The sequence below is a fragment of the Impatiens glandulifera genome, unplaced genomic scaffold, assembly GCF_907164915.1.
Source record: "Impatiens glandulifera unplaced genomic scaffold, dImpGla2.1, whole genome shotgun sequence".
Classification (NCBI taxonomy): domain Eukaryota; kingdom Viridiplantae; phylum Streptophyta; class Magnoliopsida; order Ericales; family Balsaminaceae; genus Impatiens; species Impatiens glandulifera.
In genome coordinates, this window is record NW_025919370.1 from 241 (window position 1) to 71,002 (window position 70,762).

The window sequence follows — 70,762 nt, forward strand, 5'->3', positions numbered from 1 at the left end:
CACGCTCTTTGTATAATTCACGTGTATTGTGGAATCATGCTTATTGTATAATTCACGCATATTGTGTAGGAGATCAATGCCGCATGTTTTCTACTAAGAAAAAAAGCATCCACTTACCTTAAGACTTACACTAAGGATTTCACAATCACGGATATTCATCTAACTACTATGTTGTCAGCAAACTATCAAAAGTTTGTTGATGATTCAAAAGTCTTTTCTTTTGATATAAACTTTATGGAGTACAATTGGGGTACAAAGGAAAATATATTCTGATGTAGAGAATAGTTGATGACATTTATGTCCCACTCAATCTCGATTTTGTGCAGTGGGTATTGTGTGGTGCGACTTAAAGAATGGTGAATTTACGTGTACAATTGTGATTATTCAATTTTCAAGGGCGAAAAATTTGCACAATTCATGCAACCCCTATGTCAAATGCTTCTGTACTTTCTTAAACAAGCAATGTTTGAAGTGGAAATTGTCAACTATCCTAAGATGATTGTGGATAGTTTCATATTTCATAGAATCCCATATTCATAAGTCCCTAAAGAAAAATTAAGTGGGGACTGTGGTGTATTTGTATTAATGTATACAGAGTACCTGACTATTAAACTTGGTTTAGAAGATGTGGTATCAGATAACATGACTTTTTTTAGACAAAAGTGGACAGTCAGGTTGTTCAACCAAGTTATAGACCCATGAATTGTTATTCTTGTATGTGATAGTCTTTTCAGTTGTTGTAATACGCGCGAGTTGTTGTAATCTGCGTGTGTTGTTGTAATATGCGTTAGTTGTTGTAATTATTGTAATAGTATATTCACATTATTGAAACACTTCTTTTTATGTCCTTTACACTTCTATACATGAAGACAAACTTTAAGCATGGAGGTTCACAATGAAATCTCTATAAGACTTCTACACATCTTGACTAGCTTTCAACAAACCATTTGAGACGAAATCTTGATATCAAGGTTTGTTGGAGCTGGTACAGATGTGTAAGTCTTATATAGAGGCAAAGTTTTAATATTATTGAAACAATATATTCTTATTTTTATGATCTATAATACTTTTATACATTTGGATCAGCTCCCAACGGACCATCCGATACGAAATCAAGGTTTGATATCATGGTATGTTGGAGTTGGCCACCCTTTCTTCACATTAATAGGTGGTTTATTCCCACTCATTTCTTGATATTTTCGGGAATATCTCAAGAGTCTTCATGACAAACTGGATAACATGTCTCCGTATATGCATTCAACCACGATTTAGTTGAGTAATACTTGAAAAAGATAACAATTAAACATTTAAGCAATTTGTTAGACAAATTCAACAAGTTAGAAATTGTTACCTTGTGTAGAAGTCATAGGGATCCAATTTTCGAGTACGGGCAGTAGCCATGGCATTAGTACAAGGAAGACCAGATACATCAAATATCCTACAACTACAAGTAATTTCTTTGAAGTGAACTTTAAAATCAGATTCACTGTCATGCACATAAAACTCGAATTGATTAAGTGGATTGACGTTATATAATTTGGCCTTCTTATCTTGCTCACGTAAGAACTTTTCATAATTTTGAGATAAACATTCTATGTGATTGGACAATTTTTCTCTTCTATTATGAAATCATTCTTGTATTGTGAATCTTAAATAGTCAGCTAAGATTGTTATGTAATACTTTCTAGCATTCCTACTCTGATTATTAAAGCTCTCGGCGTAATTGCTTATCATTTGATTGTATCGTTTACCGTGGAAAAAGGCACAACTCCATCTCTCCATCCCAATATATGCCAAATAGACAGAAATACTTGTCAAAATGTCGATTAAACATTGAGACGGTGTATGCACGAGAAGACATATCAAACTCTGCATGGTAATGATTAGTTTTAAATATGTCCATAATATTCATCTTGATGTGGTATGTACATGCACCATGATAAACTTCTGTAAAACTTAGAACAAGGCATTGACAATTCTTGGGTGTCTATTAGATACAAAGACGAGATTTGGGACTAACCTAATAACTTCTCTTAGTTTTTACATTAAATATGTCTAGGAGTTATTATTCTCTGAATCAACGATTCCAAATGCAACAAGATATAGTTGCTCATTTGCATCTAATGCTAAAGCCACCAATAGTTGACCTCAAACCTTTTACTTAAGAAAACTGACATTGACGCACAGTACAGGACGAAAAGAACTTCCGAAACCCCTAATTGAGACATCTAGGGACATGAACATATACCTGAAATGGCCGAGATCATTCGTCTGGATGTCTGTTATGGTACCCAGATTATTCACCTCCAACATGTACAAGTATGATGGAAATTTACCATAGGAATCCTCTACAGTTCCTCGCACCGTCATTGGTCATTTCCCTGGACCTCCAAGCCTTATTATAACTCATCTTTATTCCATAACTTCTCTATATGTCTTCCATTATTTTCTTAGGCATGTGGTCATGGTGATGGTCCATGTACTTGTTCTTCATGCATCCACAATAACCCATGATGGTGTTTGCCTTTCATTCTCTTGCCTCATCACAATTGAACATGTATGATCTTTTACAAATTTCTGAATCTCAAAATCTCCGAGTATTTTCTTTTCACATCACACAATCTCCACTTACAATTCTAATACAAACATTTCACATACCAAAATAATTTTTTTACTTCTCCACTTTGAATTCAAAATGATTAGTCATCGTATATTTATGTAACCTCAGTTGATGTTTTTTTTATTCTCAAACAATGTACTAACTTCCAATCCGATTTCGCAAGTTAATGCCTCAGATATCATATTTTCACTACTAGATATGTTACTAGCAACCCAATCACTATAACTTGGTTGGGTACTAGAAAACTCAAGCACTACTTGGTTTAGTACTATCAACCCAAGCACTACTTGGTTGGGTAATATGAACCCAATCATCAACCCCTTAATCAGACGCGAATATGGTTATTCTTTTATGTCATTTTGAGTTTCAAAGACAACCTCCTACTGTTGAAACTCCGGCAATACATCAGGATCATCAATTTCGGGAACCATTACACTTTCTTGAGTTGGGTTTCTAGGTAGTGAATTCTCTACTAAAGATACACACATTGTAATACGATGGTGGAGTGATATCTACACTTCATGTAAAAAGAAGTTCACATTCATATCTTGTTTGATATCAGTTTTATAAGAAAATTTGACATCCATATCTGGAGTATTATACTTGGTTTGAAACAATAAATCATATCTAGATTTATCAACATTAGTAGCAAAATAGATCATATCAACTAATTCAGCATATGTAAAATTTAGGGAACATTCAAACCTCTAGTTGACTTTGGAACAAAATGAGTAACACCATCCATAATTTTTCACTCTCTATCAAAGTAAACAATTACTTGATCTACAATTGAAAACATTTCAACGATAATTATACGCATATTGTAATGTTCTGTTGTTGCTTCACTCAAAATTTTGACTTACTTCTGTTGTTGCTTTTTGAAGATGGCGTCAACCATAACTGAGGAGGAGTTTCATACTAGGATTTCATGAAAATCCAATGCAGCAACTTTCCCAGAAGTTTGTGGCAATAGATCTAATGGATAGGAGACCCCTATCCAATAGGTCTATTCACTAGTAGAAAAATGACTATTAAAGACGGCGAAAACAGTCCCTAAAAGCCTTAATGTCGACGTTAATAATTATTAACGTCGACGAACAAAGTCGTCGTTCGTCGACACTATAAAACTTGACATTAATATTTTTTTATTATTAACCACGACTTTAGGGGGAGGAAGACATTGTTAATAATATTATTATTAACCACGACGTTCTCCTAAAGTCGTGGTTAATAATACAGTATTATTAACCACGACATTCTCCCAAAGTCATGGTTATAACCTTAAACCCTATCCAATAGGTCCAATATTGAAGCAAACTTGTGGGCAATTCTTGCCAAATTGTATTTCTATAAAATCTATTAGGAAATTCCTCCTTAGTGAGCAATACGTCTTTGTTCTATTAGTGAGTGAGCAACAATACTCGTGAGTGAACAACATTACGCGTGAGTGACATATGTCTTTGTTCATAACATAGTATTCGCTTATTCTTTCACATTCAAAAGTTATTGAATCAATAACTAAGAATATAACTTAGTTATACTAAAATTTAGTGTTCATAATCACTAACTAAGAAATCATCGAATCAAATAACATAAATAAACATACCCATTTGAGAATGAAGAGTCGTGGGTCTTTAGCTGCTGATCTTGAACAAACGGAGAGGTCGTGATCGTGGTCTTCAGATGCTGGTCGTGGTCGTGGCAAAGGGAGCGGGAGGGAAGAATAGGGTTATTATATATTAAAATAAAATATATTAAGTAAACATTAAAATTAAATATTTTATATATATATAAAAATTAATTATATTTGATTAAAATAAAAATAATTATTAATGATAAATGGTAAAATACATAAACTCCCCTCAATAAAATATAAAAAATTTAACATGATTAGTTTGTTTAAATTTTCAATTAAAGAAGAAGTTATTTATAAAAGAAAATCAATACTATCTATTCATAATTTGAATTGATAATACATTAAAAAACTTATATAGATTATTAATTAAAAAAAAATTGATTTAATAATACATTGTAAAGAAAAAATTGACAAGTTCTACAATTTTATTTAATAGTTATATTTATAAAATTTATTAATTATATATTTTAAAAGAAATCATTGTTAAAATAATTTTACAAGTTTAAAATTAATTATTTAAATTTAAAACTAAATTATGTTTATTATAATATTTAATTTAAGATTAAATAAATGAAGTGAAATATTTAATTTAAAACATAAATAATCAAATATAAATATCAAATAATAAAAAAAAAATATGATAAAAAATAGTCAAACAAAGGTTTAAGTGAAAAATAAAGTATAAAAAGAAAAATATTTTGGGAAGTTGAAAAGAAATGTAAGTGATTTTAGGAAACAAAGAGAAACCAAGGATAAAATAGGATGATATACATATATATATATATACATATATATATATATATATATATATATATATATTCTTAATGCAATCTATTTTTGAAAGAGATAAATAATTTGATTTAATAGTAAGAAGTATCACTTGTAAAAAAAGGACCTTTATTGACGATTTTTCCCGAATGTTTTGTAAAATTCTCCTAAATACTCCCGAGAGGGATAAATCCTTCGGGAGTAAAAATAGATTCCGAGTGGTGTGTAAAACCTTCGGGTTTATTAATTATTACCGAAAGTTCTACAAAGAACTTTCGGTTTTTACCTTCCCAAAAAACCCAAAAAAATTCTAAGTGTTGGATGTGGGTTAATTGCGAAGGTTTTTGTAAAAATCTTCGGTTTTGAAATCCCTTGGTTTTTTAATTGCGAAGGTTTTGTACAAACCTTCGGTTTAGAAATCCCTTGGTTTTTTAATTGCGAAGGTTATTTAAAGAACCTTCGGTTTTGCCTTTTTTGAAAATTTCATTTCCGAAAGTATTACAAGGAACCTTCGGTTTTGCTCAATTAAAAAAAATTCTAAATTTGGTAATGGTTATTTCCGAAGGTTCTTTAATAAACTTTCGGTTTTGACTAATATCAAAACCGAAAGTTATATGAAAACCTTCGGCATCAACCTCTATAAATACAAACCCTAACCCTTCTCTTTTTCATTCCACTCATCTCTCCTTTCTCTCTCTTCCGCGCCGCAGCCGCCTGCCTCCTCCAAGCCGGTTCTTCTTCTCTCTCGTTCAGGTAATTTGTTTCATTTGTTTTTTTTTGTTTTGTTTATTATGAGATTTAGATTTCTTAAGTTTATATTATATATCTAGATTTATGCCAGTTTACGTTATTTTGTTTGATTAATTTATATATATACATATATCTGAAATGAATTTAGGATATGGGTGATTCGACATGGAAGAGACTTCGGCGTACACCGGAGAAACTGCATCCGTGTTACCAGAATCTGATAGCACAATCAGAAATTGCGGCACATGAGGAAGAGGTAAGACAGATGACGCTGGAAATGGAACAAATCCGATTAAGGGATGCGGAAAGAGGTCGTTTGCTTAGTGAAATTAAAGCGGACAGGGCCGAAATGGCCCAGAGATTAGAGAATCTCGAACAGGAACTTGTGTTGTTGAGGAGTCGACTGAATCAACCACCCCCTCCTTCCACCCCATCTAATAATTAATTAATTACTAGATTTATTATGTTTTTATTAGTTTTTCCGTACGAACGATGACAATATTTTTATGTGTTTTGTTTTAATATTCATGAATTATTAGTATTATGTTTGGTTTGGTTTGGTTTGGTTTGGTTTTAATATGTTGTTAATTAATTATATGTTATATTTCTTTACTTTTCATCTTTTAAAAAAAAACAGCATGGACAAAACCGATGGTTTATTTGAAAACCTTCGGTTTTGACCCTAGATTAAAAAAATCTGAAAATTTTCTAAGTATGGGGAGGGTAAAAACCGAAGGTTTATTTGAAAACCTTCGGTTTTGACCCTAGATTAAAAAAATCTGAAAATTTTCTAAGTATGAGGAGGGTAAAAACCGAAGGTTTATTTGAAAACCTTCGGTTTTGACCCCTGTTTAAAAAAATCCGAAAATTTTCTAAGTATGAGGAGGGTAAAAACCGAAGGTTTATTTGAAAACCTTCGGTTTTGACCCCTGTTTAAAAAAATCCGAAATTTTTCTAAGTATGAGGATGGTAAAAACCGAAGGTTTTTTTGAAAACCTTAGGTTTTGACCCTAGATTAAAAAATCTGAAAATTTTCTAAGTATGGGGGATGGTAAAAACCGAAGGTTAGTTTGAAAACCTTCGGTTTTGACCCCTGTTTAAAAAAAACGAAAATTTTCTAAGTATGGGGGAGGGTAAAAACCGAAGGTTTATTTGAAAACCTTCGGTTTTGACCCTATATTAAAAAAATCTAAACTCCTAAATTATTTTGTTTTTAACCAAATAATCTTAACTCCTAACTAATATAATCTATTGTGTGTTGTATTTTAAAAATTAATATTGTGTTTAATGTTAAAGTGTTTATGATTGTGTTTGATTAATATAGAGAAGTGTATTTGAATGTTTATGTTTGATTATCTTATGAATGTGTGTAATGTTTGATCATATGGATTATTCCATATTTTAAGGATATCAAATGTGTTAAATTAATGTTGTTCAAGGTTATTAGAAAATGATAAACAAATGAATTTAACAATTGGTCAAGTGATAATTCCGAAAGTTATATAATGAACTTTCGGAAATAACCATCAAAAATCGAAAGTTAATAATATAACTTTCGGTTTTACCCCTTTCCCAAAAAGGTCAAGACCGAGAGTTTTATCTAAAACTTTCGGTTTTGATAGCTATTTCCGAAAGTAATGATAAAACTTTCGGAAATATCACTTCTCATTTTTTTTAAATTAAAGTGTTTTTTACCTTCCACATATAGACTCCTAACTAATATATCAATTGTGTGTTGTATTTTAAAAATTAATATTGTGTTTAATGTTAAAATGTTTATGATTGTGTTTGATTATATAGAGAAGTGTATTTGAATGTTTATGTTTGATTATCTTATGTATTTGTGTAATGCTTGATCATATGGATTGGGAAATGTTTTAAGGATATCAAATGAGTTAAATTGATGTTGTTCAAGGTTATTAGAAAGTGATAAAACAAATGAATTTAAAATTTTGTCAAATTATAAAACCGAAAGTTTATTATATAACTTTCGGAAATAGTTATCAAAACCGAGACTTTATTTTACATCTCTCGGAAATATGAAAATCAAAACCGAAAGTTTTAGTACAACCTTTGGGTTTTACATTGATAAAACCGAAAGTTTTAATAGAACCTTCGGTTTTTACATTGATCAAAAACCGAAAGTTATTTGAAAACTTTCGGAATTGACCTTGGTCAAAACCGAAAGTTTTCAAATAACTTTCGGTTTTAACCTATTAAAAATTAAAAACCCTCTTCCTCTTCTTTCCCCGATCCCTTCTCTCTCCCCGATCCCTCTTTCTTTCCGCCGCGGCTCTCTTCCCCCGATCCCTCTTTCTTTCCGCCGCCGCTCTCTTCCCCGATCCCTCTTTATCTCTCCGATCCGACCACGCCGGCAACGACACGAACCGACGACGCTGACATCCTATTGAAGACCCCCTCGACGGAACCCTCCATCGACGACGCTGCTGGTTCATCCTGCCGCTGCTTGTTCATCCTCCCGCCGCGGATCTCGCCTGGGATTCAAGCTACAGCCAACCACTACACCTGCCGGACGACTCCACCTGCAACCTCCACCTGCTGCCGCCCACTTCTCCGTCGCTCCGCTGCTGTACAGTGAAGGTAAGTTTTATTTCTTTTTGAATTCTGTTAGGGTTTGTTTATATAAATTGTTGGATTAATTTAGTTTCTATTTGATTTGGATTATATTTTGTTTGATTTAGGTTAGATTTTGTTTGAATTGGATTGATTTAGGTTTGATTTCAAATTAAATTGATTTAGGTAATTAGATTTTGAAATGAATTGATTTAGGTTTGATTTTGAAATGAATTGATTTAGGTTTGATTCTGATTTTGATTTGAATTGAATTGATTTAGGTTTGATTTTGAATTGAATTGAATTGATTTATGTTTGATATGGAATTGAATTTATTTAGGTTTGATTTTGATTTTGAATTGAATTGATTTAGGTTAGAATTGAATTGGATTGAAATTTGTATGCATTGGATTTAGTTGGAATTTGTATGAATTTGATTGAATTTAGAATTGAATTGGATTGAAATTGGTATTATTTGGATTTAGTTTGAAATTTGTATGAATTGGATTGAATTTAGAATTGAATTGGATTGAAATTGGTATTATTTGGATTTAGTTTGAAATTTTGTATGAATTGTTGGATTTGGTTTTTGATTCATACTTTATTGTTTGATTAATAGGGTTTATTATTGTTCGATCTACGTACACCGCCCGCTCTTCTTCTTCGTTGCTCTTTTTGTGCAAGGTTAGTTATTGTTGTTTTATTATATGGTTAGGTTAGTAATTTAATGTTAGATTTATGTTAGATTTAATGTTAGATTTATGTTAGATTTTAATGTTAGATTTAAGTTTGATTTATGTTTAGGGTTGATTTATGTTAGATTTTAATGTGAGATTTAAGTTTGATTTATGTTTGGGTTGATTTATGTTAGATTATGTTTGAAATGTTGAATTAGATTGAGTTTGAATTAGATTTCATTTTAGGTTAGAATTGTTATATGGAATGAATTGTGTATGAATAAAATTATGTTGGATTAGAATTGATTGCTTTGAAATGTGTAAGAATGAAATAATGTTAGATTATATGTATGCTAGATTTACGGTGGAATTTTGGTTGGATATGTAGAGATTAAGTGGAATTTTGGTTGGATATGTAGAGATTATGTTAGAATTATGTAATCCTAATTAATTTAGACAAAGTTAAGTAAATAATAATGTGGGTTGTTTTCCATTTTATTAGAAAGATGGAAGTACCCGATAAAAGCTGGATGACCTTACGTCGAGATCATCCAGATTACGAGGAAGGTGTTAACAAATTCCTCGAGTTTGCTGTTAGAAGTACATCCCGACAAACAGTGAAATGTCCTTGCGTGAAATGCTTGAACACGCCGTTTATGGAAATAGACGAAGTGTAGACTCACCTCATCATTTATGGAATAAATGTGCATTATGAGTACTGGTATTGTCATGGAGAAAAAAGACGTACTACTCAAGTGGTTAATGACGATGTCGATGAAGATGCCGATGACTACGATGATGATGATGATGATGATCAGTCAGAGGATGTCGTGCCAGAATTCAACGATCCGAGAACGGAGACAAATAATATAGTTAACGAAGAGGTCAATGAAGAACGTTATATGCACAATTTCATAAACGATATGTTCTCCAACGTTAATGATATCCCGAACAACCATGAACAAGTCGAAGATGCGCAGAGATTTTATAAATTGCTTGATGATTCCAAACGGCCATTGTATGAAGGTGCTCGAATAACGAAATCATCGGCACTATTGAAACTACTTCACATAAAGAATGTCTGTCAATGGACAAATTCTTCGTTCGATATGTTGTTGCGTCTACTTAAAGACTACATATTACCGATTGACACTCAATTGCCAAACTCCTACTACGAAAGTAAAAAATTCATTACTGATATCGGGCTTAAGTATGACAAGATAGACGCATGTAAGAACAACTGTATGCTATTTTGGAAGGACGACAAAAATGAAGATTCTTGTAGAGTTTGTGGTCTTTCAAGATGGAAAGTCGACTAAACAAGTGGGACAGTTCGCGAGAAGCAAAATGGGAAATTCATTCCAAAGAAGGTGTTGAGATATTTCCCTCTAATACCAAGACTGCAAAGACTATACATGTCCTCAAAAACGGCTCCAATGATGAGATGGCATAAAGAAGGAAGAGTTGATAGTGATACGTTGAGACATCCCGCTGATTCCTTAACCTGGAAAACGTTCGATGAAAATTATAAAGATTTTGCGTCTGAATCTCGAAACGTAAGACTAGGTTTATCAAGCGATGGGTTTCAACCATTTGCAAATGGAAAAAAGTCATATAGTGTTTGGCCGGTTATTCTCGTTCCTTATAATGTGTCACCCACTACTTGCATGGATTCTAGCAATTTTATTTTATCTATGTTAATTCCGGGTCCAAAGAGTCCGGGAGATGCAATTGACATTGTAGACACCCCATTTTTACACCCTAGATACCTAATAGAAAAACCCGGCCCGAAATAATACTCATGTTTGTTTATTGAACCGGGAAAACAAAAATAGAATCACCTCGTGGAAAACTGACCCGGTAGAGCTTAAAAGATAACGATCCAAAGGTCGAGTTTCATAACGACTCTGTTTTCTCAACGCGTGACACGTTCATGTAGTACGTTTTGAAAAATCTTGAATTTTGAGTATAATGTTATTGTTTGCAAATTTGTGCAGAAAATGCTCAAAAAGAAGGAAAAACTACCGATTCAAGTCCTGGGAGCTAGCTGAAGCTATGTTGCACTTCTAAAAATCATATCTTTTGCACCAATGATCCATCTTCAGTGTATGAGCTACCTTTGGAAAGCCCTTTGAATTACCTTTCCAACGACACCAAATACTTCTCCCAGTTCTCCCTGAAGCTCAGTCCAAGTCGCCCGCAGCGAAGGTGATGCGTGAACTGACACGTTTTAGTGAGGCTAGTCTCCTGACCAACACGGACCATTTCGTAAGCAAAGGAGAACATGGGGATGTAGGCAAGAGTCTTGCCTTTCCAATGGTACCAACCTCATTGTGGGAAAAGCTCTGTGCACAAAGTTATGGGCTATTAAAGTTATGAAAGTGAAAACCGCGGGATTGAAAAGATTGAAATGGAGGGGTGACTTTAAAATCTCATAACTTTGGATAGGAAGGTCCGTTTGGGTTCATTCAAAAAGGAGATTCACGTTCGTGGTGTTAAGAATTGGCGATAAAATTTTCACAATTTTTTGAGCAAAAAAAACGCGACCGGGGTGATTCGTTTAGTGTGAAGGTGCAAAGAAAGAAAAATGGAAGAGGAGAAAAACGAAAAAAAAAGGGAAAATATATATTTTTTTCTTTTCTTCCAAGCGTACCCTTCAACTTTTGGGCTAATTACAAATGAACCCCTGTAATAAAATTAAAAAGAGGGGCAGTTGGTGGGTTTTGGAAAAAGGAGCAGTTTTCAGGAGCTAGAGGGTGAGCAGTTACAAAATCGAGGGAACAGTTCCATTGCGAAGAAGAAGCAGTTCCGATTCCGTCCAGAGAGAGAAGAACTTCATTTTCGGATTTGGTCAAAGGAAACGAATACAGCACAACAGCAGAACTAGAAGGAGTATTCACGCGGAAGATCCAGGAGAGCTCCGATCCGTTATCCATTCTGTCGATTTCTTCACTTCAGGTAATTGTCTATTCGATGTAGATCGTAGTACTATGTTCGAGGCATTGGTTTTGTACACCGATGCCAGTCATTATTGAAGCTTGAACCTGCAGTTCACTTGAGTTCTTATTGGATTGTTTACTTTGCTGAATTAACATACTGTATTGGTTAAACTTTAGCTGTTAATTGCATTGATTGAGAATAGCTTAGGTCTAGATTAGGATTAGAATTCTTCTGTTTTAGGATTCCAGTCCATTTTTGCTGGAATTCCGAAATCTGCGCCAAAAGGAAAGAGGTGCAGGTGCTGTGTTCTAGTTATTCTGCAGTGTCTTCTTCAGCTGTGGAAGATTAGGTGCGACTTCAACTTCAGGCGGCTAGGCGAACTGTCGCGGTGATCACAGCTGCGATGAAGGATAAAAAATTTAGGTTGCGGCGGTCTTGCAGTTTGAAGAAACAACATCAAGCGCTCTCTCTCTCTCTCTTTGAGATTCGTCGAATCAACAGGACGAACTACAGTGGGAAGAAGATGGAACTCAGACGGGATGAACGGACCAGCGGAAGATTCGCCTTCAGAACGATCTTCGATCTCAGGCGCAGTGTCGCCGGAAATCGTCTGGCCAGAAATCGCCATCGCCGGAGGGGTCGCCGGAGACGAGGAGTATCTCTGTTATATCCTCTTCCCTCAACTTCTGTTGAAGTTGCAAAGAAGCCCCCAGGCCTCTTTTATTTTTAAATATGCCTAACAACTTTAATTTCGAATTAATTATTTAATTCGAAATTAAAGTAGTCCCTGAACTCTTTCCCTCCTTTCAATTGGACCTCTAAACTTTCTTTTCCTTTTATTTTAATTTAAAACTTTCAAAAAAAATAAAAAAATAATATAAACTTAGGTCCTGTTTGTTTCCCAATTTTAACAAACCACCTTAAAATGATGATTCTAACATTCAAGCCACTTTCAAACTTTCTCAAATTTCCCAAAAACTCCAAAATATTATTTTCTTCAAAAATGATTTTTCTCGGAATTTTTAGGGCCCGTTTGGAAAAATGTCTATCTTTGCAGTGTCATATCGGGGGTTCTATAACTCCGAAAATTCCAAACTCGATTACTATGAGCTTTTAATAATATTTTTGACTATCATATGAAACTTTTAGGAATTTTGGGAATTATTTTTGAAAATGACTCATTTTAATGTGTTGTGTTCGGAGTTCTCTTTAACTCTGAAAATTTTAAATCGGGAAACACTTGGGACCTTAAGTTAATCCACTCCCTTCTCTCCTTTGAGCAAAAGAATAAAATTCTAGTCCTCCAATCGAATTGTCATTCTCCTCATCTATCCTCATTTGATTTTTCTCGGGAATTCTGATTCTCATTTTTCTTTGACAAGATTGCTCTATGCCTTGCGATGCTCTTTGATGCCTTTCAATGCCTTTTAATACTTTTCAATGCCTTATCCTTGTTAGATACCCCATGAATAGGACTAGCCCCTTGCAAAATGATCAAGATTTCTCACACAAGCAAAAGAGTTCTGAACTCAGAATGAAAACGTAATAATCTTTCAAACATCATATGGCCAATTACATAGGAGTAGAGACTGTCTGTAAAGACAGGCGTATAGGACATAGCGCCGTAGGCCCTTTCCTAATACGTAACCAAACATCGGACTCTTAAAATGAATCTCTAATTTTTCTTTTCTTTAGTTTCTTTGGGAAGTAAACTAAAGTGGCGACTCTCAAGTCAATTAGATCGACACATTTGCGAGTGTGTCGATTTAAAACCTGTACGGGCCAATTCAATTCGAAAAAATGGAGCGTATGCCAATTAAATCAAAAAAAATGGGCACACGCGCCAGAAAATCCGAAGTGAACGAAAATGAACGCGTACAGAAAACTGGCGACTCTGCTGGGGATTACCTAAGATGTTTAACTCAAAACATGTAGTTGGCCAAACTACCACAAAAAATTCCGAAGGATGTTACGTTTATAACTTCACAACATTTTGCTTGAGAGTGTGAGAACCTGTGAACAATGTGAATTTTGTATTCATATTTGCTTGATTGTTTGCTTATTCAAATTGCATGGGGTAAAACCCGACAAAGCTCAACGCTTTTAATTGAAAGGGTGTGCAAACAGAAGCATTGTCATAAACACTGTTTGCACATGAACGAGCTCAAACGCTCATTTTACTTCGAAGTCGTGTAGTCAAGAAGTATCTATATGATACTAACTACACCGACAGGCAGTGTGCCTAAAATGTATCGATAAAGCACTGAGATACATCAATTGCTCTCATCTCGTTTCTTCTTGATTACGACATTCTCTATGTCGTAAGCCAATCTCAATGCTTAGGGATGAATGTTTAGCATGCTAGTAAAAAAACGTAGATGTTCATAGGGCTAAGCTAAAAAAAAGGAGAAGGGAGTGTTAAAACGTGAGAGTTTGATAAACTTGTGTTCCGAAGAGCGTCATGGACATATCAGAAGAAAGTCTAAGGAGTTTTAGAAAGTTGTTCAAAGACAACACTCTCACATTTGCACCCTTTGGTGTGAATGAGATTCTACATTTGATGAGCACCATGATAGACGAGCGACTTATGGTGCACATGCAAGGGCGTTGGAGCACAGCATCCCGGACATTCATCATTGGTGGGGGTGCACATATGCCCTACTATGGAAGACTTCTAAGCTATTCTTCGGCCCACATCTGAGGACTTGTTGCTGATCCCCCACTCGACTACGTGACAAGACACATACTTCTTAACTTCTCCGGGTGTACTCGCGCTTATATTGCACAGTCCATCGTAGGTAGGACATGCTCATATTGGTTGCCTATTTCTTACTATGTCTCTCTAAGGGGACGCTCCTGTCACTTCGCCTCGTTGGGGTCGTCCATCTTGTGGAAACCCACACTCAGAGCCTAGTCGGTCTCTTCCTGGTCAAGACCCTTCAGGGTCTCCAAGTGTTCTCTTCGGGACCGACTCACTATTCTCAGTGGGGGTCTCCCCTCGTGCTATTGTTTGAGTGATGGATAGGCAATCTTCGCTCAACTCCTCACCCTATCTTTACCCTGTATTCGCCTCATGCAGCGGGCAAGACATTCTAAGACCATGATGGTCACCAGTATCTCAGACGATCATCATATCCTTTTCATCATCTTGTAGTATCACTTCGATGTCGTGAGGTTCTAGATGGGTGGTCTCCCGTTTATCATGATTCTAGAGCTGGAAGTGATCACCATCTACGACATTGCCCGTTTATTTCGCCAATTCGGCATGGTCCACACGTCTTTGTGAAGGTACGTCTCTCCCAACAATAAGAGTCTCTCCTCTTAGGAGCTCTACTTTGATTATCAGTACAAGTGGAAGACCGCTACATCTGTCTTGATTCCCGCAAAGCATGCTAATGCCATTGTCTATGCACTTTTGCTTCATCAGCCAATAGTAGAGGGGACAATCGACATCAATTCCGATAGTAAGAAGAAGCATATTTCACGGGTGGACTTAGGGAGCTTTTCCGAGAGCCCCATACATCCCTACGAAGTCGGAAGCTGTAAAGGAGCGCTTTGAGGCCATGCTCAATGGAAGTCGACCCTGATGTATTAATCAATTGCGACTCAAACGATTTAAGTGACAATGAAGAGATGACACCTGCATCTAAACAAGTTTCCAGATCCACCATGACACTTGTCCACGACAATGGGAAAACAATAATTGAAGAGGTCATATCCGAGAAGTTCACCAAACAAGAGTCTTATTCTGTTGCTTCCTCTTCTTCTTCTTCATTCTTTTCCATCTTGTTAAAACTTCAGTTGATTCTCACTCTCCTACTCTCCTTTCATTTCTGAGTTGGATGTCATTATTGAGGATTCTAGTGTCGATTTTAATGTAATGCATGATTCTTCTTTGAATTCAAATGATATGTTTGTTGATAACGATTTTCCGTTTGAAATGAAACAATTTTTAGAAAACGAAAATCAAGTCTCTTCTGCGGAAGAAACTATTGAAATCAATTTGAATTCGGGGGAGGATCCACAAATTGTCTTGATAGGCCAAAGCTTAGATGAAAACGAGCGTCATCATCTAGTTGAGTTGTTGAAGCTTAACAAAGACGTCTTTGCATGGTCTTATAAAGACATGCCGGGCATTGACCCTGAAATTGTCCAACATCGTATTCCGTTGTACCCGGATGCCAAACCCGTCAAGCAGAAGCTCCGACGTATGAAACCCGATATGGTCGACAAGATTAAAGAAGAGGTGTAGAAACAATTGGAAGCCGGCTTTTTAGATGTTGTCGAATGTCCAGAATGGGTCGCCAATGTGGTCCCCGTGGCTAAGAAAGATGGAAAAGTCCGTGTGTGCGTGGACTACCGTGATCTCAACAAAGCTAGCCCCAAAGATAATTTCCCACTCCCACACATTGACGTGTTGGTTGACCACGCGGCTGGTCATGAGCTCTTATCATTCATGGATGATTTCTCAGGCTATAATCAAGTTTTGATGGGGCCTGAGGACAAAGAAAAGACTACTTTTTATCACTGAAGTTGGCACCTTCGGCTACCGTGTAATGCCTTTCGGGCTGAAGAACGCTGGAGCCACGTATCAGAGGGCGGCCACCACTATTCTCCACGACATGATCCACAAGGAAGTTGAAGTCTACGTCGATGATATGATTGTGAAATCCCGAAATCGAGCGGGACACATTGTAAACCTAGAGAAGTTCCTTCAAAGGATTCAGAAATACCAACTTCGTTTAAATCCAAAGAAATGCACATTCGGTGTCACTGCCGGTAAGATGCTGGGATTTCTAATTACTCAGAGAGGAATAGAAGTCGACCCTAGCAAAATTGCAGCCATCACGGCCATGCCAACACCCCGGAACGAGCGAGAGGTTCGAGGATTTCTCGGGAAAATCCAGTACATTAGTCGCTTCATCAGTAAGCTCACTTCCACTTGCGATCCTCTCTTCAAGATTCTGAAGAAGGATCAAAAATTTGTCTGGAGTGACGCTTGTCAACACGCCTTTGATAAGGTGAAAGCTTATTTGCAATCCCCTCCTATCCTCATGTCTCCAAGGCCAGGAGTTCCTTTGATTCTTTATCTCACCGTCACCGAGTCATCCATGGGGAGCATGTTGGCCCAAGAGAACGAGAACAAAGAGGAAGTAGTTGTCTACTACCTCAGCAAAAGGATGACCGGTTACGAGTTGAACTATTCTTCTGTGGAAAAAGTCTGTTGGGCACTAGCCTGGGTAACGAAGAGGTTGCGCCACTACATGCAAGCCCACCCAATCAAGCTAGTGTCAAGACTCGATCCCATTCGTTTCTTGTTTCAAAGAACTCTTCTTTCGCCGCGTCTTGCTAAATGGATGATGATGATTTCAGAATATGACATCACATATACCGTGAAAAAGTCAATCAAGGGGAGCATAGTGGCTGATTTCCTAGCTGATCAACCAATCACCGTTGGAGACGATGACGAAGAGATGGTCTTTCCAGATGATGAGATCATGGTTGTTCAATCCGAAACATGGAAGTTAATGTTCGATGGTGCGTCGGGCAGACAGGGTTACGGCATTGGTATCCTTTTGATCGATCCTGCTGGCACGTATAATCCTACTTCTGTTAAGTTGAGTTATAGTGTCACCAACAATGAGGCTGAGTATGAAGCATGCATTGCTGGGATCAAGTTAGCTAGCGAGAAGAGGATTAGCAGATTGGAGGTTATTGGAGACTCGAATCTTGTAATCTCACAAGCCAATTGGGATTGGCAGGTCAAAGGCGACAATCTTAAACCTTATCATTCTTTTCTCATGCGTTTAATCGCCAAATTCGAAAGTGTTGTTTTCATCCATGCTCCAAGGAGTCAGAACCGTTTCGCTGACGCCCTTGCAACTCTCGCGGCAATGACTCAGATCCCCGAAGGAATCAAGATCAAGCCACTCAAAATCCAAAAGAGGTGCAATCGCATCTATGAGAAACTAGTGGTGGCTAACGCTAGTATCTCAAGCAAACCTTGGTTCGAGCCCATTCAATCATATATCGAAAGGGGGGAATACCCTGCCCACTTTCAGAAGAAAGAGCGTCGCGCTCTCCGTTAGTTTGCCACTAGCTATGTGGTTGTGGCGGGATGTCTCTATCGACGATCTTTTGATGGACAAAACATGCTTTGTGTAGATCAGGCGGAGTCTACTACCATCATGGAAGAAGTGCATGCTGGAAATTGCGGTTCCCACATGAATGGCGTGGCTCTTGCTAAGAAAGTTCTTCGGCTAGGCTACTTTTGGCAGAACTTAGAACAGGATTGCATTGCGTTCGTCAAGAAGTGTCACCAGTGTCAAATTTATGCTAATCTAAAGCATACTCTCGCTTCTCTCCTCTATAACATGACTTCTCCATGGCCATTTTCTACATGGGGAATTGACATCATTGGGAAAATCCACCCTCACGCATCCAATGGCCATGAATTCATATTGGTCGCTATCGATTACTTTACCAAGTGGGTTGAGGCTTCTTCATTCAAAATCCTCAAATCCTCCCACGTGGCAAAGTTCATTCGCAATAATATCATTAGTCGATACGGGGTTCCCCATTCGATGATTTCCGATAATGGACGACACTTTCAAGGTAATGTGCTCGAACTTTTAAGAGAATTCAAAATCGAGCATCATAAGTCTTCACCATATCGACCGCAAACCAACGGGGCAGTCGAGGCTGCTAACAAGAATGTGATCTCAATCTTGAAGAAAGCCACACAAACATATAGGGATTGGCATGAGAAGCTACCCTATGCTCTGTGGGGTTACCGAACCACCGCTCGGACCTCTACAGGCGAAACTCCTTATTCGTTGGTATATGGCATGGAGGCAGTTCAACCCATTGAGTTGGAATTGCCTACTCTCAGGGTTCTTTTGGAGAGCCACGTCATCGAGGAAGATTGGCTGAAGTCCAGATACGACCAACTATCACTCATGGAGGACCGGAGGCTAGATGCCCTATGCAAGACACAAGCTTATCAACAACGCATGGCAAGGGCGTTCAACAAGAAGGTTAAACCTAGGCATCTTGTTGTAGGGGACCTTGTTCTTAGAAAGACCCGAGAGCTACAAGACCCTAGAGGAAAATTTCAGCCGCCATGGGAGGGACCTTTCATCATCAAGCAGATTTTTTCAGGTGGAGCTGTTCGCCTCGCCACTCTCGATGGCGATGAATGTTCATCACCCTTTAATCTTGACACGCTCAAGAAATACTATTCCTGAGATAAAGAAATCAACGACATGGTTTTGATTTGTTTCAAAAAGAAAAAATCATGGGGGTTTTCTCATTTCACGTGTTCCGTGATTGTCAAAGATGTTCCAAATGAGGTGAACGCCTAAGCCCATTTGCTTTCTACAAAAGGCATTTCCGGAAAATTCATATCATGAATTCAACATCTTTTCTCTGCATTTCCATACAAGCATGCATTTCATGACATTGTCTTCGAACCCCTAGTTTCTATACTAGGGGCATTTTTGCAAATGCATTTAAAAAAAACGAAAAAAAAAACCTTTCAACGTGATTGTTAAGGTCAAGTTTCTAAAAAAAACATGTTGAGGACCTGTTAACAAGCACGTTGAGATAATTTCTTTCATTTTCCTTTCAATTCATTGCACTCAAAATTGAAGGAAGAACTATTGAACTACCTTTGGACCTGATTCCCCATCCTTAGGGGATAGGTAGGCAACCTATCAAATAGGTTCGGTCAAAATCTTTCAAAACATTTTTATCCTTAGTGTGAAGAAGACAGTGATCTCTATTGTCACGAACCAACAAGGACATTATGAAATGAGTAAGCGTTAAGACCAATTCTTAATCGAGGACTGTTTCCAAAAGCGATTTCGAAGTCTTTCTAAAAGACTCACGTAAGGAAGTCTAGTCTGTCAACTGCCTTTAAAAATACATTGCAATTGTTGAAAAATCTTTGTTTTCAAACCCTTTGAGACACAGCAGAACCCGAACCTAACCTGAAAGTTGAGTGGATTAGGAGAATTGTCTGGCTTCGCGAAAAGAGACATGCTCAAAAGAAAGAAATCAAGGAACAAAGTATTCATCAAAAGGTTGAGACCTTGAAATCACCGCTGAGCGATCTTGCTAGGCGTATCGATTCGGTCAGATATACCGATGATGCTAAAAAAAAAAATCAATGAGCAAAGTATTCATCAGAAGGTTGAGACTTTGAAATCACCGCTGGGCAATCTTTCTAGGCGTATCGATTCGGTCAGATATACCGATGATACTAAAAAAAAGAAATCAACGAGCAAAGTATTCATCAAAAGGTTGAGACTTTGAAATCACCGCTGAGCGATCTCGCTAAGCGTATCGATTCGGTCAGATATACCGATGATACTAAAAAAAAAATGTTGTGAGGGAAGCAGATGAAACTCTGAAACACTCGGCTCAAGGTGGTTCTAAAAAAATGAATACCAAAGCCCTACCCCGAGCCAGAAATTCGGTCACTTGATGACCATTTCACAACAAATTGTTTGTGCAAAATGCGAGGTTTTATCAGTCAGATCTTTCTGCGTTGAGAGGAAAAGAAAGAAGTCGGATTTCGTCTTGGCTGAGACAGTCCAGAACCTTCCGCAAGTCTTATTCGCTGAAAATGTTTCGGTCTAGAGCTAACCACGCGACATAGAGATCGAAGTCTTCTTTCACTGTTTGTGCATCATTTTAATAAAAGGCCCTAGTCTTCACTAGGGGCATTTTTTTTAAAAAACAAAAAAAAACAAAAAAAAACACGCATTCACATTTTCAAAGCCCTGTGCAAGCTGCTTCATTGTATTTGCATCATAGAGGTTAAATGCCCTCGTCTTCACTAGGGACAGAAAAAAAAAACCAACAACATGCATTCATATCTTCAAGCCACGTGCTGATTGTGTCTTTATCTTTCACTTCATGTGTTCTGAATACTCTAGTCTTTGCTGGAGCCATTTTCAAAGTTCCATGCTAATACTAGTCTTCCGTTTTATGTGTTTCTTTTGTAATCCTTGGTTTAGAACCTAGTCTATGCGATTCGGATGTTCTAATTCCTTTACTCGAGAAACTCCCACTTCGATTGTTCTTATGGTCATGAGACGTTGCTCTCTTTACCCTTGTCCGTGAACTCCATCTTTTGGGGGTGTTTACGCGTTGTTGTCCCTGAGACTCTATCATTAATTGGAGAAGACCCGAACTCCGATCTGCTCTTGCAATCGGAGGAGCGATTGACTTCTTCATAGCCATTCATTGGAGAAAGCCCTGCTCTGATCTGCTCTCGCAGTTGGGGAGGCGATTGTTTTCTTCATTGTCGTTCAACGGAGAAAACCCATGCTCCGGTTCGCTCTCGCAGCCGGGGTGGCGACTGTTTTCTTCGCTACCATTAATTGGAGAAGACCCAAACTCCGATCTGCTCTTACAGTCGGAGGGGCGATTGACTTCTTCATAGCCATTCATTGGAGAAAGCCCCTGCTCTGATCTGCTCTCGCAGTTGGGGAGGCGATTGTTTTCTTCATTGCCGTTCAACGGAGAAAACCCATGCTCCGGTTTGCTCTCGCAGCCGGGGTGACGATTGTTTTCTTCGCTTCTATTAATTGGAGAAGACCCAAACTCCGATCTGCTCTTGCAGTCGGAGGGGCGATTGACTTCTTCATAGCCATTCATTGGAGAAAGCCCCTGCTCTGATCTGCTCTCGCAGTTGGGGAGACGATTGTTTTCTTCATTGCCGTTCAACGGAGAAATCCCATGCTCCGGTTTGCTCTCGCAGCCGGGGTGACGATTGTTTTCTTCGCTTCTATTAATTGTAGAAGACCCAAACTCCGATCTGCTCTTGCAGTTGGAGGGGCGATTGACTTCTTCATAGCCATTCATTGGAGAAAGCCCCTGCTCTGATCTGCTCTCGCAGTTGGGGAGGCGATTGTTTTCTTCATTGCCGTTCAACGGAGAAAACCCATGCTCCGGTTTGCTCTCGTAGCCGGGGTGGCGACTGTTTTCTTCGCTACCATTAATTGGAGAAGACCCAAACTCCGATCTGCTCTTGCAGTTGGAGGGGCGATTGACTTCTTCAAAGCCGTTCATTGGAGAAAACCCCTGCTCCGATCTGCTCTCGCAGTTGGGGAGGCGATTGTTTTCTCCATTGCCGTTCAACGGAGAAAACCCATGCTCCGGTTTGCTCTCGTAGCCGGGGTGGCGACTGTTTTCTTCGCTACCATTAATTGGAGAAGACCCAAACTCCGATCTGCTCTTGCAATCGGAGGGGCGATTGACTTCTTCATAGCCGTTCATTGGAGAAAACCCCTGCTCCGATCTGCTTTCGCAGTTGGGGAGGCGATTGTTTTCTCCATTGCCGTTCAACGGAGAAAACCCATGCTCCGGTTTGCTCTCGCAGCCGGGGTGGCGACTGTTTTCTTCGCTACCATTAATTGGAGAAGACCCAAACTCCGATCTGCTCTTGCAGTCGGAGGGGCGATTGACTTCTTCATAGCCATTCATTGGAGAAAACCCCTGTTCCGATCTGCTCTCGCAGTTGGGGAGGCGATTGTTTTCTTCATTGCCGTTCAACAGAGAAAACCCATGCTCCGGTTTGCTCTTGCAGCCGGGGTGGCGATTGTTTTCTTCGCTACCATTGATTGGAGAAGACCCGAACTCCGATCTGCTCTTGCAGTCGGAGGGGCGATTGACTTCTTCATAGCCGTTCATTGGAGAAAACACCTGCTCCGATCTGCTCTCGCAGTTGGGGAGGCGATTGTTTTCTCCATTGCCGTTCAATGGAGAAAACCCATGCTCCGGTTTGCTCTTACAGCCGGGGTGGCGATTGTTTTCTTCGCTTCCATTAATTGGAGAAGACCCGAACTCCGATCTGCTCGTGCAGTCGGAGGGGCGTTTGACTGATTCATTACCGCTCGATGGAGAAAACCCATGCTCCGGTTTGCTCTCGCAGCCGGGGTGGCGATTGTTTTCTTCGCTTCCATTAATTGGAGAAGACCCGAACTCCGATCTGCTCGTGCAGTCGGAGGGGCGTTTGACTGATTCATTACCGCTCGATGGAGAAAACCCATGCTCCGGTTTGCTCTCGCAGCCGGGGTGGCGACTGTTTTCTTCGCTTCTATTCATTGGAGAAACCCCCTTGCTCCGATCTGCTCTTGCAGTTGAGGGGACGATTGTTTTCTCTATCCCTAATCGTCGCGAGTGTCATCGTTCCGGCGTTCACAAAATATAAATAAATAAAAAAAACAAAAAAAAAAAATTCTTATGAATGTTTGAAGCCACAAGGATCCTCCACGGATTTTGGCATGTTGCCTTCTTCATCGAGACCATCTAAGACTCGATGATTTCAATCCTTTGAAGACAAAGGGTTGTGTTGCTTTGTTGAAGAGTACCCTCGGAGGGGTACATGGTTCTAGAAGGTCTCAACGAACGACTATTTTGTCAATCGGTGAACCTAGGAGATTAAGTTTTGAGTTGTAGGGTTCCTTGATGAGGATATACCATAGAGGCTTGTTAACTGATTCTTAAACTGACAGCCTATTGGCTTTATCATTGTGTTTCTCTTGTTTTGCAGGTTTTTACTTGTGAACTTTCACTTGACAAGAATTCACACGAGATCGGCTGTGAAAAGATGACTCATGACGATCTATTATTGAATCTGATCGTGACAAGATGCTGCTTCCTAAAATTCCTATGTAAGCTTTGATACGAAACTTGTTCTAATGTCTCATTCTCTCTTACAGGTACGCCACGAGGATCGTTTCATGGCTCATACTTCTGGTTTCTTCACATGTGAAAAGGGCTAAAAGAGAAGAACCAATGAAGAACACTGTCAGGTTGTATCTTTCTTTTCCCTTTCATTCATTCAACTCAGGGTAAAAATGAGAAAATAAAAATGCGGTGCCTATTTGTTCAGGCTTGGACACTCGTTTTATGAAAACAAGATTTTTTTTCTCCAAACTCTGTCCAAGAGGGGCATTCTGTAGACACCCCATTTTTACACCCTAGATACCTAATAGAAAAACCCGGCCCGAAATAATACTCATGTTTGTTTATTGAACCGGGAAAACAAAAATAGAATCACCTCGTGGAAAACTGACCCGGTAGAGCTTAAAAGATAACGATCCAAAGGTCGAGTTTCATAACGACTCTGTTTTCTCAACCTTTGACACGTTCATGTTGTACGTTTTGAAAAATCTTGAATTTTGAGTATAATGTTATTGTTTGCAAATTTGTGCAGAAAATGCTCAAAAAGAAGGAAAAACTACCGATTCAAGTCCTGGGAGCTAGCTGAAGCTATGTTGCACTTCTAAAAATCATATCTTTTGCACCAATGATCCATCTTCAGTGTATGAGCTACCGTTGGAAAGCCCTTTGAATTACCTTTCCAACGACACCAAATACTTCTCCCAGTTCTCCCTGAAGCTCAGTCCAAGTCGCCCGCAGCGAAGATGATGCGTGAACTGACACGTTTTAGTGAGGCTAGTCTCCTGACCAACACGGACCATTTCGTAAGCAAAGGAGAACATGGGGAGGTAGGAAAGAGTCTTGCCTTTCCAATGATACCAACCTCATTGTGGGGAAAGCTCTGTGCACAAAGTTATGGGCTATTAAAGTTATGAAAGTGAAAACCGCGGGATTGAAAAGATTGAAATGGAAGGGTGACTTTAAATGTCTATTCGATGTAGATCGTAGTACTATGTTCGAGGCATTGGTTTTGTACACCGATGCCAGTCATTATTGAAGCTTGAACCTGCAGTTCACTTGAGTTCTTATTGGATTGTTTACTTTGCTGAATTAACATACTGTATTGGTTAAACTTTAGCTGTTAATTGCATTGATTGAGAATAGCTTAGGTCTAGATTAGGATTAGAATTCTTCTGTTTTAGGATTCCAGTCCATTTTTGCTGGAATTCCGAAATCTGCGTTCGCCAAAAGGAAAGAGGTGCAGGTGCTGTGTTCTAGTTATTCTGCAGTGTCTTCTTCAGCTGTGGAAGATTAGGTGCGACTTCAACTTCAGGCGGCTAGGCGAACTGTCGCGGTGATCACAGCTGCGATGAAGGATAAAAAATTTAGGTTGCGGCGGTCTTGCAGTTTGAAGAAACAACATCAAGCGCTCTCTCTCTCTCTCTTTGAGATTCGTCGAATCAACAGGACGAACTACAGTGGGAAGAAGATGGAACTCAGACGGGATGAACGGACCAGCGGAAGATTCGCCTTCAGAACGATCTTCGATCTCAGGCGCAGTGTCGCCGGAAATCGTCTGGCCAGAAATCGCCATCGCCGGAGGGGTCGCCGGAGACGAGGAGTATCTCTGTTATATCCTCTTCCCTCAACTTCTGTTGAAGTTGCAAAGAAGCCCCCAGGCCTCTTTTATTTTTAAATATGCCTAACAACTTTAATTTCGAATTAATTATTTAATTCGAAATTAAAGTAGTCCCTGAACTCTTTCCCTCCTTTCAATTGGACCTCTAAACTTTCTTTTCCTTTTATTTTAATTTAAAACTTTCAAAAAAAATAAAAAAATAATATAAACTTAGGTCCTGTTTGTTTCCCAATTTTAACAAACCACCTTAAAATGATGATTCTAACATTCAAGCCACTTTCAAACTTTCTCAAATTTCCCAAAAACTCCAAAATATTATTTTCTTCAAAAATGATTTTTCTCGGAATTTTTAGGGCCCGTTTGGAAAAATGTCTATCTTTGCAGTGTCATATCGGGGGTTCTATAACTCCGAAAATTCCAAACTCGATTACTATGAGCTTTTAATAATATTTTTTACTATCATATGAAACTTTTAGGAATTTTGGGAATTATTTTTGAAAATGACTCATTTTAATGTGTTGTGTTCGGAGTTCTCTTTAACTCTGAAAATTTTAAATCGGGAAACACTTGGGACCTTAAGTTAATCCACTCCCTTCTCTCCTTTGAGCAAAAGAATAAAATTCTAGTCCTCCAATCGAATTGTCATTCTCCTCATCTATCCTCATTTGATTTTTCTCGGGAATTCTGATTCTCATTTTTCTTTGACAAGATTGCTCTATGCCTTGCGATGCTCTTTGATGCCTTTCAATGCCTTTTAATACTTTTCAATGCCTTATCCTTGTCAGATACCCCATGAATAGGACTAGCCCCTTGCAAAATGATCAAGATTTCTCACACAAGCAAAAGAGTTCTGAACTCAGAATGAAAACGTAATAATCTTTCAAACATCATATGGCCAATTACATAGGAGTAGAGACTGTCTGTAAAGACAGGCGTATAGGACATAGCGCCGTAGGCCCTTTCCTAATACGTAACCAAACACCGGACTCTTAAAATGAATCTCTGATTTTTCTTTTCTTTAGTTTCTTTGGGAAGTAAACTAAAGTGGCGACTCTCAAGTCAATTAGATCAACACATTTGCGAGTGTGTCGATTTAAAACCTGTACGGGCCAATTCAATTCGAAAAAATGGAGCGTATGCCAATTAAATCAAAAAAAATGGGCACACGCGCCAGAAAATCCGAAGTGAACGAAAATGAACGCGTACAGACATATTTCTCCAGCCATTGATCGACGAGTTGACTGAACTGTGGCAAACTGGTGTGAGAACGTTTGATGCACACACCTCGCAATACTTTAACATGCGAGCGGCGTTGTTGTGGACCATTAACGATTTTCCCGCATACGCGAATTTATCAGGCTAGAGTACGAAAGGTAAATTTGCTTGTCCTTGTTGTAACAACGACACGATATCTCTTCGATTGGTTCATGGTTCCAAACAATGTTACATGGGTCATAGACGCTTCCTTCCACCAAAGCACAAATACAGAAGGGATAAAGAGTCGTTTGATGGTCGAACTGATTATTGAGAGCCCCCTAGATTGTTAACGGGTCAAGAAAGTTACGAGCAAGCACGAGACCTAGAAGACATAATTCTTAGTACGGATCTAAACAAGAAAACCAAGATATATCATGAAACGCGGGGAGACAATTGGAACAAATTGAGCATTTTCTTCCGTTTGCCTTATTGGAAATCATTATTATTGAGACATAATTTGGATGTGATGCATATTGAGAAAAATATTTGTGATAGCGTGTTGGGAACAATAATGAATGTGAAAGAGAAGACGAAGGATGGTCCTAAAGCGCGTAAAGACTTACAACTATTAGGCATAAAATCATGGTTACATCCTATAAATGATGAAGGAGTGGCTCATTATCCAGAAGCGCATTTCACTTTGACATCCGATAATAAAAAACGTTTTTGGAAATTCTTGAAAGATCTCAAGTTGCCTGATGGTTTTGCTCAAATATCAGTGGTTGTGTAAATTTGGAAGAGAAAAAGATTTCGGGATTAAAGAGTCATGATTTTCACATTTTGTTGGAATATCTTATTCTTTTAGCAACCGGTGGATTACTTCTAGATAATGTGTATGATGCGTTAGTAAATTTGTCTCGGTTCTTTCGGTTGTTGTGTTTCAAAGATTTGATTCAAGCGGACCTCGAACAATTGTACATGGATATTACATTGACACTTTGCAAATTTGAAATGATTTTTCCGCCGTCAATCTTCGACATCATGATGCATCTCCCGGTTCACTTGTCATTTGAGGATTTGCTTGGGAGACCTGTTCAGTATCGATGGATATATCCGTTTGAACATTACATGGGTACAATGAAAAGATATTTGCGGAATAATAACCACCCAGAAGCCTCTATAAACGAGAGCTATCTTGTAAATGAGAGTATTAATTTATGTGCCAGGTATATGGAGGAAGAAGAGCAAGAAAATGCACAAACTGAAATCTCGGGCATTTCTATATTTTCATCGTTGGAAGACCTATCTAACAGAAAAATATACAACTTGGATTATATCGATCGAGTGACAGCTCATTCATACATTTTGAAAAATTGCCCCGAAGCAGAACCTTTTTACATGTAAGATTCTATGTTGCTGTTATTAATTAGCATTAAAGAGTATGCTATTTAATATTCGATCTTTTTGCAGAGATTACATGCAGTATTGCAATAACAACGAGTCTCGTGGAGAAACGTTTGCCGCATATTTCAAACATAGAGTGAGTTAATTATAAACCATATATTCTAACTCTTTATATTTATTTTAACAACTACATGTCGGGTATATGTATGTATAGGTTGCTCAATTAACCGAATTTAACGACATATCAAGAGACCTCAAGATCTTAGGAGAAGGTCCAAGTATGTACTCGTCTATGTATGTTTGGTGTAAAGTAAACGGAGACAAATTCTGTACAGAAAAACACGACGAAGGTTTGACAACTCAAAATAGTGGGGTGGTTGTTGAAGGGTTCAATGGGTCTGAAACTATGTCATACTACGGAGTTTTAACAGATATAATCGAAGTGCAATACTTTTCTCACAAACGAGTTGTTTTATTCAAGTGTAAGTGGTTTGATACACACTCGGGGGAACTAGGAGTGAAAGTGGATAAATATGGCTTCGTAAGTATAAATGTAAACCGAATTTTAAAAACCCAAAGTCAAGACCCGTATATATTGGCGAGTCAAGCAAAACAAGTATTCTACGCCCTTGATATGTCAGCCCGACCCGGTTGGAAGATTGTGACAAAAATAAAACCGCAGTTTACAAATATGTAGATCAGATTAATTAATTAGGTAGATTATATGTTTTTTACTTTATATTATTTCTTATTACTACTTTATTTCAATTATTCGCTCATTTATTAATGGTATGCATTAAGAATTTCTAAAGGTAGTAAAGAACCTTGGTGGAGTATGAGGAAAACACCCAGCAAACTCTCTAAGCCGTACCAGAACCTCATTGCACAATCAGAAAACTTAAGGCTCCGAGAATCGTCTACTAGAGATCCACCACCTATTGCTGTAGTCCCGATAGCTACTGCTCCCCCAGCAGACGAGGATGTTGATGCTGCTGAGGCAGAAGAGTTTATAGAGAGTACGTTTGCTGATATGGGGGATGACGACGATGAGGCTGACGACGAGGGTCACGAGGAGCATCGGGACGAGGATGAAGAGGAGGAGCATGGATCCACTCCCGACCCATCATCGACAGGTAACTTGTTTACAATTAGTTATAGTCTGAATTGATTCACATATCTGATTATGAATTTGATAATTTCGAAGAATCTTGTGCCCGCAAGAGACGGGGGAAAAACAAGAATATTGCGTTATCTAAGAGACCAGCGGGGACAAGGATTCCTCTAACTTTTAGAGAGATAGATGGGAGGCCGGGCGGTGTTAACGTTGGAAGAACAAGGTGGTCTAGACATGTGGGGTCGGTTGTGCGGGATCCCTCAGCCGTCTCGCACCGTCTTTTGATGTGGAAGGCATTAAGTGCTGACCAATTGGATTACATTTGGACTGCTGTGAAGGTAAAATTAATTAATTATACATTAATCATTCAATAATTATTTTAAAACATTTGAATGTTTTTATTTTCAGGATCCGTTCGAGGCTATTAATGGTTCTATTGATTTTTTTCGAAAGACCGGAATGGGACACGTCAAACAGATATGGGATAGATGGCGCTCGGATTTGCACAAGGAATATATCCGCGTCCATAAAGGAGACGAGGCCGCGGTACTTGCCAATCCTCCACCAGACTACGATCGAGATGATTGGGAGTTTGTGTGTCGCAACCATTTCTTTACGGAGAAATTTAAGGTACGGTTTCATAATTCAAATAAAATATGATATTAGTTATTCTAACTTCAATTTTTTATTTGAAATTCAGAAAAATAGTAGCACAAATATAGCTAACAGAAAGCAGCTAAAATTCCCGCATCATACGGGAAGTAGACCGTTTGCTCAAATTGAAGAAGAGTTGGTAAGTACATTATTTGTAATATCTTAATATAAAGATTGTTATGAGTTATATAATTTTTTTTTTCAACAAGCGATTGAAATGGGACGGGCTCCATCTGTCGTTGAAGTGTTCAAGAGGACCCGTACCCCAAAACCGACAAAAGAAAACCCAACTCCCGTCCCGGACAAACGCGTGCAAGAGAAAATTGTAAGTGAATTGAATTTAAATAAATTACTTATAACTAGTTTATAAATTATTATATAATTGACAAATTATTTCAAATTTGCAGGTTGAGATGGAGGAAGTTCTAAGTAACGAACCGGAAATATCAGACTTTGAGTTGACGGAGAGAGTATTCGGATGCCAAAAACATGGGGGAGTATTCAGTATGGGATCAGGCGTCCGACCCACACACTTTCGTCAGGATCTACGAAGTTCTAACAATTCTCAACGAGCCACTGATCGATTGTTTGAGGAGAATCAAAGAATGGCGATGGAACTTGAGGAATTGAAGAAAAGGGATGAAGAAAAAACTCAAATGATTAATCAAATACAATCGGAAAAGGTAGAATTGATTTCAAGAATGGATAGAGAAAGTGCAAAACAGGAGAAGGAAATGTTAGAATTGAATGCAAGATTAGAGAGTTTTGAAATGTTTATGCGGCAATATCAACCACCCCTCCCCCCACCAGCTAATTCTAAGACGTTTCGACTATATGAATTGATTGAATATGTTTAATGGTTTAATGTAAAACATGTTGTTGGGATGATTGATATGAGAATTTTGGAATGATGATTTTGTTTTATGAATTGATTGGTTTGGCTGAATAGGTTTAGGTTTCGGTTGAGCACAAAACAATAGGGCTATTTTGTAAATTTTGTAGGGAAAAACCGAAAGTTAAATGGAAGCTTTCGGTTTTTCTTTAAAGGGAAAAACAGAAGGTTAAGCTAATAACTCTCGGTTTTTCTTTAAAGGAAAAAACCGAAGGTTAAGCTAATAACTCTCGGTTTTTGTATAAAGGAAAAAACCGAAGGTTAAGCTAATAACTCTCGGTTTTTCTTTAAAGGAAAAAACCGAAGGTTAAGCAAATAACTCTCGGTTTTTGTATAAAGGAAAAAACCGAAGGTTAAGCTAATAACTCTCGGTTTTTCTTTAAACGAAAAAACCGAAGGTTAAGCTAATAACTCTCGGATTTTCTTTAAAGAAAAAAACCGAAGGTTAAGCTAATAATTCTCGGTTTTTCTTCAAAGGGAAAAACCGAAGGTTAATTCAATAACTCTCGGTTTTTCTTTAAAGGGAAAAACCGAAGATTAAGCTAATAACTCTCGGTTTTTCTCATTTGAAGAAAACCCGAGAACTATAGGATATCTTTCGGTAAACGCACAATTATTTTTAACGACGGAGTCAATACCGAGGGATGGCGACAGTTACCTTAACTCTTGGATTTTGGTCTATACCAAAAGTTATAGGGTCAAAACCGAGAGTTATCACTCTCGGTTTTGACCACTTTTTTTACCAGTGTATGATATTTCACTAATGATTTAAGGTTCATCTCTTACAAACATCCTAATTGTGTGAAAGTAACAATTTTATGACTTTATGAAAAGATAATCCTAGTGTAATGCATGAAAGAGTTGTTGCTTGCAATGAAAACAATGTATGAATACATGCAATGAAATTGTCAATCATATTTAAAATGTTAATATTGTGTTAGAATAAGTTAAAAGAAAGAATTAATTAAAGAATAATTAATTAAAATTAAACATATTTAAAAAGATTAAAATGAACTTAGATAAAACTAAGTTTAAACTTTTACGACATAGTTTTGATGATGACTAAGTGAATAAAACTAAGTTTTGCAAAAATATCTTGTGCAGGTACAACTCAAAAAGCGCGAGCAGACATCTCAATGTGAGAAGACGTCTTGAGCTGTGAAGCGCGAGCACAAGCAGACATCTCAAGCTAAGATGCGTGAACAGATGTCCTAAGCAATGAAAGCGCTAACAAACTTCTCAATGCAAGTAGACGTCTCAGCGGGAGCAAACGCCTTACTTCAGCAGCAGTCTGAAGTAGAGCGAGCAGACGTCTTGCTTTAGCAGTGGTCTAAAGAAGTGCGAGCAGACGCCTTGCTTCAGCAGTAATCTGAAGAGCGCGAGTAGACACCTTGCTTCAGCATCAGTCTGAAGAAGCGCGAGTAAACGCCTTGTTTCAGCAGCAATTTGAAGAAGCGCGAGAAGACACCTTTCTAAAATTTGTCTTTCTAGCAAATTGGTTTTGGTATGAAGAAAATTGAGCTAGTTATGACATCCAGCCTAATACTAAGTTTGTGTTCTAGCTACACTTTTATACAAAATGAAAATATATCTGTTTCTAAAAAAATTGGATCATAATCTAGCCACAATCATTTACAAAACAAAACTATATCTCACCCCTGCCACACTGTTATTCAAAAAAAACATTCAATCAATTAAAACTACAAAATTTGGCGATTTGTCAAAGGGATTCGAGAAAAAATCACAATTTAAAAAAAAAATAAAGAACTTTCCAAATGTGACCATAGTTTTATAAAAAGTTCTAAATTTACACATGCTGATGCATATTGTATTTTTAGCAGTAACTTATGGATTAGTACACTATGACCCAAGCATACATGTTTTTTCCTAGCTTCGAGTACAATTGCATTCTTAAAAGACGTCAAGTAAGAGTTAAGTAGCTGTAAAGACATACAAACCACTAAGTTCAATAGAAACATTGCAAACCAACTCACTAGAATATGATGGTACGAAATAGTCAAAAGAAAGGAATAAGAGTAAGAAGCCATAACAGGGGATGAGAATAAAATTTTGGAATTTGTTCCATTTCATATTCAACTCCTATAACCTTTTCCAATACAAGAATTCCAAGATATCTTATATGAATCACTTTTTGTTTCTAGATCTGAATACCGATCTACATGAGAAACTCCTAAAAAATGTTTTTAATATGAGTCTTTATTTTCAAATGTGATCTTGTCTCGATCCACATCTGGATGAAATATCTGACAAAAAGAAGTGTTTTCAAATGGGGCAAGTCATCTTTCCTATTTAGTGCTCAAACCCTAACCCTACCTAGTTACATCCTAACATATGACTAAGAAATGAAAAATAAAAACTCAGGTTATAGATCCATTCTCACCAATCCAATTTCGAATTGACATCCAAAGAAAATGTTGATTCAATCGGTGTCATGGCCTCCTCATCTGTCTGCACATAATTCAAGAAATTTCATGGAAAGCTATCACTAATAAACAAATAAGGGTCTAGAAGTAATGGAAGTCATAATTTCATACTGGAAGGAGTTTTAATTTACAAAAAGCATGGATTGCAATTTGCAAGTCATAGAAGCACATCACAGCATGCGAACATTAGACAAATTGGAATGGGTATGTAATAGCGAAACATCAATAAATAGGAAGGAAAATTTACATTTAATTAAATAAATAATACCGATTAGGAATGCAAACCTTCAAAGTCATATCGAGAGCTCCACTTATGATGGTAGTTTCATCATGAGTAAGTTCATCTCCCTTTCCAGCCTAATAGTGGAAGATGGTAGGAGAATAGTTAGTTTTTTTATAAAAACAGACTATAAGTACTCAAGAATCTGTTTCCAAATGAGATGGTTGGTACTCATTAGTACAATCATGATTCTTCTTAAATTCTTATATAATGTACTTTTATTGCTGGGTTAAAATTTCATTCAAGAAGTCTTTACATCCTGACCATGGATAGAGACAAGGGCTTTCAACTGAGCACGCCTAAACAACGCATCATTATGTCCTAGCACAGCATCTTAAACCTGAGAGAACACACAAGAGCTTAAAAGGCAAGGATCCAATACAAGAATGTGGGGGAAGATAACATCCTTCGGAAACAAAAAAACAAATAAAAAAGGGAATCACTTTTAGTTAAAATCAACATTCACATTGGTAGCCATTTTTGGTCACTGATGTCTAGAAACAACACCTTATAACGTTCTAGCAAGAGAAATTTTGTTTAAAAAAACAGTAATAAAAGTTGTATCCAATGCTCTCCAATCCAATGCATAGCCAGCAACTTATAGTGAACAGTGCTTCCATTGCTATGACAATCAAATAGGCAACACAAAACAAAAGGGGGACTTACTTTACCGATTGGGTAAGCAATAGGATAGCATATGATAATTAGAATACGAACCAGCCACACAAAATTTGCTCCTACTGCAAGCCCATATTTTGTGCAAATGGCTTGTGGAATGACCTAAGTAATAAATTATGAAGAACAAATTTTAATCAATTAGGCTTTTAAGACTGATAATATCTGAAAAATCGTCTATTTAACTAAAGAAACAGAATTTTACCTCACCAAAAGTTAAAACAAATGTTACAGAGAGCACAATAGCTACAAAGGCAATCCGGATCTTCTGCTACCGATTGCCGTGTTCCCTGTTGCGAACCAATCAGATTGCAGGATGATTATTATATTAATAAATCAAGTTGGGTTCAAGAGGGGGAGGGAGAATCCGGAACCCGGGTTTCATTCCGGGTTCACCCAAACGCCGTTAACAGAATGTCTAGTTAACGTACGGAGAGAAGCTCCCTTCCTCCAGCTTTCAGGTCAAAAGGAATGAAGATATGTTGTAACGAGCGAAGCTCCCTTCTCTCCAGGCGCTATGTAAGAAGGAATGGAGAGAAGCGAAAGGAGCGAAGCATACGTCGCTAGGAGCCCCGTTTTAAATACCCTGACGTTAATGTAAAACCCTAACACACCCATGAAAAAACCGTTAACCTATCATGTAAATACACTTACTCATGTATGTAAATACCAAAATGAACAAAAATAAAATATTTTTAAATTAAAAATTAAATAAATTTATTAAAAATCACATTCAGCGTAGAATACTTCGCTTCAATTACTTATTTTCATATTTAAAAAATTTGAAAATTTTATTTACGAGGAGACGCTTTGGAGTGATTAATTCTTCGCTTCAATTATGTTATATGTCTATAGAATCTAGCGAAGAATACTGCGCCCATGCGCCATGTAACGAATAGAATATTTTCGAGCGAAGACTCCTTCGCCTAGGTCCGAGGTAAAAAGGAATGAATAGACGCTTTTCGAGAGAAGACTTTTTCGCCCAGCCTAGGTGCCATGTAAAATGGAATGAATATACGCTTTTCGAGGGAAGACTTGTTTGCCCAGCCCATGTGCCATGTAAAATGGAATGTATAGACGCTTTTCGAAAGAAGACTTCTTCACCCAGCCTAGGTGCCATGTAAAATGGAATGAATAGACGCTTTTCGAGAGAAGACTTCTTCACCCAGACCAGGTGCCATGTAAAATGGAATGAATAGACTTTTTTCGAGAGAAGACTTCTTCGCCCAGGTGTCATGGAGAGACGCTGTTCAGTGAAGCATACTTCACTTCAAGAGTTAATTAGCGATGCATACTTCACTTTCATTAACATATTTAATATATATAAACCATAATATGATTATTTTATAAACATTTCCGCCCGATTCATCTCTCTTTTAAAGCTTCTGCCTTCTTTCAAGGCGATTCGCATCCGGCTCCCCGTCGACCAGACCAAAAGCAAGATCTTCACGTCTCGACAATGGTACGTACACCAAAATAGCAAAATTTTCATATTTAGGATTATGAAACCACTAAACTCCAGATTATGTTATGTGAGGTCGTTATCTCGTTCATATATAGGAAACCCTACTCCGAAAATGTCACGTTCAATGAAAATCCTTCGTTTTTAGGAAAACGTACATAGGGTTAGGGTTGTGTATATTATTTCCACGAAACCATAATATTTATTAACAAAGACTTTTTTTTCATGTGCAGGCAACCAACAACGCAATCGTCTAAAACACTTTTGGGAAAGACTGGATTTTATGCCCAAATCAATTAAGAAGTGAAGATATAGTATTATTCTTGACCTATATTCATTTTGTTCATATTGTGTAAGTTTTCATCATGTTTGTCTGAGATAATATTATTGTTCTTACACATCACTTGATGGTTCAATACGCTAACACCTGTGGTGCCACGGTGACAATGAGGCGGCGAGACGATGTAACCCACGTCATAGCTTCCACCGATGCTAATGGTGGATGTGGTCGAACTATCAAAGTATTGAAGGCAATATTGAACGGGAGATGGGTCCTTACATTTGATTGTGAGACTCTATTAGTCTTAACTCTTAACGCAATATTCATTTTCACATATATGAAACTAAATACCAATTGCTTTTGTACAGAGATAAAATCATCAATGAGATCAAAATGTTATGTTGATGAGGAACCGTACGAGGTGCAACAAGATAATCATGGGGCTGTGGGCGGTCCAAGTGTTGGCAGAATGCGATATTTAAACAATGTAAGTTTTGTCTAATTCCTCCTCTATATCTTCATTCTCCATGATAACTGAAAATGTTTTGTATTTTTTTCAGCTGCCGAAACTGTTCGACAGTTACACTTTTATTTTTGCAGGGGATTTCATCCCGACTTACAAACAGGATCTAATAGGGTTTGTAATTGCTGGAGGAGGTACGACTAAATAAATGGAGAAACCATTTGTTGAGCCCGAAGACGACAAAACTATAGTAGTATACGATAAGACGAGGCACGATGTTAATAAAGTCATTTGGATATTTGAGGTAATGGATCCTTTGTCAGCATATTTGGATGAATATGGTGTTCCTCACACAAGCTTGCTTGAATCTATTGTTGCTTGTGATTTGCAGCCTTTGTTTACATAGACTTGTGTCATTGACATTACTGAATATTTGCATTCCTAATGGAATTTGTTTTCTATATTCGTGATTTCGGATTTTATTTTTTGGTTATTAGTATTGTAGTTTTTTTGAACAGTATTCATTTAATATATGAACAAGAGATTTTAATATGAAAATTACCAAAAATGAAATATTTGAACATGAATATTTCATGTATTACTTTAAGTAAAGTATAAATTTGTATTAAATACATAGCAATCTATGCAGCAAGCGCGCCTTAAATATTTACAAATCTCAATTAAATGTGATATACATGTTTTTCAATTGTCAAATATTGTGAAGCAATCTTCGCTATCTGATCAAGCGTTTGACATTGATTAATATTAATTTATAATAATGTTATTCATTTAATTATTAAAATCAAAAATTATTTTTATCAAGTCACTTCACCCCACCTAACACTTATTTTAAGTTAATGTTGCCATGTAGCCATGCCGACTAGCTTTGTACGATTTTCTCTCTCTCATGTCTGTGAAGCAGTAGTCGACCTTTTCTTTGCCGGAGTTATACTTCATGGTAGTCGATCTTTTCTTCGCCGGAGTTATACTTCATGATAATCAATTCATTTTCCTAAATTAAAAGTTTGGAGTGACAATGGTACGTTTTTGAATGTCATCTTCTTCTCAAGTTCTCTTCGTAACGTTTTATTTGTTTTTTGAATACGTGACTCGAAATGTTATGTTCTTGTTAATTATCAGGAAAGAATCCACATGAACGAGAATGATAATCATGATTTAAGGTATATTTTTGTGGTTCTCTTCTCTAATACTATAAGATGTTTTCATTCATATTGAAGTGAATCGCTCTTCACTTATAGGATTGTTATGAATACTAGTGAACTGAAGCGCTCTTCACTTATAGGATTGCTGTGAATACTAGTGAAGTGAAGCGCTCTTCACTTATAGGATTGCTGTGAATATTAGTGAAGTGAAGCGCTCTTCACTTATAGGATTACTGTGAATACTAGTGATGTGAAGCGCTCTTCACTTATAGGATTAATGTGAATATTAGTGAAGTGAAGCGCTCTTCACTTATAGGATTGTTGTGAATACTAGTGAAGTAAAGCGCTCTTTACTTATAGGATTGCTGTGAATACTAGTGAAGTGAAGCGCTCTTCACTTATATTTCATTCATTTTACAAGCATCTTAATGTTTTTTTGAGACCAATATTTATTTTCTTCGTGTTCTATAATTTACCAGTGAATCTTCTGGTTGTCGGCGTCAATTGAATTTCGATGAAAACGACCAACCTTTGGAGGACATCGCAGCCAACTTGATTCCACATTTAGGTCAGGAATTTGAGAGTGAAGAAGATGACTACGAATTCTATTTAGCATACGCTAAACTAATATGGTTTGGTATAAGGCGCAGTTCAAAACATTTTGACAAAGATGGTAAAATACGAGATAAAGTTTTTTGTTGTAGTGCACAGGGTGAACGGAGAAAAGACAAACAAGATGTTTAAGTGAAACGTAGCCGTTCTTTGACGTGGTTTGGTTATGAAGCGAAATTGAGGATAAAAATGGCAGAGAATGGAAAGTTTGAAGTGGTAAATTTTATTAGTGAGCATTGTCATCCTCTTGCAAGTACAAAGAAAACTCACCTGTATAGATGCCATAGGAATATTTCTGCAGTTGCAGACTTACATATCGAGATTGCCACTCATGTGGGAATACCACTAAAGGCATTCCATGCTTTAATGTCAAAACAAATTGGTGGCAGGGAAAATCTTGGTTTTCTCCCTAAGAATTATAAAAATTACTTACGAACGAAAAGAACCAGAGACTGTAATTTTGGGGATACAGGGGGTGTATTAGAGTATTTGCAGAAAAAACAACTGTATGATCCAGGTTTTTATAATGCTTTTCAACTTGATGTGGACGATTTGATAACGAATAATTTTTGGTGTGATTCGAACATGCGATCTGATTATTCATACTTTGGAGACGTTGTTAGTTTTGACACGACCTACAAGAAGAATAAGGAAGGTCGTCCGGTTGCACTTTTTGTAGGTGTGAATCATCACAAACAATCTATTATTTTTGGTGCAACTCTATTATATGATGAAACTGCTATGACTTTTGAATGGTTGTTTGAGACTTTCACCAAAGTTATGCGTGGGAAAAAACCTAAAACCATTCTTACAGATCAAGACGCGGCCATGGCTAAGGCCTTAGCATCTATATGGCCCGAAACAAATCATCGTCTATGTATTTGGCACATATTTCAAAATGCAGCCATACATCTAAGCTCCATGTTTCATAATTTCAGAGAATTTTCGAAGGATTTTTCTTTATGTATATATGATTTTGAAGAAGAGATAGAGTTTCTTGAAGCTTGGAATCAAATGTTGACAAACTACGGGCTTGAAAACAACGACTGGTTGAAACGTATGTTTTGCATTAGGCGAAAGTAGGCATTAGTGTATGGACGACATATGTTTTGTGCTGATATGACGACAACACAGAGAAGTGAGAGAATGAATAGTGTGTTGAAAATGTATTGCTCCTACAAACACAAGTTCTTAGAATTTTTCAAACACTTTGAAAGACTAATCGACGAAAGAATATATGATGTGTTGAAGGCTGATTTCAAATCAATTACCAGCCAACCAAGTCTGAACTATCCAGTTTGGATCTTAAAGGATGCATGCAATGTTTACACTCCAGAGGTATTTAAGTGCTTTGAACAATAATGGTTTATGTCGCATGATTATGGTGTATAAATGTTAGAGGATGTCGACACACACAGAAAATATAAAGTAACCCCCCAAACTAGGAGATACTCTCATACAGTTACAGTTCATAAGAATGATGATAATATCAAGTGTAGCTGCTGTAAATTTGAATTTGACGGGATTTTGTGTGCTCACATTCTAAAGATTTTCACAACGATTGACGTGTTGAAGATTCCTCGTGTGTTGATATTAAAGAGGTGGACAAGAACAACAAAAGATGGATTATTTGGAACTGATCCACTTGTGGACAATAGTAATGTTGATCCGAGTGAGCTTCAAAACATAAGATACAGAGATTTGTATGGCCTTGTCCATGCATTTATTTACAAAGGCAGCAGAAAGAGATGACACGTATTATAGGCATGTGAAAGCAATTATGCTTAGCCAGTGTAAGTTTGTGTATAAAAAAATACAAGAGGATATAAATACGCAAACTCCACCAGTTGTATCATGTTCTGCCGAGGGTGCCCATGTTCAAGCGAAAGGAATCAAAACTAAAAAGACAACAAAGTCTGGTAAGAGAAGGAAAGGGGACTAGAGAAGAATTAAAGAAAAAAAATCAACAAGAAAAACAAGCGAATCACAAAATCCGGTATGAATTTGCTGACTTACCTACTTTAATAATAATTGGGTTATTACTCTTAATTTATTAACAACCTTTACATTGTTATACCGTGCCAGCCATCAAATGCAATGCCAACAACAACTACTTAATTCTCAACTTCTCAACAATGGGACGGAAGTTTCAGCATGGACGTCGATACTCCGTTCACTATTCTTTTGTCATCTCAACTATCGAATTCCAGTTTCATGTGAAATCTGAAATGTATTTGTATGTATATTTGATTTGAAACCATGAAGAAGGTAGAATATATGCATGAGAGGTTTATGTAAATAAGGACTAAATGAATGAAAATCTATTGAGCGATTCATGTCAACCAGAAATGAAGCATTAATTTTTACATCTACGTTTTACTATGTAAAGTCATAAACACTCTTAACGGAAAGTAGAGATAATGTATAGGGCGAAACATTCTTCGTCCAGGTACAATGTGAAAATTATGGAAATACAGTTTTAAGTGAAGCATGCTTCGCTTCTGAATGGAGCGAAACATTCTTCGTCCAGGTGCAATGTCAAATATATGGAAATATAGTTTTAAGGGAAGGATGCTTCGCTTCTGTATGGAGCGAAACATTCTTCGTCCAGGTGCAATGTAAAATTTTTAATTTTTTTTAAATATAAAAATAAGTAATTGAAGCGAAGAATTCTTCGCTGCAAAGCGTCTCCTCGTAAATAATTTTTTTAAATTTTTTAAATATGAAAATAAGTAATTGAAGCAAAGAATTCTTCGCTCCAAAGCGTCTCCTCGTAAATAAAATTTTTAAATTTTTTTAAATATAAAAATAAGTAATTGAAGCGAATTATTCTTCGTTGAATGTTATTTATAATAAATTTATTTTATTTTTAATATAGAAATATTATATTTTTTTTATTAATTTTGGTATTTACATACATGAGTAAGTGTATTTACATGATAGGTAAACGGTCTTTTCATGGGTGTCTTGAGGGTTTTACATTAACGTTAGGGTATTAAAAACGGGGTGCCTGGGCGCCGTATGCTTTGCTCCTTTCCGCTTCTCTCCATTCCTTCTTACATGACGCCCAAAGCGAAGTGAGCTTCGCTCGTAACAACATATCTTGATTCCTTTTGACCTGGAATCTGGGGGAAGGGAGCTTTGCTCCGTACGTTAACTAGACAGTTTATGGAAATACAGTTTTAAGTGAAGCATGCTTCGCTTCTGTATGGAGCGAAACATTCTTCGTCCAGCTGGAATGTAATAAGGAAGAGAGAGATACGGTATCGAGCGAATATTCTTTCGCTTCAATTATTTTTGTTATACCTACATGTTCATGTAACACATCCAACACATTCCTGTGAAAACATTTTAACATGAATGTTACAGTCTTGAAAACAAATTAATTTACAAAAAATAAATTTCACTTAAAACATCTGTATACATTTTCATTAATGTAAAAATGTCAAGTAAAATTATATGAAAATTTTAATTACACAATCTGTATACATTTTCGAATTCATCCACTAAGCCATTTAGTGCAGTCCTCGTAGATCTTGTTCCTAATTTTGTTGAGATCCGACCCAATGATACGCCAACTATATATCATCCTCAAGGTCTTTATTTCTGTGCACAATTTTTGTTTAACGCCGAAGCCACTTCTCCAACCCTTGATTTGACCTTCATATGACTCCATATGTCTCATGCAAAAAACTCCGCAATCAGTGTAATTCCTGGCATCCTGCCATGACAATTTCAAACATTTCTTTTCCAAATTGCCATACTTTATAGCAAGAACGGGGTCTACGTCGTTCATATACTAGTTAATGTAGTCATCCTGGTACATAATGAACAACATGATGTAATATAAATAAGAGCAAAAAGTAATTGCGATTAAACTAGTTGAAAATCGAATTTTAGTGTATTACCAATATTAGGACATTCTTATATCTTCTCTCGAAGGGCGATTGCATAGGTGCCTCCCTATTGTCAATTACTTGAATTTCATTTTCTATGAAGTTATAGCAAACCAAGTAGAAATGGGAGTCATCAATGACTGGAAAAAACATCTGCGAATAGAATTAAAACAAATAAGATTGCATAGAAGTGTACATGCTATTAAATGATATCACAACGATAGATTTACTTACAAGGTCAACATTCAAGAGGTCCATTTTCGAAATGTTGAAATGCCGACCTTCACGACAAAACCTCAAATCGAATTGCTCATTCGTAGTAATCTCATTTGTAGCAAAATGCTGTTTACAACATACTCTATATTATAACACGAATAACATAATTGATAAAGAATAGTGTTAGTACAACTTACGGTGAGTACAGTTTTGAAGAAAATCTTGTTGTGTGTACGTTTTAAATTTCTCCTACAAATGTCGTTCAACATATACGACCAAACATCAATAATCATACTGTCTACTTAGGTTTGATCAGCCATTGAAAGCATATCCGCGCGCGTCAGGTGGAGAGTTATCTTATCAATAAAAAATAACATATCACTACATAAGACCAGAAAATCATGTTTCAGAATGAGGTACAAAGTACATTTTTTCAGAATAAGTAAGAATGTAGAGGAAACATTACCTTTTTTCAAGTCCTTTAGCAAATATGAACCCCACAAATATCTTCTGAATGTTTGATATTTCCTTGAAATCCCTAAACATTTTATCGAAAAATGGGCTATTCAATACTGGGGGCAATTTGAATCCTTCAAGCCATTCCTTCATTCTTTCATCATTATTTGGTAGACAAGACAATGTAGGTTTAAGTGGCGGTGGTAGACTAGAGATGCATTGATCTTCAGTTTTTACTATCGACAATGAAGGAGAGTTGGTGTTTGTTTCGGTGTTGATAACCTCGGTTAACCAATCGGTTTTCAAATTTCTAGGGACTTTTCTACAGAAATTTAAGGCCTTCGATGGTCCAACTTCTGTTTGTTGATAAATTTTGGTAGGAGGCAAGTCTTGGATTTTAAGGATAATGGTGTTCTTGTTGTCTTGGTTTGTGGTAGTAATGGTGATCTTGTTGGTTTTTGTTGTGGGAGTAATGGTGATCTTATTGGCTTCTGTTGTGGGAGTAATGATGTTCTTGTTGGCTTATGTTGTGGGAGTATAGGTTTTGATGTTGGCTTGGATTGTCAGAGTAATGATATTCTTGTTGGATTCTGTTGTGGGAGTATTGGTTTTGTTGTTCGCTTGGGTTGTTGGAGGAATGATGTTCTTGTTGGAATCGGTGTTGGGAGTAATGGTGTTCTTGTTGCCTTGGGTTGTGGGAGGAATGATGATCTTGTTGGATTCGGTTTTGGGAGTAATGGTATTCTTGTTGGGTTGGGTTGTGGGAGGAATGATATTCTTGTTGGCTTGGGTTGTGGGAGGAATGATGTTCTTGTTGACTTGGGTTGTGGGAGGAATGATATTCTTGTTGGCTTGGGTTATGGGAGGAATGTTATTCTTGTTGGCTTGGGTTGTGGGATGAATGATGTTCTTGTTGGATTCAGTTTTGGGAGGAATGATGTTTATGTTGGCTTGGGTTGTGGGAGGATGGTCTTGTTCTCTTGGTTGCTGATGTTTTATCTTGTCTAAATTCCTTTCTAAGCCTTTCCTCATGATTGAATGGGAGTTTAGGATAGTGGAAAATGACTCAAAAGCAGATTGTACAAATTCAATTGCGTTAATTTGGTGCATCTCATTTAGATATTTAGCCCCTTGTGCCAATTCTTTTGAAGCGACCGCAACCTTCCTCAAAGATGATGCAAGATTTTGTTGAATCGGTGGCTGCTCAGTAAGATTGGATGTATTATCATCCCCATCTTGTTATAGTGGAGGCTCCATAGTTTGTTGAATCGGTGGCTGCTCATTCGGAATGGCTATGCGAGCAACTATCCTACCATGTCCAAACCCCCCATGGGTAGCCTCATAACTAACCCTGTCGTACATCTTCTGCTCGTCCCAACATCCCAAAATAAGGAAAGTCCTTGAGATCTGATTGTTTACCTTGTACTCAACGACCCGGTCCAAGTAGCACAACTGATACATTAACATAAACAAATATATATTACGTTAAACCAAATGAAAAATTATGAAGCTAGAACCTATAGCAAATAAATTTCTACACTCACCAAAAGAAACGTTAGTGGTCCATGGAAATATGATGTCTTTTTTTTCCCACTTATAAACACTTTCAACAAGTCTGTCTAAAGTAAACTTGCAACAGTTGTAGTCTTTAATTTTAGATACATCCTGTAGGGATTTCAGTATTTTGAATCTGTATAGAAAAACAGAGAGCCTCAAATCATTTTACATGACAGTGAAGTGAGCTTCAAACCAAGACCAACTGATTTTACAAGAAGGTCTAAATGAAATTACAGAATTACTGCTAGGTAGTTTGGGTATACCTGCACTGTGGATTTTGCGAAGTCCACAAAAAACTGGTTACAACAAACACAACGAAGTCCATCTTGAAGTTACTGTCTCCGACTGTATTCTGTAGAATTTTGTTCGGCATTGTATAGGTCGAAGGACCTCCACTGTTCTCAAATCTCCATCTCCTTCTCCACGCCCTAAGATTGTCCTTGTACTCCTGGTTGTCCATGCGAATTCCTAAACACTCTACGATTTGTAATTCACCTCTAAGGATGTTCAATACACATTGAACATCCTCTTCATCAATTTGAATCTCCTCTCCACTGTGTAGGACAATGCTCCTCCTTCTGGGATTGAAGAGATTCATAATGCACCGTGAGAATTCAAGTGGGCATTTTGATATGACAAGTGAAAGAAGTGAACCAAACCCTATGTCCCTCACAACATCCTTTTGTTCTTCGGATAACTTGTTAACCAAGTAGTGAAGGCCCGATGGAGAGGTTCTGCTCTTAAAATCAACATCGGGATCACGAGTCCTTTTTTTTTCTTATCCAGTTTCTCAATAAGTGCTTCATTAGCAGTTGTGGCCAGTATATCCAATGGTGTCGAGGTCGTACTTGATGCCTCGGGTTTTCTTTTTTTTGTTTAACCCTACATTAACATGTGTGCAATATGTTTATACAAAACAATCGATGAACTACATATCAGAAATCAAGCAAATATGTACATTTTCTAACATTAGTATAATTACCTCATTGTTTTAACTTCCGTCATCGATTCAGTATATGGAACTATTTGCTTTTCGGAATCCTAATTCTAAAATGATAGAGTCAAATTTAGATTCAAACAAATACAAATAAGCAAACGAAAAAGACCAACACATGAAACCTTAAACACTTCTTACCATTATCGCAGCATCAGAAGATACAAACCGGAAGAGAAATAGCTTCGGAGGCGAATGAACAGAGACAACAACGCTAGGTGAAAGAGCAGAGAAGAGTAACCTGGGGGTAGGACGGCCAAAGTCGGGCTTGAGAAATTCTATTTTCAAAATACTTGCTCAGAGTGAATGGATTTTCATGAGGCTGTTTAGGTTATTACAAAAATGCGTTTGTGGTTTTACATGAACTTTATATTATGTGAAACATGCTTCGCTCAGAAAATCTTTTATATACTTCAACATTTGAAAAATAAAAGAAACTCGAATAGGCGAAGAAAGCTTCGCTTGTTATCGCCGGATTATGTGAAGCATGCTTCGCTCAGGAAATCTTTTATATAATTCAACATTTTAAAAATAAAAGAAACTCGAATTGGCGAAGAAAGCTTTGCTTGTTATCGCCGGATTATGTGAAGCATGCTTCGCTCTGGAAATCTTTTATATAATTCAACATTTTAAAAATAAAAGATACTTGAATAGGCGAAGAAAACTTCGCTTGTTATCTCCGGATTATGTGAAGCATGCTTCGCTTATGAAATCTTTAATATAATTCAATATTGAGGATTGACATTTGATTGGATGGTAGTAGTTGAAATTTCTGGCCGTATACAGGTTACAGACTGAGACTGTCCTACAAATTGAAATACAAGACAACTGAATTGACATGACAAAAATCTTTTGGCGCTTCAATTCATTATTATATCAAGTGTTTGTTTGTTTGTCTCTTAAGAGCTTGTTTGATGGTTGGTATATTTAAAATTTAAATGGTATATTAGATAATATAGTAGGTTATAATTTTATTTATATTTTAAACTTATTTATATTTAATATAATTTTTTTTGTATTGAAATAATTTATTAATTTAATTCCTTTTATGAAAATAAATTTTATAATGTAATAAAATAAATATAATATTAATAAGGGTAATTTAGATATTTTAATTAATAAAATGAATGATTTGATTTATGATGGAAAGATTGAGAGTTTTGGGATAAAATCTGGGTTTTATCCCAAACACACAAAGATCAAATAGGCCCTAAGAGTCAATGCTAATGTTTTTACTTTTTCATTAATAAAATTTAAATAATAAATGATGAGTCATAAGGAATGCAGACTCATCCTCCGATTTGATATTTGATCACGGGAAATTTAAATTTACTTTTTCTTAATGCATCTGATTCAATCGTTAAAAAAAACTCTTCTATAAAGGTGGGTTAAAACCATCTTAGTCCAAATGAAATTCGTGAGCATGAGCATTGTTGTGAGTGTGTGGTTGTTTAAGATATTTTGTTCGGATCTACTCTTTGAGAGATTCTCTATGGTGAAAAACGTCTTCAATGAAGATGAAGAGTCCAGTTGTGGTGGAAAACATCTTTAGTTACTACAAAATCTTCATACCTGAAGTAGAAACTACCTACCAAATAAAGATCATACATGTCCACCGTTGGTGGGAAGAGCCAACTGTAGGAGATTCCTTGGGGTGGAAAATATCTCAAGTAAGAAATATCTCAACAAGTGGGATTCATTAGCCGTGTGAGATCCGCTGTGGTTGCTTTAATGGAGATGCATATGAATATTGTTATAATGTACAACTGTGTTTATCAAACGTTGTAATGCAGATGAATATTGTTATAATGTAGAATTGTTTATGAAACGTTGTAATGAAATGTAGTTCATCGAATTATAAAAAATAATTGTTATATATTTTTTATTCAGATTTAATTATGTCAATTATAAAATAATGAATAAATATGAAGGAATATATATATTATATACTTATTTACAATTCTTGCTAAGTATACAGAGACTACCGTACAATTGTGTGCTGAAAGGACAAGATAAATTTTTGGCGCTTCTTCAATCATATAGCTTGATTCAATATTGCAGATTAACCATTGATGAGATTTATTATACAAGCGATCCATGCTTCGTTCTATGGAGATTGTTCTCTTTAATAAACAAACTATGAAGCGAAGCAAACTTCGTTCCCTATAAGCGTTGTAAACTATTAGTAACAAGCGAATCGGACTTCGTTCTCTAACACTGGGTTCGTGTAATAAACTAACTAATAAGCGAAGCAAGCTTCGTTCCCTAAAATCATTAGGGGTTTTACATTTGTGTATTTAGGGTTTTACGAATACAAATTAATTTAAATAAAATATAATTAACAAGAGAATTATGCTTCGTTCTCAAGCACGGGCTCACTGTAATAAACTAACAAACAAACGAAGCTATCTTCGTTCGCTTGAATCATTATAAACGGTTCTATCAAGCGAAGCAATCTTTGTTCTATGTTTTCACAAGAATGCATAAAGGGTTTTACAAGAATGCATTAGGGGTTTTACATTATAGTTTTAAATGAAAATGACATCCATATTGCAATCAATCATAACGACAATGATTCAAATTATATAACTTCACAATAATTGATTTTCATTTGAGTGCCAAAAAACACAAAAACATTTCATAATTTGTTTACATAATTACTATACAGATTAAGCAACCAAATAGCAATTCACAAAAATAAATTAAGCCATAATCTGATTCATCAAAGGATGACTCGTCATTCGGTCCTATCATCGATATGACTTCTTGTTCGACGACGGGTGGAATATATAGCTGACCTGCTTTGTTCACAGTATTGATCCATCGATTGGGGAATGAAACTGTAAAAGGAGGCTCCATTATTGATGCGTACTCGAGGTAAAGATTAGAAGAAATATGCATCAAGTACGCCGGAGGATTGAGTGCATTCGAAGGTAGGGGATTCCGTAGGCCAAATTGTCGATATATAATAATTGTACAGTATGAGGTAGATCCCTCTAGGCCCAACACAATGATGAATGGAGAACCCCTCATCTCGTACATCATTTGACTAAAGTGATACCACGGAACAATGAACCGAATTGGGTGAATATCAGAAATAGAATTCTCAAGCCCGATTCTAGCGATCCTTTGCAACTATAGATTTGAAAAGGAAGGGTAAAGATTTGAAGGACGGGGCAACCAATGCAATTTGTCTAACAACCAGAGGTATAAAACCAAAGGTGATCCACGGCGGGAATAGTTTTTTGGGTCTGGAACAAAGTCGTTGAGACCAAGGAGTGTCTCAGCGAGTACTAGGCCAGCCAAACAAGGGGCATTTCCCATCAGTGCAGTAACTACCTCCAGGAGCCTATCCGAAGGACGTAGTCCTTCATCCGGACACAAAAAAATGAGCAAGAACCACAAACATGATTAGTTTTCTTTGTGTGTGGATGATGGTCCTTTCAGCTCCCTGGACACGCCAAATGTAATCGTCTATGTGTGTCATATTGAGAAATCCATGTTGGATGGTAAACAAAATAGCGTCAAACATTGTACAACCATAGAAGTTATGGAATGTTTTGAATGAAAAATGAGGTTCAGGATTGATAGACAAAACAATGAGTGCAAGACTCCCACACCTAAGGATTGAAGCGAAGTCCTCAATCGTCGCGCATATGTGCATGTCCCCAATGACAAAAGAACGAGTGTCCGTATTCCATATGCTTTGCATGTGAGCCATCATTCCGTCGTGAACGTTTATTCGGATAAAATGTAGAATCTCATCTACATGTAGACACCAAAAGGGATAGGGTCATCGTTGATCAGACTTAAGTATCGCTCCAGCTATTGCTGCGATAAACCGACATCTCTGGGTCCATCTCTGCCTCCTAAAATGAGTATTACACTAAATGAATGAAGAGAATGAATGAGGTAGTCAAAGAACCTGTTTTCCGGTACAGATTTTGGAAGGAGAGAGTCAAAACAGAAAGAGAGAGTGAGAGTGAGAGACTAAATAGATGATGACAATAGCTACTTTTGAAGTAATAAATGATTTTTCATTCATGAATTCACATCCTTACATAACTCCGGTAGGGGTGTTACATCTTGTGAAGATAGCTTCGTTTATGAATTTAAAAACAGTACTTGTGAAGCTAGCTTCGTTTATGAATTTAAAAACTGAACATTGTGAAGCTGGCTTTGTTAATGTTATAATTTCTGTGAAGTTAGAATCGCTTCATAACTTGTGAAGCTACATTCGTTTATGAATTTAAAAACTGAACTTGTGAAGATAGTTTCTTTCATGAATTTAAAAACAATACTTGTGAAGCTACCTTCGTATATGAATTCAAAAACTTAACTTGTGAAGCTAGCTTCGTTTTTTAAATTCAAACTTAACAATGTGAAACTGGCTTCGTTAATGTTATAATTTCTGTGAAGTTAAAATCGCTTCATGAAGGAATAAATATTTTCACATTCATGAAGAGATGATTTTCAATACCTTTGTCTGGTAGTAACGATTAAAAATATGGGTACGAGAAGTACAGAATGTGAAATATAATCATTGAAATTTATAAACATCAATAAATTATAAGTGCATAAAGTGAAAGTACACTAATTAAAATTATGTATAATACATACAACTCTCTAAAATCTTGATTTGATTGCCTTCTTTAAGTTAATCTTATTGACATTGTGGTCAGACATAAGAATTCTGTATAAATATTTTATCCTCAGTGTACTCAAAGCTTCTTCGACCTTCAAAAGAACAATAGAAAATATAAGAACATATATAAAAAATGTCATAGACTAACATATGTTTAACACTTACATTGTCGCTAGTGATGTCAATATCAAACTTCTTCATATATCCTCTATATGTTTCCATATGTCTCAGTTAATATATAACACAATTGTTTTTTTTTGTACTGTCTTGCCAATCCAACTTTGGCGTCGTTCTCCTGTATGATCTAATTTTTTCACCTAGTTGTGCTAGGCCTTACTTTTCTAATAAAGTCCTAAAACATCAATGTGTTTAATCAAATTGGTATACTTGTCCAGAAGTTTCATTTTATGCGGTCGTCCGGAGTTGTCTAGTATTCGATTCTGGAAACAGAAATATTGACACATACAAGAAAGTAATGATGGGAATGGACGACCGGTAGGAATATCTGTAAAAAGGAATACAAACATGAATTATTTGATTTCATACTCGTTACATGGAATTGAGGGATATGTACATACTATGTCAGCGTTTTTTAGGTCTTTTTTTGTTATATTGAAGTTTTTCATGTCTTCTTCAAGGAAAACGCAAAATGCGGTGCAATCAAACTACAGACTAACCTGCAAATAAACTCTAGAGTATCAAAGTCATTAATATTGAACAATACATATCACAAAAACAATAGAAACACTTACATATGATATTGTTGAAAAACAAATTATTCGTTTTTCATGCCTTGCAAACCTACTGAATTTGAAGTGCAAATGTATGGCCCAAGCGTCCACCATTTCGCTCGCAATTTCTTCTTTATCTTTCATTGTTCGTAATATTTTACGGGTCATATTACCCGGAGACCCTTCTTACAGTACGTCCCTAGAAAATAGATTCATTTAGAACATAACTAATTTAATATTTCAAATTCAGAAAAGCATGATTAACTTACTTTTCATCCAGGTCTTCACAAAACACAAAATTGGCCAATCTATGTTCCTTGTTGGTTATTTTTTGGTCCAACTTCTTTGCAACTTCTTTCATGTAAGGGGATTGAAGGTGCACCGAAATTTTTGTGATCTTCCTCTTAAGATAGTCTTTAATGTTGACGTGTCCCCCATAATCTACATCTTCATCTTCAAAAGATTCATCAGCTTTAGAAGCTTCGAAAGCTTTGGTTTCCTCACCCTCTTCCTTCCGTTCACCTTATCATTCATTTCAATATGGGGTGATTTATTATCTTCATTGTGCTCAACTGCATCCTCACAATCATTCGGTTCAACAAGGGGTGATGAATTATCTCCATTGTCTTCAATTGCATCCTCACAGGGGTATTCAACCAGGGGACTATTGATTTTCAAGCCCGCACTCTCTAAAGTGTCCCCAAGTGCCTCACTTAGAGGATCTTCCCTACTTACACAAACCTCAACATTATTCACCTTCAAGTGTTTCATGAACCCTTCAAACTCTCTTAGGTTCAGGAAACCAGCCTAAAAAAAGGCTTCGGATCGATGTTGCATTTCTCCAACTCTCCTGATAGGTAATTAAGTTGTTGTGTTGTATCTTTAAAAGTTTGCAAGATTTTGGATGTTAACATCTGTAGATTATTAAAAACATATTTTGTTAGTCTCAAAAACAAGAAAGTATAGACAAATATGAGTCAATTTCTTCTTTCAACATACCTGATCATCGTCTTCAGTTAATTCCAATAAATTAACTAGAATCTCATGTTCTTTATTTGTTAGGCGTGCCCTTGCCCTGTCCAGCCCAAAACCACCTGCGCGAGCTTCTAACGTGGTAATCTCTAACAATATGATGTCATCCCAGCAAGAGATGATTGAAAAAAACCTTTCATAAGGCTGACGTACACCTTTCACAAAAACACCATCTAGGTAGCAAATCTGAAGTAAAGGAATGGAAAACATGTTAGTAAATATTTCATAACTATAAATCATATACAAGAAAGTAATTATTTACCAATAAAAGGGTTAGAGGTCCATCAAAATATGGATTTTTATCTTTTTTTTTTCTTTTTCTTTCCAACTTCTTACTTGAACCTGAATTAATAGAATACATGTGTAAGTAATCACAAATACAATTAGATATATACTAGGTTTGAATACATGTTTACCTGGCTCATGAATTCTGAACTGGACATAAAAAACTTGAGACAACAAAGAAAACAAAGTCGATTTTGAAATCGTTGTCTGCACTTGTGTTACTTAATATCTATGGTATCATAGAACATGTTTCACGAGTTGAAGTTGATTCTTCCCTGATCCATCTCGTCTTCCAATCCCTTAAGAAATTAAAAAAACCAGGTTCCTTAGTCTTGTCCCCCCAACGGACTCAACTACGTTCATTGGCCCTCTCGGGAGGTTCAGCACGAGCTGGACGAGATCTTCATCGATAAAGATCTCCTCACCGTTGGCCAATACCAGAGAACTCTTATCCGGGTCGAAACATCTGATTACGTGTTTCGAAAAATGACCCAGAGAATTGGAAACACCCAATATAAGAAGATAACCAAACCCGATTTTCTTCACAGCTTCCTTCTGTCCTACGCTCAATTTATGAATAATGTGAAAAAGGCCATGAGGGGATGATCTTGTTAGAAATGCCACTTTCCTTTTTTTAATGGTTTTGGTTTTTTGGGGAGATGGTGGTAACTCTTCTTCGACAGGTTTAGTAGTTGTAGAAATATCAATGGTTTTTTGGGAAGGTGATGGTAAATCTTCATCAACATGTGTAGTAGATGTAGCAATATCAGTGGTTTTTTTTTGGGGGGGGAGGTGGTGGTAAATCTTCATCGACATGTGTAGTAGATGTAGCAATATTAGTAGCTTCGACAACAACTTTAGAAACCGATTCATCAGTCAATGACTTCGTATTCATCTTCATCTTCATATTTCTCTTCCTCTTCCTTTCATATTTATTCAAGTAAAACCTCGAACACATTATTTCAGTGGGATAACATAAATCAGTATTTCACAAAAGAAATGGAATGAACGGGTTTAATATTAATCAAAAAATTTAAACACAATATGAATCAAAATAACCTACGTACCTCTCTCGTTTATGGTCGGCTTTGTCGTTGGATACAGGATTGGGGGCGGTTTGTTTATGCTGTTACAAACTTCCAAGACGATCTCTAGGAAGTCGGAAGTATCCACTTGCATGTTGTTGCCTTGGTTTTCTGACATTTTCAAAAGAAATCCTTGTAGAATAGAAGAAAACTCTAGGGTTTCAACATTCAAAGAAAGATGATCGCTGAGAGATAGAGAGAGAAGAATATGAACAGTTTTTATGAAAATGAAGAGTGGAATTTGTAGCGGGAAATATATGTTTCAATCCTTCATAAAGCGATTATAACTTCACAGAAATAATAACATTAACGACACATGGTTGAGTCTTTAAATTAATAAACGAAGCTAGCGTCACAATCATTTCATTTTACATGGCACCTGGTCTAGGCGAAGAAGTCTTCTCTTGAAAAAGCGTCTATTCATTCCATTTTACATGGCACCTGGGCTGGGCGAAGAAGTCTTCTCTCGAAAATATTCTATTCGTTACATGGTTTATTTAATTTCTAATTTAAAAATATTTTATTTTTGTTCATTTTGGTATTTGCATACATGAGTAAGTGTATTTACATGATAGGTAAATGTTATTTTCATGGGTTTGTTGGGGGTTTAATATTAACGTCAGGGTACGTCAGTATTAAAATAATTGAAGCGAAGAACTCTTCGCTGCAAAGTGTCTTCTCGTAAATAAAATTTTAAAATTTTTTAAATATAAAAATAAGTAATTGAAGGGAAGAATTCTTCGCTCCAAAGAGTCTCCTCGTAAATAAAAATTATTTTTTTTTAAATATAAAAATAAGTAATTGAAGCGAAGAATTCATCGCTCCAAAGCGTCTCTTCTTAAATAAAATTTTCAAATTTATTTAAATATGAAAATAAGTAATTGAAACGAAGTATTCTTCGCTAAATGTTATTTGTAATATATTTATTTTATTTTTAATTTAAAAATATTTTATTTTTGTCTATTTTGGTATTTACATACATGAGTAAGTGTATTTACATGATAGGTAAACGGACTTTTCATTAGTGTGTTGGGGGTTTTACATTAACGTCAAAGTATTAAAAACGGGGCTCCTAGGCGGCGTATGCTCCGCTCCTTTCGCTTCTCTCCATTCAATCTTACATGGCGCCCGGAGAGAAGGGAGTTTCGCTCGTAACAACATATCTTTATTCCTTTTGACCTGAAAGCTGGGGGAAGGGAGCTTCGCTCCGTACGTTAACTAGACATTCCGTTAACGGCGTTTGAGGGTGAACTTAGAATGAAACCCGGGTTCTGGATTCTCCCTCCCCTCTTCAACCCAACTTGATTTATTAATATAATAATCATCCTGCAATTTGATTGGTCCGCAACAGGGAAACACAACAATCGGTAGCAGAAGATCCGGATTGCTACAAAGGGATGAAATTTTTTGTCCAGGCATATAAGAAGAGCCTACAACAAGAATTAGTTTCAAGCATATGTGTAAAACGACAGCATGCCATGACTATACAAGAGTGAAACAATTAGAACACTGTTATAAAATGAAAAATACTCGCCTCCATAGCACATGCGTTACACAAAAGCAGAGTCACATGAAGCTGGTGCTGTTTTTGAACAACTGGTAGAATAGAAGCTGGAGACAAAGAAAATTAATTAAGTTGATTTGAGTGAGCAAATCTGAAAAAACTAACCTTCTTGCTTCTTCTCGGAAACAGTTCCGCTTCTTTGGAGAATCTCGAGCTCCACGAAATTAAGGGACATCAAGACAAGGGTGAGGCCGGACATTATTCCCGCAAAGATAACTAGAAAACATGAAATTCCGGCATGTGTAAACCAAGACAGAGTTCTGAATTCGATATCATCAGCTTCAATCATCCTGATAGCTGTCGTAGTCATCCCGACTAGGGTATGAGAATTATAGTAAAAAACATTGTCATCGAATAACTCTTTCAACCACCGAGTGATGCAGTCGAGAAGGCGACAATTAGGGGTAGAGCCAGGATGAAAAATTACCTGGAGCTAACTCCAACTTGCATCTCAGATTTAACTTTCTATGCTCCGTTTTTTTTCCAATAAAATTTCCACGATGATTAGAAGATGGAGACTCATCATGCCCTCTAAATGCACACGCTTGCAAAGTGAGCCACTGAGTGCTTTCAATAGTTGCTGTAAGCCGTAATTTGTTATTTTGTTTTTCATCTGAAGACTATGCATTCATTAGATTATCAAAATATTCAACTGTCCTTTTATGTGGAGAAATATTACATCATATATGCATAACAAAAGAGCATCTATCCCCATCATTAACTCGCTTTCAATATTTGAAACCATCTATTGTAAATGTAGGTTTTTGGGGTTGCTTATGTTCAAACAAGAAACATGGGAAACAAAAAGCAGCATCTTTCAAAGGAGAGTATTCTAACCAAGTAAATTTCTTAAACCAATGACTTTGGAACCGTCGATTTTGATTTCCAAATTTGGTCGGCGGGTACTCATCCTTAATAGGTTGATATGCCCCATCTTGATATAAGCTCGTCTAATTTCATCCCTTTGATTTAAAGGATATTTCCATATCGGAATACGTAATGCTGGATCAAGTTTAAGAGAACTTACATCAACATCAATTCTAGGAGATTTGTTAGGTTTTTGAGTAGGGATATAATATTATTTATTTAAATACCGAATCAAACCAATGTAACTATTTTAACTTGTTTATTAATATTAATTTATATTTTCTTAAATTTTTTTGAAATAGTTTAAAATTAGGAAATATAAAACATTATTATTATTTTAATTTTTATATTTTACCCTTATAAATAATTTGTATTATTAATTATATTGAAATAAATAAAAATAATGTATAATTATTATATAAATATAATTTTAAAATAAATAATATTATTATATGATTTACATTATTTTATAGAAAAAATATAAAAAATTAAAAGTGAGGCCAGGGTTTGATCACCTGACCTCATTTTCACGGTATAGTTACATAGTCAAATGGGCTGAGACTCACATGTTAAAAGGATATTTCATCCCTTTGATTAAAAGGATATTTCCATATCGGAATACGTAATGCTGGATCAAGTTTAAGAGAACTTACATCAACATTATTCTAGGAGATATGTTAGGTTTCTGAGCAGGGATGATTTGTTAGCTTTTTGACCAGGGATATCAAATTATTTATGTAAATACCGAATCAAACCAATGTGATAAGAAAAATTAAGTAAAGTTAATTTTTAGAACCGTCTAGAAAAACTAAACAACTGTTAACTTCTATGTGCAGGAACAGATCAAATTGTATAAACCGACTTGAGCCTCATAAACCGGCTGTTGAAAACTTCAAAGAAATCCAGTTCCACATGATCAAGTCAAGATCAGAGGAACCAGTTTTTACACTCTCAAGAGACCGGCTAGCAAAGACAAAGTTTACATTCTAGCCGGACTATACTGTGTAAGAAGCAACCGGAAACTACAAATTGCAGAGATGACATAATATGACGAAATAGACGTGTCTCGAAGGGATAAAAGAAGATAAGATCCGATCAGAAGCATGCGAGGAAAGCAATGATGATTTACTGATCCGACGTTGACAACCGGAAGATGCATGCCTGACACGTGTCCGAATCTGCAAACCGGTTACGTCATCCTATACTCAGAGGTGTCTACATGCTTGACAAGTGTTGAGGAAAGTGAAACGTGCAAGCAACCTCCCTGCACCGGCGTGATGCTGGATTGACCAATCCCACGGTGAGAGAAGAAAGTAACCGTTGGGATCGTCCTCACTATAAAAGGAAGACGAAGCGACCTCATTAATAGCGACACAAGTTACGAAAATCTTAGAGAGATAAAAGAAAATCTTACGATCCAAAAACCGTTGTGTCACTAACCGAAGCTTTGTCTGTGTGTGTTTGTATTGTGTTGTGTATTACATCAAGAGTGAGTTGGTGTAACCGGCGAGTAGCGAGTTGGGCTCGACCGGCATTGTAATTGTTGTAACGTTCAAAGTTAGTGGAGATCCTTCTCATAACCTGAGAAGAAGGGGTGACGTAGGAGAGTTTGCTCCGAACATCCATAAAAAACCTTGTCTCGTGTTATTTCCTTCATTTACTCCTTACTCACTTAATCTAACCAAAACAATCTTACTCCGTATATCAAAACCGATCCACTCATATCTTTAAAACGACTCCTTCTAAACATCATCTAAGTCGCATACATTGCTTCAGACTGAAACAGACATTTCCGCCCTTGAACCCAGTTCAAGAGTCTGTGACAGTTTGCGAAGTGCTGAGAACGGTTATAGTCTCTAACCGGACTATCACCAAAGTGTTGTGTATTGTGTAAGAGGTCACCCTTCCTAAAACCGGAAACACCCCGGTCCTCTAAGGGCGTCCCCGATCCTAACAAGTGGTATCAGAGCAAGGTTCTTAGCACTCAAGCACTCGAAGAAGATGGGAAGCATGACCCACAACGACAAGCCACCAATGCTAAACAGTGAAACATTTAGTAGTTGGAAGAAACAGATGTATCTACATCTGATCACGTTAGATGATGAGATAAGCCGAGTCCTGAAAGAGGGGTCAATCAAGATAAACAAGGAGTTAGACGAATGGACAAATGAAGATCGAAGACGGAGTAACCTGGACAACCATTGCATGAGGCACATCTATAAGGCTATAGATGATAACACCTTTAACAAGATCTCAGACTGCGATAATGCAAAGGAAGTCTGGGAAACAATCATTCAGATCCATGAAGGAAACGAAAGAACAAAGGAGAACAAAATCTTGGTAGCTACACAGAAATATGAAAACATCAGGATGAAACCGGGGGAAAACATGAAGGAATTCAGTAACCGGTTCACCAGTGTGGTCAACGAGATTCAAACACTCGGAAAAAAGTACGACAACCGAGAAGTAATCATCAAAGCCTTAAGATCACTGCCGAGCACATGGGATATCAAGACCATGGTGATGAGGGAATCAAGCACTCTCGGGCATATGAAGTTGCATGATGTGTTTGATGATCTAAAAGCCTATGAGTTCGAGATTAAGTCTCGGATCGAAGATGAAGCATCCACATCAACCGCAACCAGAGCTTTGGTTACATCGGTGAAACCGGCAGTCTAAGTATCAACCGTTCCGGCTCTAGTCAAAAATGCTGATCAGATCAGTGAAGATGTGATGGCGATGCTAGCTTAGAAATTTGGGAGATTCATGAAGAAGAATCAGCCTCCATCTAACAACGATTTTAATTATAATTATGTAGATAAATCAAATAAAAGATGTTATAACTGTGACGGTTTTGGACATTTCAGGTCAGAATGTAGAAAACTAAGGAGAGACGACAGAAAACCAGAAGGAAACTATCAAGGCAACTATCAAGGCAACAACTATCAAGGCAACCAATACTAGGGTAACAACTACCAAGGGAACAACTACCGGAGAAATGAAAACCAACGGAACGACTACCGGAGAAACGATGACCAGCATGCTGACGAAGGGAAGGAGATTCAGAAAGCACTCATCGCATCCGACGGTGGAAGCGAGTGGGCGTACTCCGACAATGAAGATAATGAAGAAAGGGTAACCTGCTTCATTGCAAACGACGAAGAGGTATTTGATTTCTCTTCTGATGAGTTCTCTAAGGAAGATTTAATTTCTGCACTCAACGAAATGGTCGCTGAGTTCAGAAACATATCTGCATACATATCGACTCCGGTAGAATCTAAAACCGTAGAGTCAAGTAGTATCGCTGTTAAAACATGTGAAACCGCAATGTATGTGCCAGATGAACTATCCTTAGACAATGATGAGACAGTTCAACCGGTAACTGAAACTGATGAACGAGCACTGTATGTTACGGCTGCGTGGGAGAGATCTCGTCAAGCCGTAAAACAGATGTGTAATTCTAAAAGACATCCTAAATGTAGATTTGGTATCGGTTACGAACCAAACAAACAAAACGAATCAAAACAACCTAACGGGATGAAACTGACAAAAGACAATCTTCCATTCATAAGATTTGTCAAGAGTTCTACAACCGAAAATAAGGAAGAACATGATCTAAAACCGGAAAAAGAACTTAAGTATGTAAGTCCGACTGAATCAGAAAACTGGCTTCATCCTGAGAGAAGGAAAACCAACCAGAAACAAAATAAAACAAACAGATCTCGGTCTCAAAGAAACTCATCACCACAACATAAGGCATTCTTGAGCAATGGTCAAGAAGTTAAGCCAAACATTATAAGAACAGATACCGGGAAAGTGATCCGACTTATTCAAGTCTGGATCCCAAAGGGACTAATCAACCATGGACCCAACTGAAGGTGGGTACCAAAAAGGTGTAAATAATCTTCTTTTGCAGGCTAGGAGAAGCAACCAGCTAAAGAATTTAGAATGGTATTTGGACATCGGATGTTCAAGACACATGACCGACAACGATGAACTACTAACCGACATCAAGTATGAAACCGGAGTAGTCATAACATTCGGTGACAACTCGAAAGGTAAAACCGTGGGCAAGGGTAAAATTGTCCATGGTAACCTATACATAAATAATGTATTACTGGTAGAAGAACTGCGTTTTAATCTATTAAGTATAAGTCAAATGTGTGATGTGGGTTATAAAGTTGAATTTCATAAAAATGCATGCTTAGTCAAGAATCAGGAAAATGATATCCTTTTAACCGGTAACCGAATGGGAAATATTTACAAAGTTAATTGGAAAACTGATTTTGAAAAACCTGTGTGCATGATAGCCGGAAATGATCCAAACTGGCTTTGACATAAACGGCTAAACCACTTGAATTTCAAAACAATAAACTTTATATGTTCCAAAGAACTAGTTCATGGTTTTCCAAATGTTAAGTTTTCAAAAGACAAAGTATGTGTTGCATGTCAAACGGGCAAACAAATAAAGTCAACTTTCAAAAGTAAAGGAAACTATCAATCTGAACGGTGTTTAGAACTTTTGCATATGGATCTGTTTGGTCCGGTTAAAGTAACCAGTTTAGGAGGCATGCATTATACTATGGTAGTTATTGATGACTATTCTAAATTTACTTCGGTAACATTTCTAGCTTCTAAAAATCAAGCAACTCCAAACCTGATCAAATTGATTTTAAGAATACAAAATGAAAAATCTATTCGAGTAAACAAAATCAGAAGTGATAGAGGAACTGAGTTTATAAATAGCAGTTTAACCACTTTTCTTGATAATTCCGGTATTAGACACGAGTTGTCTAGTGCCAGAACTCCTCAACAAAACGGCTTGGCTGAGAGAAGAAACCGAACTCTCAAGGAAGCCGCAAGGTCAATGATAGCTGATTCGGGTATTGCTCAAAAGTTTTGGGCTGAGGCTATCAATACCGTATGCTACACACAAAACCGATCTTTAGTAACTAAACGTTTTTCCAAAACCCCTTTTGAAATATACTATGATCGAATTCCAAACATACGGTATTTTTCGAATTTTTGGTAGCAAATGTTTTGTTCACAACAACGACAAGAATTACTTGACCGCTTTTGATGCTAAATCCGATGAGGGAATAATGTTGGGATATTCAGCTGTAAGTAAAGCCTACAAGATATACAACACTGGGACTTTAACAGTTGAAGAAACAGCCCACGTTGTTTTTGATGAATCGGTCGAACGAAACACTGCATTACCCTTCGACCTTCACAACATAATAGAAAATTTCAATATCTATTTTGATGATGAAGACGAGGTTTCGGTTTTTAGACGATTTGTCAATGACCAAGCGGTTGATGCTGAACCTCAGCCTGTTCAAGCTGCCTTACCACAGAAAGTTGACTCTTCAGTTTCGACTGAAGAAATCGGTCGGTCTGACTCTGTTCAACCTACCGATCAGTCTAACCTTGATCAGCCAACCGAAAGCTTGATAGACACGTCTCGGATAAACCTCAGAAGGAACAAAAATCATCCTCTTGAACTAGTAATAGGTAACATATCCTCACCCGTTCGAACTAGGCAACAAAATTTGGAACACTATGAAAACTCAGCTTTCATATCACAAATTGAGCCGAAAAAGGTGGATGACGCATTGTCAGATCCCGATTGGATCCTAGCAATGCAAGAGGAATTGAACGAGTTTGAGAGAAATAAAGTCTGGTACCTAGTCCCTAGACCGAAAAATAAACCGGTTATAGGAACACGATGGGTATTCAGAAATAAACTCAATGAAGACGGTTTAGTTACGAGGAATAAAGGCCGGTTAGTGGCTCAAGGCTATAAACAGGAAGAAAGCGTTGATTTTGAAGAATCATTTGCCCTTGTAGCTAGACTTGAGGCCATTAGGATATTTCTAGCATATGCAGCTTTCAAAAACTTTCAAAGTTTTTCAAATGGATGTTAAAAGTACTTTTCTAAACGGTAAATTAAATGAAGAGGTATATATTAATCAACCTCCAGGTTTCAAAAATCCAGAACACGAAAACCATGTTTACCGGCTAAACAAAGCCCTTTACGGTTTGAAACAGGTTCTAAGAGCCTGGTATGATACATTAACACAATTCTTATTTGATCACAAGTTTACAATAGGTTCAGTTGAAAAAACACTTTTCAAATTTGAGAGAAAGGAACACATATTACTTGTTCAAATTTATGTCGATGATATTATTTTCGGATCAACCGATCCAAAATTATGTGATAAATTCTCAAAAATGATGACTGACAAATTTCAAATGAGTATGATGGGAGAATTGAGTTTCTTCCTAGGACTTCAGGTTAAGAAGATTGAACCCGGAACCTTCATAAGCCAACCGAAGTACACAGCCGAATTATTGAAAAAGTTTGGAATGGATACATGCGCGAAGGTGGCTACACCAATGAGTCCTTCTGTAAAGTTAGACAAAGATGAGGACGGTCAAGCCGTTGACATCACAGCATATCGAGGAATGATTGGATCATTGCTTTATCTAACAGCCAGCTGACCTGACACTTTGTTTGCGGTTGGAGTATGCGGAAGATTCCAAGCAATCCAAAGCAATCACATTATACTGCGGCCAAAAGAATATTAAAATATCTGAAGGGAACTCAAGAAGTGGGACTTTGGTATCCAAAAGACTCAAGTTTCAACCTCATAAGCTACTCAGACGCTGATTATGCAGGATGCAATATCGATAGAAAGAGTACAAGTGGAACCTGCCAGTTCCTAGGTGACCGGTTAGTCACCTGGAGCAGCAAGAAACAAACCTCAGTTGCAACATCAACCGCAGAGGCAAAGTATATAGCAGACGGAAGCTACTGTGCACAACTCCTCTGGATCCAACAACAACTAAGGGACTTTGGTGTAGAAGCCAAGGAATCTACAATATTCCGTGACAACACCAGCGCGATAGCGATCACATACAATCCAGTGTTGCACTCAAGAACAAAGCACATTGATATAAGACATCACTTCATCCAGGAGCATGTTTAGGAGAAACACATCCGGTTGGAATACGTCTCGACCGAGCAACAAGTAGCAGACATCTTCACAAAACCGCTACAGTAAGCTAAGTTTTCTCATTTCAGAAATATTCTAGGAATTACTGATGTTAAGCAACTTATATCATGATCATGCATGCATATTGCTTACATACGTAACACTGAAAAACCGGGATATGTGTTCAGGGAGAAGCTCTCGCTTCTCAAACCATATTCAAATAGGCCATTGAAAATTCAAGAATGCTAACCGGGAGGAAGTCTCCGGTTATGCCTGATCACTTCATGATGTCAAATCACGTGTATACTTACTATACGGTTGAAATGAACTGGTAGAAGTGGATATACTTAATCCAAATTTGAACAAATGTTGATATGACTCAACATTTCTTCACAATCGGAACAAAATATCCAACTAAAACCGGTCATGGAAAACCGCTCAGTACAAATGCACTCTGGTTTTGATGGAATGAACTTTTCCGGTTAACTTGAAACAGCTAACCGCGTTTTCATGCATACCTTGAGAAATGAAGCCTGTAATAAATAAAAATAGTCTACCGCAATCGAGATGACGACATGTGTCCATCATCAAGAGAGGGAGACTCACATCTTGTCAATAGATTTTTGTCATCATGAATATCTTGGTAATAATTAGTTTTGCATTGGAAATAAACATTATACACTTCAACAAGTTAAAGCCTATTAACTAATTGATGACATCACTAAGCATGCTTAACCTATTGATCTAGCCGAACCTCTGGCTATATAAACCACCCTCAAATCCTCACAAATCTTCACAAAACTCACTATTCACAAAAACTGTCTTGAGCTTAAACTATCTCAAGAACATGAACTCCCACTCACTAGTAAAGAAAATTTTATTGGCTGATTTCAACTCGATCTACCAATACGAAGATCATGATGTCAAAGAAATGTTCTTAGCCGTTGAAAGAAGAGGGCTAAGAGGGTTTCTTGAAAACAGATTCATCCTCGACTACCTAGTAGTCGATGAATTCTTCCAGACCGCAAAGGAGGTGCATCGAGACATAATCGTTGCACAAGTTTACGGTCAATCATTTCTATTCAGCGAGACGGATTTCGTAGAATACTGCGGTTTGCCCACTGAAGGGGTAACCGACTTAACCTACTCTCCGGTGACCAAGGAAGAAATGTGTCATCGGTTCTCCAACTCTGACATCCCGGTTAGACCCTGGGATGCTAAAAGCCAACTCTCTCACAAGTACCAGATTCTTTGTGAGATTATGGGAAAGTCCATTCTGGGTAGAGAGAAAGGCTATTACTACACCCAAAGGCTTTTCGAGATGATGATCGCTGTTACGGTTGGGACACCGGTAAATTGGTCTTGGATCATCTTCAGCAACCTGAAGAAGATGCTTCTTTCAAACAAAACCGGCTACGCTCCTCAGCTAAGCGGTTTTTGTGCTAGCTTGGATATCCACTCCAGACCCTTCGTCACTCTCCATCCAAAGCACGTGCTCACTAAGGAGAGAATCCAAGAGCCGATCGACCGATGGGAAGCAGCTAAGGCAAAAAGGAATCAAGCGGCTGGGTCATCTAATGTTTAAATCATCTCTCATCCTTTAATCCTTTCCCAAACCGGTAATTTTGTTATACTACCGGGTTGGTACCTTGAATTAATGAAGATCATTTCTTTCCATTTTAGTCAAAAATCAAAAATCATAAAGTAAATGACCGACATTTAATGCGCCGTATCAAACCAAATCAAATCACTCTTGGAAACAGAAATATTCGTTTTCAAGAAGCATGCTTGATCCGATTTGACTAGACATGCCTTTATCCTCTTGAAAATTTACAAAACATTTATGACCAGACATAAACGGTCTGATTTTTCAAAATATCCTCATTTAATGCATCCAACCGCTCAAGCTATAAAAAGGGGCTCAATCCTGCATCTTCAAACACGCCTCCTTTACTCTTCTCTCTAAAGCTTGAAAGTTCAAAAGAACTCCTTTCGATTCTCATTCTCATTCTTCTTCAAAAATGTCTGCTGAATTAAGAAACACAATCGTCGTCAACTTCGAAGAAATCAAAGATGGCCGGTTTCACGATACCATCTTCCAACCGATCATAGAAACGGGGCTTCAAAACTTCCTTGAAGGCTCAAACACCATCCTTGTAGAGGAAGTGTGCGAGTTCTTCAACAATGGGCACATTCTCGACGATGGTAGTATAAGGAACATCATTGATGGAAGATTTCTTGGGTTTACCGAAGAGCATTTTGCTGCTTTCTTCAACCTTCCAACCGAAGGATTCTCTAACTTCCCAATGCCATTCTTTCCGGCTAAGGAAGACTTTGGCTTTATCTTTTCCTCTTCCATCGAACCGGTCGACGACCACGGGAAGAAAGAAAAACTCGCCCCTCACTACCAAGTCTTTCATGACTTGGTTCAGCGGTCTATCATGGGCCGAAAGCCAAACCAAAACTACAACCGGGAGACATTCGACATCATGATAGCCATCATCCGTAAATCGACAATCAACTGGTCCTCCTACCTATTCAACAACTTGAAGCAGCTCATAACCGCTCCAAGAGGAAAGATCGGTTACGCTCCACAAATCTCTCGATTTTTGTAGACTCATCGCCGCAACCTTGGGCCCGGTGTCCCTGTCGGACCGGCCAACACTATGACTCTATCCATGCTGAATAGATGGATATCAAGGATTGAGGAACGGACACCCGACAACACCGTGGCCAAGTGGCTTGTCAGAATGGTAGAAGGGGATTGGATCGATCTAGACTAAGTTGTTTGTTTTTCTTTTCGGTTTTTGGTCATTTTGTTGTACGACCGAAAACCGCCTTACTTCCTCTTTCAGACTTATTTATAAAATTCTCTAATTTTTAAAGTCTCCGGTTATTCAACATCTTTCTTTCCGGTTTTGAAATCAATAAACATAAGACTTCATGTTAAACGAAAACTTCTGGTTAACAAAGCTTCCGGTAAATCAAAATCTCAAGCAAAAACAAAAAGTTTCAAAAACTTATCGCCCACGGTTTTACCGCACAAAATTTACCGCCCATTGTTTCTCCGCATTTACCGCCGAAAGTTACTGCAGTAACTTTTGGAGGGAAAGTTGGCGCCAAAATATAATCAAGTGACGGTTCGTCTTCTAACCGTTCGAAACCGCCTCCTATATAAGTTCAGATCAGTTCATTCTCAACACAAGCTTTCTCTCTCTAAAAATTCTCAAATCTTCAAAGGCTCTCTAACTTCCGTTTATCGCTGTTCTTCATCTTTTTCTTTCACAAGATCAACATGGCTCTAGGTAAAGCACCTTTTCAATGGATGTTGCAGGTCGATTTCAACGACATCGACGAACACGCTGGGGAGGAAAACAAGGCTGTGCTTCAATCTCTAAGAGATTCGGGATTGGAGGCGTTCTTGTCTGGTCCGTTCGTCGTCCACCCAACGGCAGTTATGGAGTTTCTGGCGACGGCGACTTTGACGAAGAGGAAATTCTCCGCCACCGTCAGTGGTAAAGAGGTTCACATCACGGAGGAGCTTTTCTCTAAAGCACTCGGTTTGCCGAACACCGGTTTGGACTTTAAGACTAACCTGATCGATGCAGAATCTAATGCGGTCCGATTAGTGATATCGGCTGACGACCAGGATCTGGTGAATCACTCAAGCCGGAAGAACAAACTGAAACTGGAGTTTAAGTGGTTGCTGAACATCATCTCTCGTTCGATTCAGGGTAGAGGAGGTAACTTCGATAACCTGACCAAACTTAAGCTGAAAATGATGATGGCTATTGTCCGCGGTGACAAGATAGATTGGGGAGCCGTTATCTTCCAACAGTTCCGTGAGATGGTGATACAGAAGGATGGCCGGGTTCAGGCCTTCGCAATGCAAATCGTCAAAATTCTTAAGTTCCTTAATGTGGAACTTGGTGAAGGTGAACCGCTCCCACTCAATAACATTCTTAACTCAGAGCCAATGAGTAAGAAGACTGCCAAAGTGGCTAAACCGAAGTCATCCAGAACGAAGTTTTCAAAGGGAACCAGTTCTTCCGCTCCGGTTGAAGAAGGTTCGAAACAAGAAAAACCGAAGGGGAAGGCGGTTCAAGCCGAAGCCTCCCAGAAGAAAAAGGGAAGGAAGAAGTCTTCCGCAAAGAAGAGCTCCAACAAGCCGGCTGACTCCTAGAAAACTCTTTCCTCGGACAATTCGCCGAAGAGAACCGGAGACATCTTCCAGCCCATTCCCATCAATACCGTTCGTCCCATCAATGTTGACTCCCCAATCACCAAGGCAAACAGAACCCTCGGGGAGCCACGAAACCGAGTTAGTATCAAACGAGGAAGCAGAGTTTAGTATTCACTCTGAAAACTCCAAGTCCCCCAACAAGAACATCGACGAGATCATGGCCGACGTAGGTTTAAATACCTCAGAAGTCATTGTGAACGTAGTCCAAAGCATTGTTAAGGAAACCGAAGACGATGTGTTAAGTCGTCTTAAGCCAGCTGATCAGGTTGAGATACCCGGTCAGAGTAAAATTCACTCGGTCGAAGAAACGGCCAAAACTGTGAACATCACCCCTCCGGCTTAGGAGGGCAATACTAAAGCAAAAGGACCATCCGGTTCAACGGGGAACAAGTCTGTTCCAATCGATCCAACGCTCCAATCGGCCCAAGATGGGCCAGCTAATTCAACTTTAACACCTGAAGGTCCAGTTCAGGTTAACAAAGGTAAAGAGGTTTTACTCGAAGATTCCACGGTAAAGGGAAAATGTGTTACGCAAACCGGTTCCCAACCTGAGATTATAACTGAGGCCAAAGTCGTCATGTCCGCAGAAGAAGAGGAGGAGATGTTCGAGCGGCTCATTAGGGATATGGACAAAGATGCTGGTGAGTTGATTTCACCTTACCACTTATGGGTCAAACTCCGTTGTGAGACAAAGTTGTCAGACATGATCCCGACGATGAGCGGTAACAAACATTAGGAGAAACTCTTGGAAATAGAAGAAGTGGCTCTCAAGCTGGCAAATACCAATATTATCCAAGCCGCATTTAGCAAAACCGCGGTGATTCATGAATACGCCCGGTTACAAGCAGTAGAAGATGCTTTGAGGGAAGCAAAAGGAACAGCTTTAACTCCTATTGAATCGAGAATGTTTGAACGGTTTCACTCAGTGCGTGAAAAACTCGTTCAAAATGTTGACCGGCTTGACGCAAAATGGAGAACCGATTGCAGACATCACTTAACCCATGCCGACTTATATCAAAGCAAACCTTTCTTTGCTGCCGGGGAGACATCCATGACAGCAGAAAACCGGGGAAGTGATCCTCCTCAAACTGATAAGGCTCCGGAACTTGAGCAGGTAAAGCAGGTGGTGCTCGACACTCTTAAGTCTTGCCTTGGGAACTACATCATTGCAACCGATGAGAAGATTGAAACAGTTGAAACCAACCTGACGAACACTATCCGGGGATCAGTTCAAACCGAAATGGCCAACACCGCTCAAACATCGATCAGGTCTATGATAGATGAAGCCGTGCAAACTTCTGTCAAATCACTGATCGCAGAATCCGTTCAAACCGCAACCGCTCCCTTAGTCGATATGTTGCAGGCTATGGCTGTTCAAATTGGGGAGTTGTCTAAACTTCAAGTGAGCAAAACACAAGAGAAAATCAATTTTGACGCCAAAACCGCAAAGAAACTGCAAGACGAAGAAAGGGAGATGGAACGGTTAAGGAAGGAAACTGAAGAGAAAGATCATGAGTTGGCCAAACAGTGCGAAGAGGAAGAACAGGCAGCTCTCTAAGAACCCCCACTGGCTCAACCCTCACACGCTATGAAGACAAGGAATAAGAACAAGCGAAAAGCGGTTGCGGAGGTGATGAAGCGGGCAGAACGAAACAGTCAAAGAGTGATCGAACCGGTCGGTCTAAACGCCGAACCTCTTGACGAAGAGGAAGAAGAGGACCTCGAAGAACTCAACTGGTGTAAGAAGAAAGTAGTCGAAATCTCAACTACAACCCCAAACTCCAGACCGATTATTGCTCAAACGTCTCTCCCACCAAAACCAGCATGTGCCGGTTTTGGATTCGGCAAACGAACTCCCGGCATCTCAAGTGTATGGGTCGGCTGACAATTCGATGCTAAACGAAGAGACAGAGAATGGAGGGCAAGGGAAGAAGAGGAAAGAAGGCGGAAGGAAAAAGAAATTGAAAAGGGGGGGACCATCCAAACCTTAGTTTCTTTTCCTTTCCTTAAGAACAATTTATTTATGTTTGATTTGGTTTCAGAACTCAGTCGTTTTTATCATATTTTGAAGTTATTAATTTCTACATATCCTTTGAAAACTCAATACATGTTTTGAAATTTTTCTTAAACAGAAAAACATAAAATAGAAAGAAATTGTTAAACAGATTTTTCAAACCGGCCATACATTACAAGTTTTGAATATTTATTCTAAATAATCAAAAAGGGAGAAATTGATAAGAAAAATTAAATAAGTTAATTTTCAAACCGGACATACATTACAAGTTTTGAATATTTATTCTAAATAATCAAAAACGGAGAAATTGATAAGAAAAATTAAGTAAAGTTAATTTTTGGAACCGGCTAGAAAAACTAAACAACTGTTAACTTCTATGTGCATTAACAGATCAAATTGTATAAACCGGCTGGAGCCTCATAAACCGGCTGTTGAAAACTTCAAAGAAATCCAGTTCCAAGTGATCAAGTCAAGATCAGAGGAACCTGTTTTTACTCTCTCAAGAGACCGGCTAGCAAAGACAAAGTTTACATTCTAGCCGGACTATACTGTGTAAGAAGCAACCGGAAACTACAAATTGTAGAGATGACGTAATATGACGAAATAGACGTGTCTCGAAGGGATAAAAGAAGATAAGATCCCATCAGAAGCATGCGAGGAAAGCAATGATGATTTACTGATCCGATGTTGACAACCGGAAGGTGCATGCCTGACACGTGTCCGAATCTGCAAACCGGTTACGTCATCCTATACTCAGAGGTGTCTGCATGCTTGCCAAGTGTTGAGGAAAGTGAAACGTGCAAGTAACCTCCCTGCACCGGCGTGATGCTGGATTGACCAATCCCACGGTGAGAGAAGAAAGTAACCGTTGGGATCGTCCTCACTATAAAAGGAAGACGAAGCGACCTCATTAATAGCGACACAAGTTACGAAAATCTTAGAGAGATAAAAGAAAATCTTACGATCCAAAAACCGTTGTGTCACTAACCGGAAGCTTTGTCTGTGTGTGTTTGTATTGTGTTGTGTATTACATCAAGAGTGATTTGGTGTAACCGGCGAGTAGCGAGTTGGGCTCGACCGGCATTGTAATTGTTGTATCGTTGAAAGTTAGTGGAGATCCTTCTCATAACCTGAGAAGAAGGGGTGACGTAGGAGAGTTTGCTCCGAACATCCATAAAAAACCTTGTCTCGTGTTATTTCTTTCATTTACTGCTTACACACTTAATCTAACCAAAACAATCTTACTCCGTATATCAAAAATCGATCCACTCATATATCTTTAAAACCGACTCCTTCTAAACATCATCTAAGTCGCATACGTTGCTTCAGACTGAAACAGACATTTCCGCCCTTGAACTCGGTTCAAAAGTCTGTGACGGTTTACGAAGTGCTGAGAACGGTTATAGTCTCTAACCGGACTATCACCAAAGTGTTGTGTGTTGTGTAAGCGACCACCCTTCTTGAAACCGGAAACACCCCGTCCTCCAAGGGCGTCCCCGATCCTAACACAATGTAACTATTTTAACTTGTTTATTAATATTAATTTATATTTTCTTATAAAATTTTGAAATAGTTTAAAATTAAGAAATATAAAACAAATTATTTTAATTTTTATATTTTACCCATATTATTATATGATTTACATTATTTTATAGAAAAAATATAAAAAATTAAAAGTGAGGCCTTTCACAGTTTGGTTACATAGTCAACTGGGCTGAGAGTCACATGTTAAAAATATGTATAAAATGTTTTATTTTAAGATTTTAATTTAAGTGGCTCCTTACTCCTGACGACGACGACAATGCTCCAGTAAAAATCGAGATGTCTTTCTTGAGAGAAAGTGTCTGTCTTACAGCTGTAGTAATAAACTTCGGAATTGAAAAAAAAATTATTAGCTTTTACTTTTATTAATTTTAAAAATTATATATATATATATATATATATATTTTTGTTGTTTATAGATATAAAAACATAATTTAATTCTTTATTTTTTCTTTTCAATTCATATTCGGTTTGTAGTAATCAATACCGTACAAATCAATTTATCATCAAGTTCAATATTATAATCATGACTAAGTCATTTATTTTAACTTCTATATTTGATCACATATTTATTTATTTTTTTTAAATACTCTTTTCATACAAAATTAAAATATTAAAATAAAATAAAATGTAACTTAAATATTAAATATTAAAATAACATATATTAAGTAAACATTAAAATCAAATATATATTATATAAATATTAAAATTATATAT

The 70,762-nt window shown here is 37.4% G+C and overlaps 1 pseudogene; it reads right to left on the reverse strand.

Moving 5' to 3' along the window:
* Positions 1-32,875: 32,875 nt before the first annotated feature.
* Positions 32,876-54,691, reverse strand: LOC124917866 (annotated as a pseudogene).
* Positions 54,692-70,762: the final 16,071 nt, after the last annotated feature.